The 72,089-nt window shown below is 40.4% G+C and overlaps 1 protein-coding gene across 9 annotated transcripts; it reads left to right on the top strand.

The window, feature by feature from the left end:
* Positions 1-18,580: 18,580 nt before the first annotated feature.
* Positions 18,581-70,672, top strand: PKIB (cAMP-dependent protein kinase inhibitor beta). 9 transcript variants are annotated; one of them, XM_061378100.1, is made up of 5 exons: positions 22,031-22,144; positions 36,044-36,188; positions 41,772-41,866; positions 65,463-65,637; positions 69,812-70,672. In XM_061378100.1, exons 4-5 carry the CDS (start codon positions 65,490-65,492, stop codon positions 69,895-69,897), a joined length of 234 nt encoding a protein of 77 aa, XP_061234084.1. In that variant the 5' UTR covers positions 22,031-22,144; positions 36,044-36,188; positions 41,772-41,866; positions 65,463-65,489; the 3' UTR covers positions 69,898-70,672. The 9 variants fall into 9 exon arrangements, with proteins under 9 accessions (XP_061234083.1, XP_061234087.1, XP_061234086.1 ...); XM_061378099.1 differs by lacking the exons at positions 22,031-22,144; positions 41,772-41,866 and adding an exon at positions 18,581-18,654; XM_061378097.1 differs by lacking the exons at positions 22,031-22,144; positions 41,772-41,866 and adding an exon at positions 19,161-19,181.
* Positions 70,673-72,089: the final 1,417 nt, after the last annotated feature.

Raw genomic sequence — 72,089 nt, 5'->3', positions numbered from 1 at the left:
AGCTTTCAGCACAGGTTCAGAGAGGCTTGTGCTCAGGGTTCCCTGGGTACACACTGTCAGTCTGTGACTGCCACCCTGTTCCCCTGCCCATGAAAAAACACTGATCAACAGCCTCACATGAAGAGAGAGAAAATGCTGTGAAAGCTGCCCCTGCACGTTTTTCATGCATGTTCAGGGTTAAATCGTAACCTTCCTCTCTTCACTAAATTATTTTGGTGGGGTTTTTTTTGCAGACAGGCCTGGTTTCCTTGGCTTTTACTCTGTGCATTTTTAAGAAAAACTAGTTCAGAATGGAAAGCTATGCTCTCACCATCTCATTATGTATGTATAAGTTAACCTTACAGATACACACAGAGTATCTCATTTTTCATGTAGGTCTGTGTATATAGATAAATATGTGTGTGTAATTATGTATCTGCATGTTGCACACTGATGTACATATATGTGTACACAAACATGTATACATGTGTACATGTGCGAATTAATGTTACTTGAAATGAACTGTCATGGATCTTTATGCTGTACCAGCACTTCAGTGAATCTGTTGGCACTTCCCCCTTCATTTCAACATTGTAGATACACAACCATTTGGTTTTTACTTGTTTATTTTTATTAATAATGGCTAATTTGGAGCCAAATCCTTTCCTGAATTTTTAGAAATGCCTCTTAACTTCTGTGAAATCTACCTCTGGGCCAGAACCTTGAAGTAGCACAGCATCACCTCTCTCCACTGAATTTGCTGGAGGTATATGCGCCCCAACATTAACTAAAAAGACAATGATTGTTTTACTTATGGAGTAGGCAGCACATATGAACTGTAATGTTTTTGCTAATTGCACCTCTTTTGACAAATACATATACCTACTGTCTAATCTAAAAAAAATAGACTGAGAAATGTAGATATTTTTATCTGGGGATTAATAAGCAAGTTTTAGATGAGACACTAATTCTAAATGGCCTCAGAGTTTTGTGCCTCATAGTTAGGGCACTGATTAGAAGAAGATAGTGGTTTAGACAGTATCTCATCAATCTCTTCTGGATAGCACCATCTGGAGCTAGTTGATTATTGAAATAAGGTATTTTAAATAACCATTAAAATACATACACGCAGACAAAAATGAAAACCTACAGAAAGCTGATAAATTTTGAGGTGTTTTGTGTTGGGTTTGTTGTTGGGGTTTTTTTTGTATCTGTAGGGATGTTATTTGTCTGTATTATTAATAGACCTTCCCTTCCTTTTCAAAGGCAAAGAGAGCATACTTCCCTCAATTATGAGTTTCCGCTAAGCATAAAGTTTGCCAGTCAGGAGTGGCAATACAGGGGCTCTAATATTAAAATGTAATCATGAGGAAGTAAGGCTGTAGGATTTTAGTATTTGCACCATTAAAATCTTTTGAAGCAACAAGAAAGCAACAGCTAGGGACTGTTTTGCTGTTAGGACTGGTATTTTGGGCACTGTGGCTAATTTCAAAGAAATTAATAACATTGGTGGAATCAGATGCCATTCACTGGCTATTTTAAACAAATTAAAATATTAAATTGCTGAACCACTAGCTGTTATTTAACTGGCTCTGGCAGCTGTCCCGGAAGACAGGGGGCAACAGATGCGATTCCATTTTTCCCAATGGCTCCAGAGGCACCTGCACAGCCTAGCTTCCTGGGAACACATGCTTCACAAATCTAATACCTTTCTTTTAAAAAGTTAGTGAGCATATGAATAAGGGTGATTTAGCTTCTGCAGTGTACCTGGATTTCTAAGAACCCCTACATAAGGCCCTCAGTAAGAGCTTTCAAAGCAACTAATCAGTCATGAAATGACAGAAGAGGCTTCCTTTCTGATTAATAGCTATTAGGAAGAGCCATCAAGGGCTATTAAACATAATTGTCCAGTTGCAACCTCTATTCAGGAAATCCTTAAAATGGTAATTGCTAGAACCAGGATGGCAAAGCTACCACCACCTGCTTGTCCTTCACTGACACCCTTTCCTGAGGCATTTGCTGTTGGCATCTGCCAGGGAAGTAATGCTGGGAAATAAGGCTTTTACCCTGACCTAGTTTTTACCTGACCCTTTCTAATATTCTTAGCTAAGTGTCATATTATGCACTGAATAATAACAGATATCTATGTTTTCCTCTTTTTAATGCTAAAAGGACTCTTTCTTACATAACTTATTTTGTTTAAAAATAAGAGTAGTAATTTCCACATCAATAGCTTCTTCTGTGGAGGACAGCAAACTTTCAAAATTTGAGCCATTGTCCATTTTTTTAATTGCTGTATTACAGTGTAGCAGGCAATACAGAAATCTGTCATTCCTCTTGGTTTTAGAAGACTTTGGAGAAAGGAACAAGGTTCCTGCAGTTTGATTAGCTGTAATGAGAGATAGCCTTTGCAAAGACTTTGGAGACCAGCAGGAACATGACCTGGACACAAGCAGGCCATAATCCTTCAACCTGAGAGTTGCACTCGTGCTGGGAAATCAAAGATGAAATTTGCATGTGTGTGCTTTAGTAACTCGTACAGCCACAAGCAGTGAAGTAGTGAACATGAGGAAAGTTTGGACTACAACATGAACACTGCATCTGTATAAACTCATGTGAGACAGAGCAACACTATTCAAGCTAACTTTTGTAAATGTAAGCATTCTCCCTCACTACAACTTCTTTCCCAGCATGAACATATATCTATTAGTGGCAGTTTCAGGTGCAGAAGCAGGCAGCACTGTCCCTCAAACAAAGCTGTTAGCAGAAAAGATTTATGTCTGTGTACTAAATGGGCAAATTGCTCTCTCATTCTGTTAAGCTGTTGATATGATCTCTTGGCAAGCTAGAATGGCTCATTGCTATTTTCTCAAGCGGAACAAATTGCTTGTGTGCAAGTATAACCCAATAGTAAAGGACACCAAAGATATACTGATCAGTGCATTCAAAGAAATAAATCAGTGTTTATTCTCAGAATCCATTGACTTCATATGGGCCCAGTTTTTAAACAGAGAGAAAAAGAATCAAGGTTTTCAGACATTAATGCCTAAATTAATATGTAAATAATCCCTTTTCAGTTCCATTAACTTTAGCTGAACTTGCTGATTCACTGGACCTCCAGCTAGCAGAACATTCAGGCCACCCAGAAATCATGCCTAATTTTAGGTCCTTATTTACAAAAGAAAAGAATCCCCCAAAAAAGCAATCTTAAGAGGATGCTTAGAGCCAGAATTAATTTTTAACAATTGTTTATTTGTGATGACGGCCAATTTATTTTGTGGAAACCAAAGTTAAACTGATTTAACACCATGAAAGAAAAAACTGCTGAACAACAGAAACATACTTCTGCTGCTTTTCTTCTCTGGCTTAATAGATTGGTTTGAAGAACAGTGTTTTTTCACTGCTAAATTTGAGTTTCATCTTTCATGGTACTCTGCACTGGAGTAATGGTATCAGAGCAGCTACTTTGCAACAGTGATGGAAGAGCCATGGGCTAGAGGAAGCATTCAGGAGTACTGGTATTTCTGTGCCTGCTTTGAAATACGTTCACCACTGATTTCCTCTTTATGCACATGAAATGATCCAAGTACAGCAAGTCTTCACTGCGTATATCTGGTTCAGTATGCTGCATGTGGAAGTTTGTTATCATGAAAAATACATGAATGTTGTGGTTTAAAACCAGTCAGGCAGCTCGTTCACTCACTCCCCCCCCTTTCTCCCTCTTTCTTCCCCCCCACCCTCCGCCTGAGGGATGGGGAGGAGAATTGAAAGAATGTAACTCTCATGGGTTGAGATAAGAACAGTCCAGCAACCAATGTATAACACAAACCACTGCTGCTACCACCAATAATAATAATGATAAGAGAAAATAACAAGAGAAAAGAATACGATATCACCCGCCAAAACGAGTCCAACCCCCAAAAGAGACCCCATGCCCTCCCCGGTAACTCCCAGTTACCTCCTGGGCATGACGTGCTGTGGTATGGCATACCTCTTTGGTTAGTTTGGGTCAGGTGTCCTGTCTCTGCTTCCTCCCTGGCAGAGCATGAGACTCATAAAGTCCTTGGTCAGAGTAAACATGACTTAGCAACAACTAAAAACATCGGTGTTATCAGCTCTGTTCTCAGGCTGAAAGTCAAAACACAACGCTGCACCACCTACTAAGGAGGAGAAAAAATTGACTGCTACTGCTAAACCCAGGACAATGAATCTCCATAATTTTCTCTATTTGTTTAGCAAAGACTTTCTAGCAAAAGTTGTAACTTATTTTAAAGTGTTTAAGTGCTGCTGAGGGACCAAAGCAGAACCCTTTTTGGTTTGCAGACAGTGAATGCCCAGCTGATGGTGGGTGGGACTGACAGATAACGTAACTGTTCTGTGGGGCCTGGATCTTGACAGCAAGACATTATCAAGAAAGATGAAGTACTACCGGGTATTAAAAGTAGAGGTATTTGAGGTATTTACTGTGATACAGATGAACTGTATTTCTTGGCTGAGGTCAACTGGACAGTATTCTGGCCAATCTATAGGGCTTCACAGATACAACTTAGCAACAATGAGGCTTTTGTTTGGAGCCATTAACACTTCCCCATTTTTTAACTTTAGGCTGTCAGTTTACCCGTATTTGTTTCTCTTAACTATGACCAAATGATTCTTTTTCTTCTTGAAGGCCTTTATGATGGAGAGGGACACTGGTTAAATATTATGCAATTATAATGGTATCAGGAAATTTTTATGTAGGAATGTCAGGGAACATTTATGTAGCCTGTTGTGAATTCAATGTGTCCCCTATAAGATCTGTTTCCTGTATATAAAAATTCTGATGTCTGAAAACAAGAGATTTCTTTGTTTAACTATGCAAGAGTTTAAAATGTGTCTATCTAGTGTGCTACCACGAATGTGGCAATGCATCTTCCTCATTACTAGGAGCTTCTTGTTTCTTCCTGATCCCATTTGGAGACTGGGTTACTGTAACCTAAGGTAGGAAAAGGAATGACTGTAACTTTTGTTTCTCTACCAACGCAAGATTTTTTTCTTTTTTTCATACTAGTGCAGCTGGATTTTTGCTGTTCCATCTGTCTCACATAAGTGAATTACAAACATTGATTTTGTAAGTCATCAATGATCTATTGTATGAATACTTGGTCCAGATGTGCTTTCTTAGGTTTTCCAGACTTTCACAGCATATTATTATGGCAAATTTGCTTGATATGTTCTCTATATTTTATATAAATATTTTATATGGATATTCTTTCAGATCCAGAATTAAAAGTATTTTTCTTATCTTGTCTTTTGACTTTCATGGCAGCTTTACTTTTATGCTAGAAAGCATCTGTCTTCAATGACAACATGTGCCAGTGGCAATGTGTGGAACTGTAGAGAAAAAATGCTCATCAAAAGGAGGTACTACCTGACCTGTCTCCTCTGGGCTGTTAGGGTGACTCCCAGCCTGCAGAGACTCCCACCTCTTCTGGCTCTCTGGAACCTGCAGCAGTCAGCAGCATGATCAGGGCAGCTTCTGCCAGTTCCATATTGCACTCTCATCTTATGTCTTACCACAGCTTCTCCCAAGCAGCCATACTGTTTCAGACCTACCCTGACATGAACCTTTCAATGCTGAACTAGATCAACTCCTATTCTGACTGCAGGGCTAAAGCTAAGACAGTCATGCCTGGGTTTGCTGTCTCTTGGTGAGGATTGGGACTACCTTTTTCAGCAGCTTCTCATCATTTCTGTAATCCTCAAACCAGCTTTTTTTCTGGCCAATGCAAATTGGCAAAAGCTGACTTGAGTCGCAAATAGCATTTGCCTATCTCTATGTAGCAAACCTACTTCACATGGGCATGCAAGGTCTCATAAAAACAGGCAATGAGATTTTTCTGACAGCTCTGAGCACTGAATCATGGCTTGGGGACAAAAATGTTCTTGTCTACCCACCTGATAGCCAGGTCAGAAGAGCCAGCTCCAGGCTACTCAACAACAGGCACAGATTTAAATGGTAATGCTCCAAGAAAATGAATAAAATGTAATTTGTCTTCTTTCTAGGGTGGTAAAACCTGTATCACCAGTGTGTCAAGTGGGGCAGATGATATAACAGGTCTGAAGGAGGTCAGTGGCTGTTTCGGGCCGATATGGGTGGTGAAAGAGAAAGGCCCAAGTGGTGCTGCTCCAGGTGGTGCCGAGGGTGTATTAAAGGTCACTATCCAGTGTCTGTCATCCAGAATAAATTAGAGGCCCAGAAATGCCCTCATGCATTGAGGCCATCATGCAAGTGACTCTTGCAACATGTCAAATTGAAGGCCACTCTAAAGCTTTCTTAATGCTTTCTTAAATGATGTGCCTTAGATAACCATCTGGTTCCCTGAGCTCCCCTATAAAATCAGGGAATGACAGCTAATTCGCTGCTATTTTTCTCATTGATTTAAGCATGGAGTCTGTCAAAGGACTTTGAACTCTGGCATGTTGGTGACAGGACTCCAAACCTCAGGATTGGAGACATGTTTCAGGAAGCAAATTATCTCCTTTCCATGTGTATATCCTAACCCAGACAATGGAGAATGAAAGTGGAGAGCAGCCTGCAGGAGTGCAGTCAGTTGGGGTGAACCCAGACTTGCACAACCAAGCAGGTACATTCCGGTGTCCTAGCATGTGTAATGTGGTTTGGGCCTATAAATATGCAGGATATCTTTGTATATTATATATAGGCATTAGTGCAAAAGAAATACATTAAGCCCACGACAAGTATTTTTCTACAATGCTTATAAATTGAATTTACAGTGTTAAGTTTTTATCTGCTTAGCTAGTAACAGATGCCATTCTGGACCCCAGGTAACATCCCTAGCATTCCATTGAGTAGCAGGTGTTTTCATATCCAAACAGTATAAATGTTGATTCTTGCTGAAGCTTGTGTTTATGCAAGTGTTTATACAGTGTTTCTAAAGAAAGAGCCACAGATAGTCAAGCTTAGGAGGCTAGAAAGCATTTTATAGGTTATTCTGGCATTCTTGTGTCAAGACTTCAGAAGCCATTAGCAGAAAAAATGTTTTTAAAGATGACTGCAGGAAAGCAAAAAGGTCAGTCCCCGAAACTTTCATGCCCTGTTGGATGAAAAAAGAGAGCAACCTATAGAACCTTTGTACGCCCACAATGGCACATCAGTGACCATCTCACTGAGATTTTGTGGAAGGGAGTCTAAGGGCAGCAATGCCACCTTAATTTGCACCGTGCGATCTAGGAAGGAAAGAAAACCCAGCTGAAATAACAATATCATGGATATGGAGGAGACCCACCTACAACAAAAGTGCGTATTGGAACAATCCAGCCTAAGCTGGTTTCACGTAGTTTTTACTGTTTATGTTTGGTACCACACATTTTACTTTCAGCTCCTGACATTTGTAGCATTACCTGATTAACCAGTTAATGCATAAAAGCAAAATAATCAAAAGGTTCATACAGATTTAAACCTCCATAGAGGTTCTTTAAAATGGAGGAGAATGGAGGAAAACCCTGTAGAAGTTATATCTTGCCATCAGCAAGATGTTCTCATATTTTTGCTTTGGATGTGGGGCTGTACTCTAATAGGTGCTAATTAAAACTGAGAAGTTTGGAAAATGTCTTTTCCTGATGTTTCAGTGTTTCGATGAGAAGTATTTTTTCTTTCTACCAGACTTTCTTTGCTCAGCTTCTATTAAATAAAAGCCCACAACAACCAACCAAACACACACACCCCAATAACCCCAAACTTATTTTTTGCATAATTTACGTTTTTTGAAAAATTAGAAAATTTTCAGAGAAAGTAAAGGTATAGCCTAAGGATGTCATATCACTTCTTATGAAAGCTGAAAACACAACAGCATAATGGGATGATTCAAATCTCTGGTTTTATGTGCTTTGCTTATGTATTTAATATTGCCAGCATTAACATTACACTCCATTGGTCTCACTACACCAGCATTCATGGAAATTTAAAAAGGATTCATCACATAACTGGTTGTAGTTGATGAATTCCCTTTTCAGTGAGAGGTTGGACCAGATGGTCTTTTGAGATACCTTCCCAGCTGGGATGTTCTGTGATTCTATGAATGATGTGCTAGCATTAATTTACAACCAAAACCATATTTCAACATTACAGTACCAGTCTCTTACAGTATTTGTGGGTTCTGTTCTTTTCACTTTCTGGTTCTAAATATTATTCTGTCATGATCAAGCTGAATTCACCTAAACTTAACTAAACTGAAAACATAGTAGAGGAAATTCACATTCTGTTGTGTTGCATGAAACCAAACCAGAAAGGTTTGTTGATATTTAACACTTCCCATACAGCAAGGACCCTTTTGTCTATCTTCTAGGTGAAAACTTACTGATAGGAGCAGCTGTATTAAATTTAGAAGCACATTTCAGTGAATAAACATTGCATAAACTCTAAACAACATAGCAAATGAACTTTCCAGTGACCACCCCCCTCAAATGATCTAGTTTATTAATTTAGAAGACAAGCAATTTCTGCATATTGTGAACTATCCCATGGTATGTCTGGAACTCTGAAGAGGAAATAATGTTTCCCAGTGCACAATTGGAGGAAACATCTTTTCAGGGATTATGACAGCTGAAAAGAAAAGTGAGCTGTGTGTCTTCCACATGGTGATGATTTAAAAGTTTTGCACGGCCAAGCTCTTCACCGTTGCCAAATTATTGCGGCAGGAACCTCATAGCGAGTTAGAATTATGGAAAGACCACATGCACCATTTCTGTAGTCACTGAAATTTTCTGTGATGAGCTGTTCTCAGAGTCATGGGAAGTGCAAACAGAGGCACTGTTCTGGCATCCTAATAACACGAATAAATTGGAGATACAACCATTCCTTCGTCTGGATGAAGATACAATTTCTAATTGGCACCATCTGACTACATCTAGCCTTTATCTGAATATGATTTTTTGTTGCAACTGTTTTGGTCATTTTGGTAGGATATTCCACATTTTAATTAACATTGGGGAAGAAATGTGTCGGTTCTGCTTCCTAAAATCTCATCTCTCTCTCCAGCCTTTCAGTGGCATCTAGATTCTTGCTCAAACTGCCTGCCTCAGAATTGATTAAATCTCAGATATGTCCATTCTTAATTTCTTTCTCTATGTTCTCATTACCTGGTATAATGTTTTGGACCTCCAAATCCACAGTGATTATTCTCTTAATGCTTTTCTGATTTATTAATATGCCCATCTTACAAAAGCTTGAAGAGTCTTGTACAAGGTTAAGAGGTTCAGCCTGTATCTTCAAATCCATTGTCTATGCCCTAGTTATGCTCTCCCCTGGGCTTTCTACGGAACAAAACTTCTGCTTTCCTAGTTTTTTCAGATAATTACAATTCTGTCTGAGACTAATAAACATGAAGTTAAGAACGTTGATCTTCAAGGCTGCTGACATTTGAGATTAATTTTGTGACCAGGTGAAGGTTTTATTTCTTTGAGGGGAAAAAGGCTTTTTAAAGCAGAGACCATTTAATGAGGGAGCAAGAATAAGACTGAATAAGTGTGATCAGTCACACTGCTTGACAGCTGAATTATAAAGATTAATTCCCCAGTGATGTTGGTGAGGCACTTCTGAGAAACTTCCTGAAATAAATTAATTCACTGATTCACTGAAGGTTTTCTGAATGGTGAGTACATAGAAACAGTCTGTTTTGTAATGCTTACTTGACGCACTCCAAGAGCTGATTCATTCTGAGAGGTTCTTTCATGAAACATCTTCTCTCTGCCTTCTTTTTTTTTTAAGACAAAATGTCCTTTCACCCCTCTTCAGAATGGTTTTCGATATCCATGTGCTCTCTCCCTGGAGACTGCTCTGAGCCAGCTATGAAATGAGTAAGACACAGTGCAAGCTCAAGTTTATTACTGCTTACATCATCCCTGACAATGATCTCTACATCTGAAATGGGAACGCAAATTCAAGTCCATTCTATTCTCTGGTCTTTTTTTGTTCCAAATCACATGCACTGTGGCTTCTTTATTTGGAATGTTTTTAGTCCAGATTACTCAGAAACCAAATTCAAATGACAACTAATGCCAAATAACAACTGTGTGCTTGGATGTTTGTCACTTTCTGATCACTTTCTGATGACATGCAGATAATTCTACACAATGCTGTTTTTCTTCTGTCTCCCTACCAATATGTGCTTATTCCTCATTATATGTGTCTCGGGGCTTGTTTTCTCTTCTTTTGCATGACAAGTAGGACCTGAGAGAGATGTGGTTGTAGCCTGCATACACATAATATAAATGAATGGCAACACACTGTGTACAGTCATTTGATGAGGAAATAAACAAATGTGTTATTATGGGATTATGAGAGAGACATGGCACTGTAACTCTTCTAGACTTATTTTTTGCAACTAACTCGCCATATGATGCTGTACAAGTGCTCTGTACTGCTGGTAGAGTTAATATGTCAGGAGCACTGTCTGACTGTGGCTGCTGTTAGACTTCATGTGCTCTATCTTGTGCTGTATCACAAGTGCTGCTTGTGCAAGCAGAAGGGATGTCCTGCTGCTACTTGTTTTGATGTGGTTTGAACAACTTGTCCTTGTAACAGGCATGTGCTTCATGTGGCCAGGTTTGAGGGACAGGTCAAACACCCTTGGAAAGGAAATGTGGATGGATGCTGTGAACCTGCCCCTTTTGGAGTGAGAAAACTAGAGATAATTCTTTGTATTCAAATTTTTTTTTCTTTTTCTTTTTCTTTTTCTTTTTCTTTTTCTTTTTCTTTTTCTTTTTCTTTTTCTTTTTCTTTTTCTTTTTCTTTTTCTTTTTCTTCTTCTTTTTTTCTCTTTTTCTTTTTTTTTTTTTTTTAAATCTCAATTCTTGCCTTTTTAGCACTTTTCCTCAGCAATTACAGCTTATTCTGGACATCTGATAAGATTGCTTCTGGTAGGACAATTTCCCAACATTTCCAGCTGGGACTGGTGGGCCTCATCCCATATGGTCCTTTTGCCTATTGGTTATGGTGTGCAGAGGATAGATAGTTCAGAAAAAGTGAAAATGTTCAGCCCAGGAATTCATACAGTATGTGACACTACTGCAGCAGCCAGCATTAGCAGCTCTGGGAAGCTGAACTGACTTCAGTCATGAAGAAACACATTGCAGACAACCATACAAGTAAATTTTTCCTGACTTCCTTGTACCTTTCCAATAGAATGAAGAAAAATTCCCAGCCAGAAAAGCTCATGTAGACAGTTGCAGCATGGCAGAGCTTGAGTGGAGACCATGCTTCCATGATACCACTCTGGCACTACTCGTCATTGCCTTTGGCCCACCCTTATGTCCCGTTTGCTGCTCCAGTTTACAGCATGACCCTGCAGCCAGTTGTACAGCTGAGGAGATGATGCATCATTTCATGGAGCTAAAACTGTCCATCTGTGAAGCAGGTGTCAAGGGCGAATTCCTCCTGAACTCAATGGTGTTGCCAGTCCTCTCATATAATGAAAATACAGCCTCAGCTGTCTGTACTTCAGTTGTAACATCACAGTAAAATGTGTTAAGCCTGGAAGATGCTCCACAAAGCTGTGGAAAGTCTCATTAACACCACCCACCACTTTGGGTCTTCTGAGCTTGTACGCAATTCTGCTTCCCTCCAGAAGCCCAGCAGGTCACATTTGAGACCTACCTTGTCTTTGTTGTCTTTTGAGTAATGTACTTAGAACTCTGTTGCTTGTGGTTTATTGCTTCTGAACAAAATATTTGTTATTTATTGATCTGAAAAGGAGATGTTTGCTCCCCAGTTGGATGAAGCATGGAAACATAAGCTGGGGAATGCATGCAGACACATTGCAATTCTCTGTATTTTTTGGACATCGTCTTTTCTCCCTTATTTCATATTTCACCCCAGTTAGCTTAAGGTATGTGAGTTAGGCTGTTTATTTTCTTTACTTAGGGTGATGCTTTGAGAAATTGTCGGCTAAGCATTAATTGCCATGTAGCCTGTCGCTCTGGCTGTGTCTGACATACTAAACCATACCTCAGGATACACACATCTGGCGATGACAGTCATTTGTTAATCGAATGTGACTTTTGATGAACTTTTCACCCAGCAGGCTATTCCATGGATTTCTAAACAACTGCATTTGTTCCAAGTGTTCTTGTAATTTCTGGTGGCAAGGATCAAACAACAATGTAGTGACCTTTTGGTAGCTGCTGGAGCACACAGGGTTGCATGCATTTTGCCTGCTAATACTCTTTGGTACCAGATTCATCAAAGGTATGCCTGACTTGATAAATGCAAACTCCTACTGACAGGTGGATTATAGCCACTCTCAAATGTATCACCTGCATATGGCCATTCATCACAGCAGCCATCACAGCCAGTGATGTGTCCTGTGGCAGTACCACTCCTCCTCAGTGACAGTACCAGCAGGCTCTTGTATACATGGTGTATGTGCTGTTGATGAGGTTTTGTGTGTGCCTGTGTTTTCATGGAGGTGACCTGGGAAGAGATGGCTTTCCCCTTAGAAAGCAGGAACAGGGTTCGAATGGTAGCACATGCTTTCCATATAAAGGAAGTCAGGATGACCAAAATGGTAGGACATAAGTCCACTGTGTCTGTATCTGAGATGCAACGAAGCAGCTTTACAGTGGGAATGGACCCTTTCCTGATACTTTTATTTCTGTTCCTAACAAGCATTTGCTTGTAACAATTAGCTTAAGAGATGCCTCTTTCTTCATCTCGATTTCCAATTGCCATTGTTTACATTCCTTTGGAAGAACTGCACATCAAACACATAACAGGATGAGGGAAGCTTTGGAAATCAGCTACGTATACAGAGACTTGGCAAACTATTAATACATGCAAAGGAAAATTGCAAAAAGAAAGAAAATAATCTAAATGAAAGCAATTCAAATATGACTATCAAAAGAGAACTAGTTTGGAAATGGAAATACAGCACACAGAGAATTAATGTAGACACATTCTAGGCCTGGCATGATTCATACAGTGCCAACAGGCTGTACAATTTGCATCAGTATCTATGTCTCAATACAGTTTTGTAAGCAGGCTATTTAAATGCTCTAATCCCTTTATGAACGTGTGTGGGAGCCTGGAGATGAGGAAGGGTAGGAAGCAAGAGGCAGATATCTGCAGGGCACATCTCACATGCAACATGTCAGGGCCAACTCTGGCTTGAAAAAGCAGCATCTTTGTTCAAACCCTGGCTCTATCATTCTGATACAAACACACATTTCAGCTGCAGTAAAACATATCTGAATATGAATATCTGAGCAGACATATCTGAATCTAGGCAATGTAGCCTCTTACATTCTCCTTAGAGAGCTTTATTTCAAGGCACATATGTACCTGCCAGTTCTGCTCTAGGTCTCAGACAGATGTGAAGCCTCATGCTCTATCACAGGTGACAGGTTGCTTGCATGGGGAAGTATGCATGTATCTGGATGCATATATGTAATCTCATAAATCAGAAGCTTGATTTTTGCTTCATGCTTGCTTTCAACTTCTGTAGAGCTAACTCTTGCTTCATACTAATTTAGAGGCCAGTTGCTGGAGGCCAATACGTTGGAGGCCCTCTCCTGGTTTTAATCAGCATAAGAATATGACAGCAAGAAGAAAAAGATGTTGCCACTTAGAGTAATTGTGCTATGCAAACTAGGAAGGGCTCCATGCAGTGCTCCTGCTGTCAGTATGTTAATGGAAATGCTGGTAAATAAGTAAATAAAAAATCTAGTATCCATACTGAAACACCTTTTCCAACCAACATTCTTTCCAAGATTTCTGAATGTCTCCAGAGTTCGAGCTTTCCCCAAGTAAGCATGAAGACTGCAAATGTTAAAGCTGCAGGGAACTGAGACACAGATGATGAACTTGCTTTTCTGTCTCTGTTAGGCTATTACAAACCTTGTCACTTTCAGTCATTTATTAGAGGCCTTGCACATATAAAGAACTGGAAACTTGAATTTGTGTGTTTAGTTGTACCTGATGGATATTTCTTGTATAATTTGCACTTTTTTGCCCATTTATGATTTTTGTTTCTACATGATTCTCTGATTATGTGGTCAAAGTGTCCTTTAATAAGGAGCCATATGGAACAAGTAGTTCCTTTTGTTTGTCTCAAACCCACTGTCTGAGGATTTCATTCAACGCTCCTTTTCTTGTGTTCTGAGACAGAAGATGCAACTGGACCATTTTCTTTAATACCCCATGATGGGCCTTTGGATAGTTATTAATCCTTCTCATCTCAAGAGAGTTGAGTTTCTTTATAACGGTCTTCACAGGTTTTTCTTAAAAGACCTTAACAGAAGCATTAATGGTATTTTAAGAGTTTTGTGTAGAGTGGATCATGTACATATAAAGGATCTTGATGAAGCCTTCAGCAGATAGCAGGAATCGTGGTTTCCTTCCCCAAAAAGTAGGTTGATGCTTCCCCATTAGTTCAGAGTTGTTCATGTGCTGGCTGATAATACTCTTTAGGATATTTTTAAGTGGATTGCCTCAAATACAAACACCTCCTGGAGCCTTTTTCAAAATTTGGTACCTTCTATTTGGCTGACTTCAAAAACTGTTTGAATGGTAAAATTACACTTCAGTTGGTGGAACAACTATTCTCTTTCTACGAATACTAGTACTCAGGAACTACTGGGTGAACAGGACTTAGGCCAGCTGATTTTATTATCCATTTTACTTATCTAAGCTATTTTTTTTCTTCCAACCATTCAATGTGAGATAACTTCAGACCTGATTTTTGCAAAGCAAGAGTATGGATATGAATGTCTCCAAGGCCTTCTGTAGTGAATACTGCAACAAAGAGTAGCAATTGCACATCTTCCATGGCCTTTTTTGTGATCCTCTTACTTCTTGATCATCTATCAAGATGCAGACTCTGCAGAGTTTCCTAGTTCTTGTGGTCTACGATTTTATTAGTAACTTTTATATTTGTCTGTAGCAAGTTGTACTTTGAAATCTTTGTTTATAATTTTGAGCCTAATTTGTCTGGATTCATGATCTGTGTTAAGATCCCTTGTTTGCACACAACTTCCATGTTTTGAAAAGTGCCCTTGACCTTCAGATACAGCCTCTTCCTCTGTTTAGCTCTGTCATTTGATTTATAGCCCTCTAAGAATCTTTTTTTATTTTCTTACAAGGAATATTAATTTATTCTGCATCTCTTAAATAGATGCTTTTAAGGAGGGTGAAATTTCAGCTTTCTAAAGTCAGCTTCTCTAGAAGAAAGTAGCGAGTTCAGAAGCCTTTACTGAGGCAAGGCTGCCTCCATCTTAAAAGGCAGCCTGAGCCTCTGATACATTGCTACATCCTGTGCTGTAGCTGCTCACATCCCATGAAAACCCAGATCAGCATAGCTCTGACCTCAGCTCTGTGAAGGGGAATGAGCAGTAGGTTTGCTACATGACAAATCCTGTGAGGTGGCCAACAGGGAAGGATGGTGCAGCTTCCTGACACTCCTCAGGTATTGTCGCTTCCTCTCTGGGCTGGCATCACCAGTGCTTGCTGCAATAGGGGAGAGCAAAGTAATCATCAGAGTCTACATTTTTATTTTGTTTCATTTTTACTTTATTTGTGCACTCTTATTCTTAAAAACTTCAGGTGCCAAGTGGAACATGGAACATGGTCACAGGACTAGAAAGGATCTGGTCTACTGAATTAATTCCCTGCCTTCTAGGCACAAAGTAAAACAGACTCTTCTTCATAGATTTAGCAACTGTAATAAAAAAATAGTCCTCCACAGTATTTTCTGCACTGGGCTGTTTCCTGTGAAAGCAATTGATTTCATTAGAAGTTTCTTTGGGTTTTAATCTTTTACCATTTTCTATCTGAAACACTCAACAGTATGTACAATGTAATATGAAGAAAGAAACACTTGGCATGAATATTTTTGAAGTAGCCTAGGATTTTTTCCTTATCCTATAGAAGTCTAAAAATACAGAAACTGCACAGAGCTACAGCATGAAACATTTCTCAGCAAGCCTTACAGATATAAAATCAGGTTTTCAAGTGACATTGATTTTGCTGTAGGGAGGGAAAAGTTAAAATAAAGAAGCAGCAGTTTATGATGAAGACAAGGAAGAGAAACCCTGTGGTGGCTCTAAGTGGGATGCTCCACGTTTCTGCCAGGGCATACCCACAGTAGAAAATAAGTTAATCCCAGCTGCTTGAAAACAGTTTTCTGCTGGTGAACATCACTAAGGGAACTGATCTGCTCCTCTGCAGAAATAATTTTTCTCTCAGTGTCACAGTAGGAACACGCACATCTCTGAGGAGTTTGTTGCCATATAGTAACCATAGTTCTTCCTGGCACTTGTGTTGGGTCTAATTCAAAGCAGATGTCTGAAGTACTCCCCATGAAACACCACACATGAAATCCTGACTGCACGCGGCAGACACCCTGCATGAGGAAAGGTGAGCAGTGTCTCGTGCTACCTCACAAGTACTACATCAGCCCAAAGGAGTACACAGGTTGGATTTTCCCTCAGTGGAGATAAAAGTGGGCTAGAAAGATGTCAAGGCCTTCACACAGTATTACAAAGCTAAGACCAGGACTGTATCTTGGCACTAATATTCATAATAGCGATATATATAGAGAGAGGTTGCATATATTCTTCTTTGCTTTATGAAGATAGGCTGAGAAAGTTGGGGCTGTTCAGGCTGGAGAAGAGAAGGATGCGTGGAGACCCCATAGCAGCCTTCTAGTGTCTGAAGAGGGCCTATAGGGATGCTGGGGATGGACTATTCATTAGGGACTGTAGTGACAGGAAAAGAGGTAACAGGTTCAAACTTAAACAGAGGAAGTTTAGATTGGATATAAGGAGGAAATTCTTTCCTGTTAGGGTGGTGAGGCACTGGAATGGGTTGCCCAGGGAAGTTGTGAATGCTCCATCCCTGGCGTTATTCAAGGCCAGGCTGGACAGAGCCTTGGTGAGATGGTTAGTACGAGGTGTCCCTGCCCATGGCAGGGGGGTTGGAACTTGATGATCTTAAGGTCCTTTCCAATCCTAACTATTCTATGATTCTACGATTCTATGATGTGTCCTCACACAAACTAAGCACCACAGGCGATCAGCACACTGATGATTTCCAGTTTCTGCTAGAAAAATGAACAGCTGAATGTAAATCCATAGTATAAATACTAGCTTTATGGGAGAATAACTGCAGGTTCATTCTTCTGAATGAACCTCTTACAACCCAGATAATGAAGGACATCTGCCAATTATTTTGTCATTATGTTAAAAATAGTAGTCATAACGGTTTTTTGAGAAATCAAACCATCTGCCCAAATTATAAAATAAATGCCAAAGAGACTAACCAGTAAAGAGAATGCAGTAAATTATGTTCTAAGAAAACTATTTCAGAGGGACTGTTGGCATGACTCCAGACTACAGCTTTTACACTTTCAGAGGACATTTGGAAAGACCTAATAAAAACACAATATAATAAACCAATTCTAAGCCATCAGGTGGGTTATTAGGTGTTTAAAATTCCCATTGTAAATTGGATTACTGTCATATCATGGCTTATATAGTCTTAAAAATAGATCCTAAGTATTCTAGGTCACACCAGAAAAATGTAAAAAGTAAAAGCAAGGGATTTTAGGTTCAGGAACACCAACTTCAGTTTCAAAGTGAAACAGAATTCTAACCCTATGACTGCCTTTATTCGTCATCATAAATAAGTATGATAAAAAGCTTGACATGGTTTGTAGTGTAAGCACTGAGCAACCCACGTGTGATACCCATCTTTAGCTGAATCTCTCCAGCTTTCAGCATATCAGGTATAAATGGAAAACCTCTGTGCAAGTTATCATGAGGCTGTGTCTGGATCTAGGGAAATGGCTGGATGAATTCTCAGACGTGTATGGATCGGCTGTAGAGAGATTTTCAAAACACCTTAAAGGCATTACAAAATAGATAGAGTCCTTTTGGTACAATCTCCAAAAAAAACAAACCCACCCCATGTTAAAAATCGATGCTTAAAATGTATGGATCTTTTTAAAAGCTTCCAAAGCCAATTTGGTATATCATGGTCCTATGCATCCAGCTGAAGGGAATGTACTGGTGCCTCCATACACTGGCTATAATGGCAGATGTTAACTTTTGTGTTTCCAAGGAAATGCAAGGATTAATACAGGGAACTTGCAATATTCTTCACAGGGCATCATTTTAAAGAAAACAAAAACCTGCAAAGACTGCTGAATTTCAGGCCCAGGTTGGGTTTTTCCAAGCTCCATGTCCCAGGGGCCAGAAGTCTTAGGACAGACGAGTGCAGCTGTGTCCTGGCCTCTCCGTGTGTGGTACAACAAAGCTTGAAGCCAAAAAAGGTCACACATGGCTACATCCAGGTGCCAACTTTATGCATTGTTTTCACACCAGAACTCGTCAGACACTGGCTGCTTGCGTCGGGCAGGAGCGGGAGGATGTCCTGTGTCATTTTGCTGATGCAGTTTGAGGGACTGCAGCCAAAAAAAGAAAACAAACCCAAGTGTAACACGAAGAACTTGACACTAAAAGGAGAAAGGCTCCAGAAGAGCTATATTCTTCCCCGCTATTTTGGGGTGACCGCACACCAAACCTCGCCACTGCTCGGTTGCAGAGGGACAGCTCTGTGCATCTGCGGCGTTGGGGGTGACAAGGACCCTCGGGAGGCGCATCCCTTCTCGCTTGTTGGAGGTGAGGGGGGTCCTGGGCAGGTCCCCTCTCCCGGTTGCAGACTCAAACTGGGGGGGGGGGGAGGGGTAGGGGGGGCAAGAGCACATCCTGTGCCTCTCCCGACTCGCTATCTCGAGGAGCGCCGCCTCATGCCAGCGCTTGGGGTCCCCTCCTGCCGCCCGCCCGCCCGCTCCCTGTCCCCCCGCCCCGCTCCCTGCCGGGACGGGCGCGCCGGTGGGGGGGCGGTGCAGCGCGGTGCGGTGCGGCCGCAGGGCGGGCACGGCAGCCGCCCCCTCCCGGCACGGCCACGGCTCCCGAGGCGGCGCGGGCCGACGGCAGAGACGCGCCGGCCGCCGGAGCGGCACCCCCGGCGCTAGGTGAGAGCGGCGGCGGCGGCGGCAGGCGGGGGTTGGGCGGAGGTAAGCGGCGCAGGGCAGAGTGCGCTCCCGCCCGGGCCGTGACTACCGGGGCTGGCTCGGTCTCCCGGGCCGGGTGCCGGCAGCGGTGCCGGAAAGTGCGTGCGCGGCGAGGTGGAGCATCCCGATAAGGTGTGCGTGTTCCCCCCGAGCAGCGACCCCGACCCCTGCAGCAGCCCTTTGCCTGTGGAAGGGAACGAGGAGAGCTAAGGCAGGAACGTGTAGCCTGCGGTGCGCTGGGAAAGAAGGGATGAGCCGCTGCTAAGGCTGTTCCTGGGACGCGAGGTCTGGTGTCCGACCGCTTCTCGAGTGTCCTGCGTGACCGTGGGTAAGTGACGGGATAAGCTGTTCGTGCCACCTGCCCTACCTAGGTGCTTCCGCGGCGTTGGACCGGGCAGGCTTAATGTTCATTAACGTTAGATATTAACCTTTAGGGAGTGCTCAGGGAAACTGATAACCGGTGTCATAAATAGGCTGCCCCTCTTCAGGAAGAGAACTAAGCAGACTTTTTTCTCTGGCAGAGAAGCAATCAGAAGTGCTTCAGGTGCAATTTTTATCTACATCTCCTTTCTGCAGTTACACCTCTGTGGTCAAATTAATCAGTGGCAAGAACGCGAAGGCTAGGGAAGAAAAATAATCAGCTTCATTTACATAATGACACTGCTAGTTGCATGAAAATACACTTCTGAAGAATAACCATTGTGCATGAACTCTAATTAAAGTTGCACGGTCAACATAATGAAGAACTAACGTGCAGTTTGCTGATGCAAAAGATGGTCCTAGAAAATCACTTTCTAACATCATTGACTTTCATCTTCCCGTGATTGCAAGGAGTGCCCTTGTACTTTGATCACTCGCAAGGCAGGGATTTTCTTTCTGATTGCAGCAAAATGTTGGCAGTAAGAGAATTGTTTCTTAATTCCATTATGAATTATGCCCCTCTGCATTTGTTCAAAGTTATTTCTGGACTCTGGGGAGCAGGCAAGTGCTTTTAGCAAAGGAAGAAGAGTGTTCAGAATATTCCTGGAGCAATAGATAAAATGATGTACAGCGCGCTGTTTGTCTGGCTGGTACAGATATACCCAGTTCCTGAAGGTCTGAATTTTGAAAAGCAATGAGATTTTGGTGATTCCAAGAAAATCCTAGCCACCTTTGGGGGCACTGTGGTTAGGATTGATGAATGCAGAAGTGCATAGGATATGTTGCCTTGCATTGTATACCTTCATCACCTTTTGTAGTTAGAAAAAGCAGTTTGGCTGAAGTATTTGGTCAGAACAGAGACCTCCAAAGCAGCTGAAGGGAAAGCCATGACACTTTGTTTACCTTTCCTCATTGAAGAAGTCATGGGGATGAGAATGTTGTGGGGTGGGATCTTTTCTTCAATTGTTAATATTCCCTTTGGAAATATGAACTTGAATGTTTGTGCCAGGATGTTTATGAGATGTGACATTGTGCTTGGTAAAAAATACTTATATGGAGGTAAGATAAGGTGGAACTTCATTAGAAATACCCAAATAATTTCTAATAGCAGTGACTTTACCGTTAGAGTGAAGGTTTAGTTCTGTAGATTGGTTATGAAATACACTCTGCTGAAACACAGACCAGTCTACTTTGTTTTGTCTTACACCCATCATGTTCCCCAACCTCCTGCTTGGCTTTCTGCCGGGCTTCATTGATTTCTCTTTCTGATAAGTATGCTCCAGGACCTTGTTCATTTCTCAGGGCACAGCTCCCTCTTAATTGGCTTTGAGGGAAGAATGAGGGAAATTTCTGCACTGTGTCCATATCTTGATGGCCAAAAAGCTTCCATTCACTGCAACAGCTCCCTGCTGATGTGCTCCTCGTTCTTTCAAGCAGTTTTGTGAGCAGTGAGATGACACAAGATTTCTGATTGATGGCTTGATTTGTTCCACTCTGTGGCATCCAGACAGACCACTCAGACCCATGGGATCGCCACCAGCAGTGAAAGGGGAGAATTACAGAAGTAAATCCAAGTGATTGTGTCTGGTAGAAGTATTTGGACAGTCAAACATCTGTGTTGGAATGGATTAAGATTCTGGTAGTTACATTTTTACAAGGAGATCATCCAGATTTTCCTTGCAGCCTAAGATTATGGCTTAAGAGAAATCCTAGAAAGTCAGGGATGGTGATCTGTTCATGAACAGGTTCCACATCTGCCTTTTCTCCCATGAAATAATGTCTTCTGTACTTGGCTTAATTCTGATTTTAAAAGTTTTTTCCATGTGACATTTCTGTTTGTTATTTCTTGTCTTCTCTCCTGACTATATTATTTTCAACCTGGTTTCTTAAGGAGATGAAGCTGAAATAGTAATGCTAACAATGATGCTGTCTGACTGATAGTTCCCCTCATTGCCCTGAAGTATTTTTACCTATGGGATCAATTTAAACTGATATAAATAGGAGAGTAGAGATTTCAAATTGACGGAAGTTCCTACAAGCCTAAAAACTGTGGTGACCAGGTTGATGGGAGAGATGAGGTTGATGTCCCCACTGAAGGAAGAGCTGTAGCAAGCATTCAGCTTATTAGACATCAGAAAATTCCTGTGGGTGCCCTGTAGGATGCTGAGTTTCATAGCTTCTGCTGCTCAAGGGTTGCTGATTTTCAATTTCTTTGCTCCTTGGGAGTGCAGAGTCTTGGAAGTTTTGATTGTGCCTTTTCCCTAGGAACTCCAAAATAAGCTCTGCTTGTCTGAGATGTTTCCAGTAATGAGATATATATAAACTGTGATGTTCCTCAACTTCAAAATCTGACTTGTTGCTTTCCTAGCTCATAATTTAATATTGCTGTATGCAGGATTGATAGCTAATAGTACAGTAATTGGTTTTCTTTACCTTGACTTGGTGCAAACACTCAGTTACTGTGGTCACAATAAAACCTACTTTCTTCCACAATCAATTTCTCTGAATTGCTTACAAGTTTTTGATGAGATTTTAATTTGCTTCCTACCACCACTGCTGTTTCTTCTGTTTATGGCTGCATCCAAATGCCCTTGTCTGCTTTCTCTGCCGAGCAGGATGCTGTAACACTCTCCCTGTGTCGTGACAGAATGATAATGGAGGAGAAATATGAAAAGGTATTGTGAGTTTATCTAGCAGGATCTTTACAAATACATGTTGCTTTTATTGACTTTTAAGTGGTGGTTATTGTTCTGATTACTTGTTCTGTTATATAGTTAAAGCTAAGAGCTATATTTGTGAGTAATTGCCCATTTTCGCCTTCCTCATCTTTCCAGCATTAATACCATCACAATACTTGTCTGTCTTTCATTACCTCCTTACAAAATTGTTGTGGGTTTGTGGGTTGGTTTGTTTTCTTTTTCCATTTTGTTGTGTTTTAGAAAGCTTTAATAGTTCAATAAGCTGACTTGCTAGGCTTTTCCTATTGTAGAAATTGTATCAGCTGGACTTGCTCTCTGGGCATGAGTGTACGTATATATAAATGAAACCAATTCAGTAAAGCGCTTAGCAGATGACGTTGATTTCTTTTAAAGTATTTGTCTGCATTCAAGTTGCACTAAGCTCTGCTCTACATCTTTTAGAAATCATTTATGTATTATTAAACCCTGCATTCCCCACTAAAGACAGAGCACCGCGCTTGTATAGTGATTACATTTGACTTTAGTATCCTGGTTTATATTAGCAAGAGGAGGAGCAAAGTGCACAAGAACATCTTTTTCTCTAGGAGCAGGCAAATGAGCTCCTGTGACATCTTGCCCTGCCTCGTCCCATGCACTGTGATGGAAGCCAACATCCTTCCTTCCCCACTGTAAGTACATGGCCCTTCCAGCAGCCCCACGTGGCTCTCCCCGCCCCCTGGAGAGCTGCCACCAGGCATGCCAGGCTGGGTGCCTTCCAGCTGGTTTTAAGAAGCAGCTCCCCCAGAGGTTTCTCACTCTCCACCCCTCACCAGCAGTTGCATCACTCCCAGAAACGTGGGATGTAGCAGCACGCGTAGGTGCTACCCAGTTTGTTTTGGTTAAGATGCATCCAAGGGACCTTAAAATTCTGCCAGTAGAAGTGTTCAACTTGTACCACTGTGACAGGTCAGGTAGGGTGTGCAAACCCATGCACTTACCTTGGCGGGTTGGGGAAGGGCAGTGACATCCTGTGGAGAGCAGAGCATTGCTCGGAGGCCAAGGGGGTGGTCTGTGATGAGAAAGCCAGCAGTGGGGCTGAGATCAGGAGCCCTTAACATGGTTCAACTGCAGCCAAGGCAGCATGCATGACTACAGCCTAAAAACACAGTGTCAGTGAAGAGAGTGATGATTCTACTAGCTGTGTCAGGTTTGCACTGCACATGGGAAGCTGTGTACCTTGAGCAGCCTTTGTGTGTAGAGCTGTGTCAGGTGCACCCAGGCTGAGGCGTTTGGACAGGAGCTGTTACTGTGCCTTGCCAGAGCACAGTGAGCACTGAATATACATGTCAGAAGCTTTTCTGCATGTGCTTGCTTTGATATGTAGCACACATCTTTCTGTGCTGACCCCAGAGGAGGGGGCAGTCTGTGCTAGGTTGTGCTGAAAGGAGGCAGTTCTTAATTAAACACCTTCTGTTTTCTGTGGTGTCCTAAGGAAGATCCCAGAGAAACAGTTGCAGATCAGGGAGCACTTCTTGCTTTTTTCTTTAATCCAGATTAAGCAGCATTGGCTGCATACATAATGATAGCAGTGCATTATTTTCCTCTTTGTTGAGTTTCCCCATCCTGTCCACGTATTCCGTCTGACAGAGGAAGGTGAAGTGGGTTTGCAGTACACAGTACTGGTCATGTTTGCAGATATAAACACCTGCTGATGCAGAACAGTGGAATAATTTATGATGCTTTCAAGCCTTGATGGACAAATGGGAAGCCTTTTATTTCAGTCATTTTCAATTACCTTTGAAACCAGTTTACCAAATTTTGTGCGAAACCCACAGGCTTGTCCATAGGCTTCTGAGTAGCCTGTAACCGTGTTAAGTAAAGCAGTGGCAGAGTTGTGGGAATGCCCCTGGAAGATGTGCTGCATTCAGCAACTCTTGGGTTGTTACAGCTTCCTCTTCTAGAATAAAAATCCCTCCTTTGGAATCAGCCTCGGATCAGATTGACATCCTGCAACTCAGTTTCTGTAAGGAAAAGCCAGCAGGTCAATAAAAACAAGTATTAAGGAGTACATAAGCCATTTTTACAAGACAAATCCAAATGCCTTCAGATCTCTGGGTTTGGTCTTTGGGATTATTATTCCTGATGGAGCAGGCTGACTTGTGTAAGGGTAATGTCACTAGGGTACTCTTCACAGCATTTTGAGTTGGTTGCGTATACAAAATGGTTAGCAATACCTGCGTGATAGGCCTTGAAAGAAAAGGAACCAGCAAGAATGAGAATGAGGAGAACCAGAGAGAAAGAAAGTTTCAGTATGTTTGTGAGCTTTTAGTTTGTCATACTTTCATACAATATTGCATTGAAGTGTGTACATTTTCTCCATGACATAACATACTCTGATTAGGAAACATCTCAGAGTTAACTATACCCTAGGAAGAGCTTATGTGGTAGTTCTATGGCTGCATGTATTTCCATGTACACCACAGAAAACAACTGGAAGTGTGGTATTTCACGATCTCGGTATGATCCGAAGTCAAGATACCAGACAGGTGCTAATAAAACTTATGCAACTCTGTGTTCTGTCTGGGTAAAGTATTTCGTTTTGTGCGGGTGTGACACATCCTTTATTTTGCCTAGTTTTGAACCTTGTGTCATTTGTATTCTGTAGCTGAGCACCTCACCCATCAATACCTACAGTTTCTTCATTGCAAGGTATCTTGCTTTTGCTCAGACAGAAGCTTAAGCGTTGGCAGCTGTTACATATTTCACACAAAGTAATGAAAGTGCTTTGTGACATATCTGCTGTGTGGTGCCAAAGTGATTAAGGTGAGCCTACACCCTCCCTCTGCCACATCACACACAGCTTTAATTCTTGGGCAATATGCGGTATGCCTTGTTCATAAACAAGCTGTATCTACAAAGGTGGATTTTACCGTACTTAATTGAGTTTCCATTAAATAGAGTTGGTAAGATTTGTAAATAATTATACAGATGCCTTGGAAGGTCTCTTCTGTCTGTTGTGGGTAGGATTTGGTTAGATAGGAGGATTAGAGGAAGCAGGAGATAGGAAGGTGATGTCTAGAAATTCTGTCTCTGACTGGGCAATAGGTTCTGAAAGTAGTATTTGAAATGTTACCAGAATTCCTCTGTGGTACCAAGTAGAAGGATGTGGTTTACCTAATACCTGAAGTACTCACTTTTCTCAGGGTTCAGCCAGTTGTGAATAGCATTGTTAGACTTGGCAAATGATACAGTGAGGCTTTAAGCAGTCCTGCGGCACTTCATCGTAATTTAAATCCAGGATATAGTGGGAGTGCTAGAGCTTTTCTGCTGCTGTATGAACAAAAATTTGGAGAATTGGCTTTGTAAACAGTTCCACAAAAAGGTGAAGCCACCCTGGAACTTAGGAGCAGAGCAGAGTTCTGTGTTTCTGTTGCCACTTCTTCCAGAACATGAATAGGATACTCTTAACAGAGGCAACTTGTAGCTGGAAGATGAGACCCTGGTTTAGCTGTAACCCTGCCTGTAGCAGAGCTGGGCTTGGACACAGGAACCTAGCTGCAGCCCTGATGCAAGGAGTCAGATGATGCTGTTGAGCTGACAGGGGCTGCCAGTGCGGTTCATCTTACCTGTTTTCCCCTAAAATAGGCTCTGGGGAAGTAGCCATTTTCAAGAGTATCAGCAGTATGATGGTGATGTCTGGAGCAGCTGCTCCTCAAGGAGGGGCTTATGGATGGGGCTGGCCCAGCCTAACAGCTCTGGTACCTCCAGGGAGGTAGTCAAGAAGAGGGAGTCACAGCGACAAGGAGCCTCAACTGGACCAAGCAAAAGAGGTCCATCTGGCACACAAGCAAAAGGCTTTTCCCCAGGGCCAGCCTACCCAGGGAGGTTGTGCTGACTCCATCTGGGGGTTTCCAGTCTGGAGGGAACACAGCCCTGAGGAGCCCTGTTTGACCTCAGCGCTGAGCCTGCTGCAGCACAGCCAGAACAGGGACCTCCTGATCTCCCATCCACCCTGAGTTGTCTGTAACCCTATCTTTCCAAGCTCAAAGCTGAGCTCTGAAAAGTTGCTGCAAAGTCCTTGTTACCATCTGTGCATGAAAAATGTAACAGGGAAGAGAGACCCTTATTTCCCAAACTGAAAGAAAGCCAGTGACTACCTTTAATAAGAAATAACAAATAGATGCTTACAACAGCAGAGTGGTTTGCAGTCCCTGTCTTCAATACTTGCCAATATAATCTGTCTAAAATACGGTTACATTCAGTGTTGTAAAATAATTTGTAAGGAAGTGTGCTACATGTGCTCTGTTTCAGGCTTCAAGTCTAATTTGGTTTGCTGCTGCTTTTGTTCACCTAAGGAAAGCTCTCTCCAAAGAACAATTTAGTTCCATAAATACGCAGGGATTTGTGTAAATGTGTTTTGCTAAAGCATTAACATGGCATCTATGTTCTGTGTTCAGAAATGAAATGCTGGTGCTGTTACTTTCTTGGACATAGATATCATGTGCAGTAGTGTGATTTTGATGTTTTAAAGTAAGGTCGCTCAGTGGGAATGGAGTTATTCTAATATGTCTTGCTTGTTTTTGTTGTTGGGAAGCTCAGATATTAGGAATTCTGTAGTACCCTTATGTTTTCTCTGAATGCCTTCTCAGAAGAGCTGGAGTGCAGTGAAACCTCATGGTAATGAAGTCTCCAGAGAAGACAGCCACTCACCAGTCTGTTATTAAGACTGTGGGTTGCTTCTGTTTAACAAAAAAATGGAAAAGAAAAAAAGTGAAATGAAAGCACTCGCTTGTACAGCCTCACTTAAACAAACATCAGGCAAAAAGCTGCCCTCCCTGTTGTCAAAGCTGTTTCATAAGCAGTGATTGAATGTGTGTTCCCTGAGTAGTATAAAAGAGTTTGCATTAAGAAGCCAGTGGTGCTTTCAACCACCTCCTCGCTCTTCCCATCATTACTCAGAACCTGTCATTGAAAGTGCATGCTGTTTACCTCTGAGAACTTAGAAAAGCGTAAGAAGATGAGTGTGCGAGGGTTGGAGGTATATTTGTTTTCTTTCCTCTTGAACTTGAATTTGTTTGCTGGAAAAGCTAGAATTGTGGAAGCAAATGAACTGAATAAAAATGAATCTCAAGCAGTTCCTAATGGAAACATCTTATTGATGTGGTTGGAAGCTCTCCACTTGAACATGGGAGGCATATAGCATAGAGCCAGAGCGTGATGCCTTTAGGAAGAAGACTTATTGAAAAGGCAATGCTAGCTTTTTCCATTCTGAATTTGTAGCTTTATTACAGTTTGAAAAGAGTGTACATGCTGTCCACGCAGTTCCTTTTCTTAATGGGCTAACTGACTTTTATGTTCCTTCTGTACTTCCAGATCCTCATTATTTACAGGTAGCTGGAAGTAGCACTTCAAAGTAAACCAGAATAAATGGCATGATGTATTTCTCAAATTTCCCAACAGAGTGTGTTGTTTCTGTTCTAGTAAGTAAAGGTAGTAAATAGAGAGTAAAAGAAATAAATGTTAATTCATGGTACTAATTAATTTACCTTTACTGATATTAAAATAATTACAAATGGAAATTTACTTGCTGTAATCACATTTGAGGACAGCCAATTTCTTGGTTTGAGCAAACTATATCAGTTCACACATTTCACCATGGAAATGGAATGTTGTTACAGAAACATACCTATCTTGAATGGATATAATAGTGCAGCCAACTGTATATTCACTGTGTTAATTAAGTGACTGGTTAACAAGCCAGGCTTTGTAGAGTGTTGGATTATGTCATGTAAAGAGAGAACAAACACATTTGGAGGCCTCTTTAGAAAAAAAGTAGTAACTGGTGAAGTGTCTAAAGCGCGCAGAAGAAAGCTGGATAAATTTACCCAGCTGACCTATTTTGCAAGTCCACATGGAGTGATATCTCACTCATGATTTCGACTAACAAAAAAGCCGATTAAAACTTAACAACATAATGATCTTAAAAGTTGCTTGTTCTTTAGGTTTCTATAAAACCTAGAACCTGAAGTTCTATTGCTCAAAATGAAATATTTATCCTATGGAGGAGCTGAAGGAGGAGATTCAGAGATGTACTGTTTTTAAAAGGGAACTTTTAAAAGTATATTTAATCACTTGATCAGCTCTTACTATAAATATTTTAACTGTGTAAATTTTCTAAGCATACATATTGAAAGGAAATGGTAATTTCCTTATTTAAATCTGTATCTTGGTCTCATTTCTGTGCCTTTTCAGAACTTAGGAGAAAATATGTAAGATTAGAGGTTAAAACCTGATTAAAAATGGTCAATTTAAATTTTTTGATGGTGTAGGCCCTCCCCACCACCACTTCCCCACTCCTGCTAATGCTGTTCCATTTCATTAAAGCCACCACAAAGCTGGGATTTGCAGTCCAGACCTTTCTGTAGAGCTACCGTTCAGGGTAGGATCAAGTGCATTTGTTCCTCTATTCCTGGTTGAGACTGGAGAACAGAGATAACAGTTGGCATTGACGTCTCTGGAGCGAAAGATGTTTCCCTTAATCTCAGTTTCCTTGTTAAGACTTTCCAATGTCAGTATTTCATAGAGGAAGAAAAGCAAGGCTGACAGCCCGAGCTGCCATCTGATGGGACTTGCATTTGATGCATAGATGGCAGTGGATGGGTTAGTTGTGTCTGACAGATGAGGCTGTCCAGCAGCTGATGCTTCAAAAAGCAGGAGCCCATTGAAGGTGAGACGTAATTACCATTTGAAATCAAACTTTTCCCAAAATGTGGATATTTGTTCAGATGTGTAACCAGATGCTGGCAGGGGAATCTGGCTTCACTCCTCCATGCCAGTCTGAGCTGCTCCAGCAGACAGCAAGCCAGTCTAGACAGCTGAATAAAATATGTGCAGGATAAGACCTAATTCTGATTTTCTAGCGTCTGTGTTGATACCTTTGATGTTTTGGGGCAAAGGCTTTGGTAGCGGCATGCATAGAGACATGCTTTTTTGATGGAGACCTTTTTAAGGCTCCATCTTGTAAGAGAGTGTATGGCTCAAAAGCCTGAGAATGAATGGCTCATCACTAAATGGGATGTGATGAGGGGGAAGATGCTCAGCCTCAGGCAGCATGGGAGCTAAAAACAGCTCAGTGGTGTTGGAGCTGCAGTTGCACAGTGCCAGCACAGCCAGTACCTAACTCAGGAGCGCTGGAACTGTTCTGGGTTTGTTCAGAGGAGCAAATCCTTAGAGGGGAAAAACCTGAGCTGAAGGGGGAATATAATGGAATGGTCATGTCTGGTGTCAGTATGGGAGTTTCAAAAATTGTTAAGAAAATAAGCATATAAACTGTATAGAAGGCACATAGTTTTATTTTGTGTGGTGTACATAGCAGACACTGTTCTCCATTTTATACCTCCTTAGGAAATGTGTTCACATGTTTTCCTGTAGATTAGTGTCTCTGAGTTTAGAGAGGCAGAGTGAGAAGGAAGGGAAGCTGAGGAGGGAGCGATGCTGGGATCTGACAGAGATTAGCACCAATTTGCAAATGGAAGCTGCAGAGGAGCTGCAGTGATGTGTTACGTTGTTAATTATGTTTCAGTGGAAAAACTGCCCCTCGGGAGAAAAAGGCTTTTCCAGTAAGAGCTCTGGGGTTGTAGATCCTAAGAGAAATGCCACCCTGCATGAATGTGTTGCTCAGCATTCATTGGTGAACTGTGATTTCTGAAATGATACTTCCATAGATAAAAATAGAGCTTTACTGTGCTAAACATTAACCAAACAGTTACTGATACTCCAATTTGAATGTTTAAACTGTGAACAGAGTACCAGGGAAAACCCACAACTAATCCTGTGGCATCTGCTTTCTGGAGGAAATTGCACCCTCATTTTCTAACTTAGAGGAACAAAGATAACAGTTAATTGTTGTCGTGTTCCCCGTCCCCGTCCCCGTCCCCCCATCCCCACTGGGATCATGTTGCATTTGGTAATAAATTGCCAGAGAAGAGCTCGTGAACTGTCTGTACTTCTCATCTGGGATGCTGAGGTTGTGCGGTGTTCACTTGAATGCGTTGGGAAAGGCAGCTGCCCGTGGGAGGGGCAGAGCTGAGGTGATGGGCCAGCAGGCACCTCAAGAAACAAGGTCTGCAGCACTTGGAAAGGGCTTCAGGAGCTCTTGCTGCATGCCATTTGGCTTTGACAATGGGTGTCAGTGGTACTGGACAGAGGAGGAAGATAAAAGGTTGGGATGGTTTGGTTTTATATCCAAAATGGGTAGGATGAGTCTAATGAGACCTTGCCGATACTTCCCAGGTCTATTGAGGAGAATGGTGGCTGACTAAATGAATGTGCCGTGGCAACAGCAGTTGTACCTCGTTGCCATCTCATGTTTCGGGAGCTGTGACAGGTGTTGGGATGCAGGTTGCCTTCCTTTTTCAAGGTAGAGGACACTTTGAGTAGCATTTGAAATCTTGGATCTCTTCTTCCTCATTAAAAACCAAATGGATTCTGTAAATGTACCAGGGCTAGAATATTTCCTCTGGCCTTAAATTTCCCATGGAAAGACTGCTCTGTATTCAATGATTTAGTGCTGGAACTTGCACTGATGCTTGGGTTTAATAAGGTTTATTAAAGTAACTTCACTATTTAGAAGAATAACGTACAGGTGGTTTTGCACAATTTGCACTGTATATGCAGTACTGAATTGCACTGTATGAGGCTTCTCCTGTTTTGGTGGTGAAGACTGCCTCATTCTTGTCTTCACAGTTTGGGAAGAGCTCTGATGTTACAGTGTACCATGAAAAAGATATACTTAATCAAACACAGAAATCTGTAGGAAAGGTAATTTTGGATATCAGATGCATCTGCTGTTTTCCTATCCACTAACTTGCTGTTTTAATGGATCTGGTGTTGCACAGATTTGTTAGCAATCCTTGCTTTGAATCAGCAGTGATTCAAATCACTACACAGATAATGTAGGAATTGCATAGAGCTTTAAACTGAAGGATGGTTGAGATTAAGAAAAACCTAAACCACTAACCAAACAAAAACCCAAACAGACCAAAAGACCTTTTTTTATTACACCACAAATTCATTACTTCTAATTCAGAAATTCATGTGAACCTTCTTTGTCTTTCACAACTTGATTTTGAAAAGGCATTTTTACCACAAAACCCCCATTTTTTATTTGTGTCTGTTTCTCTAGGAGTAGTGAGGGCTGCTATCCAGTTAATTCAGAAGGAGCTTCAACAGAGCCCAGATGTTGATGTGTAGTACATCCCAGCAGCATAGCAAGTACCTCCTTCTCCAGATCTAAAAGTGTGGGACATGGGGAAGGGGAGAGAGATTTGCAGTTATTTGCTTATTGTTGTATCATGTCTATTGAGCATTCACATCACTGGCTTCAGTCTCATGCCCCTACCTCAGCATAGTGGTTTTGTGGCTATCTGTGGCCCCAGTCACTGCACTGTTGTTCAGCCTTTTCTCCAGCCTGCCAATGAGCCACATCTGGTTGTCAGGACTGTGCCAGGGTCTAGGTTGCCGCACCCCACAGAGCCCTCCATGCCAGAGTTAGATGGTGAGGCTCCTCCCAGTTGGTTATGGGGCGTCCTGCACTGGAAGTGTTCCCCTGTGGCTGGAGGCCATTCTTCAGCTGGGGAACTGTGAGGTAAGGGCAGGTTTTCTCATGGATCTCCAGCTTGTCCTCACTAAATTGGGAAAATGCAACTTTCTGAGTTGTGGGATGAAGCCTTCAAAAGGCAGAATAAATGTGCCATCAGGGAAGTGTCTTGAAAGACCGAGGAGTTTATGCTCTTCTAATGAAGCAAATGAATGACACACTCTGGATTCAGTTGTGCCAAGTGGGCAATAATAGAAATTGTTTGTGAAACAGGGTATGATATGATCCCAGATACATTTATTGGCACGTATGTAAAACGTGCTGCACAATGTAAGTGTTCTGCCATCGCACTGATGGGACACTGTTTTTTTCACTCAGTTTTAATCTACAGCCTCTGAACTACTCCATGTCCATTGGACTATTTTGGGTCACATAGTAAGCAACCTGAAACCACACACTACTAAAGACTACTTTTCCTGGATCTATAGATTCAGCATATTTTCTTGCTGCATGAAATTTCAGAAAGGCTATTGGTATATCCTGACTTTGATTTTGTTTTTAATAGTCCTTTACAGTTTCAGATAAAATTGCCACTTGCATTTGTATAGGACTTAGTGTGAACTTGAAGCTCATTCTCTACCTAAGTTATTTTGTCAGTGTCAGCTTTTGGTATCAGGTACCTATTTTTCAGGCTCCAATTCTGTATTTGGAAGGTCACAATTCCAGGAGAGTAGTTTATTTGTAGATGTTGTTTTCTTTTTCTTCATACAAATACAGTTTTCATGTATATGCATAGAGTATTTTGACAGTCAGCTCCCACATCTGTTCAAACCACACATCTCTGAAGAATCAAATGTTAACTTGAAACTCAGCAACCACAAAAACTGAGAGCATGGTATTTTTGTCCTGTTCTGATACATCCCAAGAAGACTGATGCTGACTGATGAATCCTAAGACGAAGAGCCTGAGCTTTAGGCACAAACTCCTGACCAATGGTACTTGTGACAGGGTAGCTTTTGTGACTTTAAAAAGACATGATACTACTGCTAAATAGCCACTGCCTCCTCTACTTCATGATGCACTAAGGATTCTTTGGAGAAGCAAAAGGTTGCTAAGGACAAATAGCGAGAGAAAACTCAGACCATTGTACGAGAGGCTTGCTGTAGAGCTTGGACATCCTTCAGTGAGAATGCGCATGAATATTTTATAGATGTTGACTAAATTCCTGAAAGGAAATTGGCTGAATGCACAACATCTTGAGGCCTATGCCATGTGTCTCTTCATTTGTCTGAGATGTATCCTACCCTATTTCCATTGGAGATTTATGCATTTCTTTGGAAATAGTGCATCCTCAGGAGAACTTTTTAGCAGCTTTTTCAGGAACAGTTTCCTGTCCCAAGGGTCGTGTTAGCCACTTTAGACGGACAGCTCATCAAGGTCTAAGGAATGGTCCTCCTAGGACTTGAAGGGTAGAATCTTGTACTGGTGCCTGTCTGCCTTGTGCTGGAGCATAAATGAAGGTCAATTTGTCTTCTGGTATAATTCAGAACATCTCTTATAAATTGCCCCTGGCTGCATTAGCCTCTCTGATGGATCTGTGCAGCACAGTGGTACACTGGCTCTTCTTTTTCTTTGGTGATGTCCTCCATACAAGGGCAAATAAAACATATGTAGACCTCCCTGCTTGTTGCTGTAAGTCTGCATGGTTGGTTGATGTGTGGCCTAAACATCCTTGTGTAGTGCATTGACATGTGAACTGTGCTCAGAATAAGCCAGTGTATTGGTTCTTTTCCTCTATATTGGTAAAGGGAAGATTTCATTCCAAGAATGAACAGAGGGAATGCTGCTGCTGTGCATACCTGGGAGAAAGATGAACTAGGAATAATACCTGGTGAGTTAACATCAGAATTATGTTTGCTTGCAGGCTGCTAAAAGCTGCATAAGTAGTCTGCCATCATTTAAGTGGTATACATAGCAGAGAGGAGAGCAAGAACACCATCAGATTGCCATAGGTTTGTTTTCACAGCACACTGAATCCAGGAGATGACCTTCAGTTATCATCAGTGTGATATCCCTGGATACACAGTGTGCCAAGGCTTACTTCCGTTGTTTCATTTCAGGTTTGTTCTCAGTGATACCTGATGTAGAATAACATGTGGTCAGTCACAGCCTGTTAGATTAAAAGAAATGTTAGCAAATGCAATTACAGAGCCTGCATGACAGAGACCCTTGTGCTAACAAACACAGCAGTTCTTGTGCAGGACAGTTTGGATGTGGGGAAGGGAGGATAAAGTGCAATGATAAAGTGATATGAAATATAGGAGGGGAAAATGGTGGATTCAGCTATGAATCCAGACATAGGACAGTAGTTTTCAAACACTTCTCTTCAGGATTATCTTCAAGGCTTCCGGCTTATCATCTTTCTGCCATTGACATCAAGTTATGCATCTTTTTCTTTTTGTTGTTGTTTTTCTTTTGTTTTTCTTTTTTAATATAAATACTGTGGTTTCATGTGTGTAAAATTGCATTTCCCTACTGATAGAGCACCAAGGAGTCTTGCAGGGGATGGCAAAGGACTTATAAAAATCCCATTTGATGGATGAAGCTATAAGAGTATGCAGAGGTTAGGGCTGGAGCTTAATGATTCCTGCTTTCCCTTTTGTGCTCTTGCAGAGATTCTGTGGTTCCAGGAAGAGCAAAGAGGACCAGTCCTAGCCCTGAGGGAATGCCTGGGGCTTCAGCTCTATCTGGCCTGAACAGTGCGAGAAAAAAGATTGAGGAAAACCCACTTCCTCTTCTGCTGTCCCTCTCCACCTCTTTAGGGAATCAGATATGATTTATTGTCTTCCCTGGGATTACCTTCACCTCACCTCCAGATGCCATTCAACCTTTGGCAAGCCCTGGTGTGCCAGGAGGTTGCTTCAGCTGAACGCTGGCAAGTGACTACAATCTGCAGCTGGGGTGTATCTGAGCTTCTGACACCCTCTTCCTTCCAATCATAGGTTTTAAAGAGGGGTTTGGTTTTGGAGCTGCTGATTTCAGCTCACATCTATGCTGATGGCTTTATTCACGGGAGATACCTCACGTAAGATGTGTACTGACTGCCCAATGTCAGGGATGTCACTGTAAACAGGAGAGCAGGTGGTGATTCTTCAGGGCATTTGACTTTTAAATTTCCTCAGCATCACCTTGCTTTAGAAGATCACCGCTTCAGAGATTGATTGCTCCTATTGCTGCCCTTTCAGAAGGGCAACCTGCAGCACTACAGGGCTGCCTCTGCAGCCACCAGCAGGAAGTTGCAGGGCTTCACGGACGATCAGTATGGAAAAACCTGTGTGTTCATCTCTGTACATACTGTGAAACTTCCCATTTTACCATTCAAGCAGAGTTCAGCACAAGTGGAGGAGTTACACAGTTTCAACAGGAAGACAAAATTGATAATGTTCTTTTCTGACTGAGCTCTTTCAATCTTCAGTCCTTTTTCATTGTCTAATGGTTCTTTGAAATCAGAAAGCTAAACTGAATTAACGGTTAATAGGATCCTTTCCCATTTTCACCGTAAAGCTGTAATGTCTTATTCATCCAAAATACCCTTGTAATTTTCTGCTTTTAGATTCTTCTTTCTACCCCTCCAAATTCAGCAGGTACTTTTGACTTCTTCTTGCCATAGGACTACTTATTCCCCTCTGCAGGAGATTGCTGTGGGGCTTGTTAGAGGTGGTCTCGCACACCAGTTTCTGGGGGTGGAAATCAAAACTGAAAACGTTTTTTTGTGCTTCATTAAAAACTTGATGTTCTGCCTTGCCACAGCATTGCACAGCAAACATTGGATTAGAAACCTTAGTGTGCTGTACTGTTCCAGTGCTTGTGTGTCTAGAAAGGAATGGGTTTTCTTAAGTCAATGTTGACTAAGTGACTGAACTGCTCTTTGGTATGGGAGGGAAGTTTTCCATTTGCTTTGAACTGACATAATGGAGATTTCATTTGTGGGGAGTTTATTTTTAGTTTTATATTTTCCTCCAGAGCATAAGAACAGCTGAACTGGTTCAGATCAAATGGCTGCCTAGTGCGTAGTGCCTTGCTGCTGAGAAAGGTCAAAAATAAGAGGGACACTAGGAACACAGGCAAGTGCTTCCCCCTGTATATTTTCCATGTGTCCAGCAGCTCACAGGTTACCTGAGCCAGATGCAGTATCTTTGTGTTTAGTAGCTGTTGATAGATATTTTTTTCTTCATTTTTTCTGAGTGACCTTCTCAACTTCATTAATTACCTCCTGGATCTCTCAATCATCTCTATAGGTTGAAGCCAGTTTTCAGATCCAGGATAGATTTTCCACAGACATCCAGAAGTTGCTCCCTGAAGTCACCTGCATGACATCAAGCAAGTTCTGTCTTGGAAACAATTGAGATTTGTTGCCTGTTGGTTCTTTAGACATTTGAAATGGTAAGACTGTGTGTAATGGAAAGCAAACCATGCATCTGTGGAGGTGTGGGAATTTGCAGTGTTGGTTTCTGACAGAGATCCTGGCCAAGGGGCAGGACATCCAGAATGATAGCCATAGTCTTCTCAAAGCCAAGCTTCACTGCTGCCATATCTTATTGTTCTTTTGAATGGCACTGCTACCTCCTCATCACCCTCTGCAAGCTGGTGTAATTTTCTGCTTGTCTGTACTCCAGATGTAACTATTGCTTTCTTGTCCACTTCAGGTACATAGGGATGTTGCCAGTGCTTTGCAGGGTAAGCAGTTTTGAAGGCAGAAGTCTTGCTCATGTGCCACACAAAGAAATACTGAGTTGAGAAAGGGTGTGATGTGTAGTGAATGTCCTTCAGATAACCTACCTACTATTTTGCTTTCAGAAGTTATACACTGAGGTGTCCAAAAATAAGAGAATGAAATGGGAACTAGTCACAGCTCTGGAAGAAACAGAAACAGTCCTGGTGATCTTTAACACTGTAGTGAGGACAGCAGAGCTCCTTAATGTTGTATTTTGAGGTCTGAAGAAAATGCATGTTAACAAAACATCTGAACTTTTGCATTTAAAGCAAAATCCTAATTACAGTAGATGATTTTCACATGTGTCATTTAACTTAAGTTCTTAGAGATCTCACATGAGAAGTATAGATATTCACCAGTTCTGCAAATCAGTAAGTAATTCAGTGAGTACTTACAGCCATCTCTGTTAAGGCAAAGGTGCTTATTTAGACCTCATTAATACTGATGACTTGGTTTCAAGAAAATATTTTTCTGTTGATGAAAACAAGCTTCTTTGGGGTAACCATTCCTGAATGTTTAAAACAGATTTTGAGTTTGAAATGCTTATCAATAAGTATTAGTAACTCTGGGTATGGAAAAGTTTCTTCTCTCGGCATCTGTGAAATTTCTTTGGAAAGTAATAGAATGCCCTTGCTTACACAAGTTTCTGGTGGAGGAAAGAGCTACAACTATAAGTAAATATGGCTTAAGCATAAGATTAACCTACTGATCAGCTACATTTATTAAAACTTGATAAAAGAACTCATGAAATGTCTTTTCTTACATATTTCACTGCAGATAATGCTCATGACACAAGCTGTGAAGCTTAATAGTATACAACGTGGGATCAGAAATTAAACTGACTTCCTTTATCTGCTCAGATGTAGAACCCACATATCTCTGTGTCTGGGAATGGAAAAAATGTGCATATGGATAAGCTCCATCAATTTTTGAAAGATAAACTCCTCAAATATGAGTTTACAATGTGGAAATCTTGCCCGCCAATATTCTTCATTTTCAGCATAGTCTGTATGAAGAGGATTAAGTCAGTGTGCATCCTCTCAGGGTTCAAAGATGCTTCACAGAAGGCAGAATTCCTTGCTGCTAGTCACAAGCAGCATAAAATCCACCTCTTTGAGCCCTGTCCTGTGTCTAAGATGCTGGAAATGCTTTCCCTGGCTTAGGCATGAGTCAGATAAAGTATTCGATCCATATTAACTTCACATCTTTATTTCTTTAATGTAGACACCTGGTTTTGCTTAAAGCCTCCAAGGGCTGTATAGTGAAATGGGGAACAGTCACCCAGGCCAATATAATTATACTGGACCCAGGAGGAATTGTGATAAAGGATTTTTTCATTGGCAAGACCATGCCTAAACCTCTCACAAAAAATGTGGGGGAATCTCTAAAGCTGCTCTGTGTGCACATTAAAGATGTCCTATAAAAGCACTGCATAGTCCAAACTGATGCCATGTTTATGTATTTCAGAAGAAAGAGCAAGTTGGTCTCTTCTGGCCAAAGAGATGCTGTAATTGGAATCATGGGAATAGATAGGAAGCCTAAGGAGAATGATTTTTCTGCAGGCTGAGGTTCTGGTCCCTCTCCTGCAGATACAGCTGTACCCAGCTACTGAGCCTGTGCATTTCAGTTCTTGGCGTAAAATGCCTTTCAGTAGAGGTGAACACTTTTGAAGCTGCTCCAAACAACGATGCAAACTCACCTGAAGGCAGAATCAGGCAATGGTAAGTACATCAAGAGCCTAATTGTGAGGGCCTCCATATATGTACATAAAGCCCTTCTTTAGCAGTGTCTATAGGACACCTCCTGGGTGTGATGGGACAGAACTGCCTCCTCTGGGTTACCTTTCTTCAGCTGTGGTATAGACAAGGAGCAGATGCACTTGGGTGATAAGTGTTCGGAGGTGCCTTCACCCCTCCCTCCAAAATAAGTAGAAGTTAGGAGTGGTTATGCATTCACTGGAAAAAGAATGTGAACAGGAGTGAAAAGAGTAGCTATAAGGTGCCATTTTTTTCTTGACATGCCAGTTGTCTTTTACATTTTTATCTTGCAAATGGTCAGGAAAGGCATGGCTACCTTGGGAAAGCAGTGGCAGGTGAGCATCAGGTGAGTGCAGTGGTATTTACCATATCTTTCTATGATGGATAAATCAGATGTCAGGGTCCTTAAGGCCATGCTCAAAAGTATTTGTCATTTAATAGCTCATGATAAAAATCACATTTGCATTCCCCAGAAGTTTCATTTTACTCTGAATAGGTATTTCAGCTCAGAAGTCAGGATAGGGTCAGGAGGTGGACTCCTAAATTGTGTGCACCAATTAAGAAAGACTCAGGCCCTCTAAGAAGGGGTGCCCCCACTCCAGGGTGGGCCAGACATCTCCCTTGTTTCGCTGGCTAGCTAGCAAGAGGCTTCTGCACAATGCTCCTATTTATGTGCTTCATGGGTGGGGAACAACCACGGGTGAGGGTAAAGCCTCTTAGCTGGAGTCTCAAAGGGAGCTTTGTATGCAGGTTGGCAGGGAGACTCCTCTCCTATTCACTGGGGGAGGTGGCTCTTGCTAGGGACATGTGTCTGAAATCCTTCCCTGGTACAACTGGAGGAGAGGAGCGCTGAGCTGCAGCAGGTAGCAATTCCTTTTACATTTCACAGCTAGAAAGTAGTGGTTGTGCAGTCTAAATTCCAGGTAAATGAATCATGTAATACCGTAAATCCTCTCTTAGGAGACAGGCCTCTGCTTTCAGAAGTTTTTGAGCCTATTCAAGCAACTTCAGGCTATGCTACCTACAGCAATGGGCTGAATTGGTGCCCTCCTTCCTCACTGCTTCAGAGGGATGTTGGTTTTGACGTTTTTAAGTTTAAATTCAATACAGCATCAGCCTCATCAGTCACGGTGTGAAGACAAGCCCTGTTCTGGGCTTTATCTTTGCTTTTTGCTCTTCTGAAAGTCATAGAAAGAGGAGGGGAAAAAAAGCTGTTAAATGCTTCTAGGTAATAGAACTGAGACTCAGAAATTGAAACTGGACTAGGTGCCAGGGATGGAAGTCTGAATGTGAAAAGGCAGACTTTCTGACTTGTTTGACTTGCTAATTCTGCTGTTCTGTTTACTTTTGATGGATCACATTTCTATAATGCTGATTTTATTTCATTACTATTTTATACAAATACAAAAGGAAAAGATATTAGGAAATCTAGTGTGTTTGTATTTGCATTTATATAAATAACTCTTTAGCAAGCTATTTGTTAGTTATTTCTACTGTACAGCATCAAGGGATAAAAAAGAGTTACAAGGGATAAAAAAAGAGTGTAGATATGCCTACACAAAAATTGTATTCCTAAGACAGCACTAAAAAAACCCCTCAGCCTAAAAGGCACGTGCCATTTCCACAGTCCAGTATTTGATATTTGAAGTCCATACACATAAGGATAGTAGTACAAGAAGGCAAACTTAGCAGAAAGCATCAGTTTAGCATACAGTTTGAAACATGCAATCCTGACAGCTTCTACAGCACTGGCGAGTCAGCTGCGTAAGGGCGAAAGATCTGTGACCTTACTGTCAGCAATGGCACATGAAGACCTGCTAGAGAAGGTCCTGAAAATATTCATGAAGTTTCTGACCCTCACTGTTTTTTTGTTGGGTGTTTTTTTTTTTTTTTTAATGATGACCTTTAGTGTGTGAAAGGATGTGGAAAACAAGTGAGTCACCATTTTCCAGTGGCAAGTGTAATGTTATAATTCTGTCTCTTAATGTATTTTTTTCCTGGGTGCCTTGTTGTTTTTCATGTGCCTTAGCATGCCTTCCAGGAGAATCTGCTCCAAGATTTTGCCAGGCACAGAGGTGAGACTGACTGGTCTGTAATTCCCTGGATCATCCATTCTCCCCTTCTTGAAAATGGGGGTTATATTTCCCTCTTTCCAGTAGTCAGGAACTTCACCTTACTGCCATGATTTTTCAAATATGATGGCCAGTGGCTTAGCAACTTCATTTGCCAGCTCCTTCAGGACCCATGGATGGATTTCATCAGGACACATGGACTTGTGCACGTTCAGGTTCTTAAGATGGTCTCGAACCAGATCCTCTCCTACAGTCGGCCTAGGGTCTTCATTCTCACAGTTCTTGTATCTGCCTTCCAAGACTTAGTGGGTGCGGTCAGAGCATTTGCCAGTGAAGACCGAGGCAAAGAAGTCATTCAGAACCTCAGCCTTCTCCAAATCCAAGATATCCAGTTCTCCTGACAGCTTCTGGAGGGGGCCTACATTGTCCCTAGTCTGTCATTTGCAGTGTACCTGTAGAATCCCTTCCTGTTATCTTTAACATCCCTAGCAAGTTTAATTCTAACTGGTCCTTAGCTTTCCTAACCTAGTCCCTAGCTTCCTGGACAACATCCCTGTATTCTTCCCAGGCCAGTTGGTGGCATTTACAAATTCAGCGGCTCCCATGTTTCAAAATCACATTGAATAAAGGACAGGCACTGTCAGAATAAATAATTATAGCTGTGAATTATTTGAAAAAGACAATGTAGATAGAGTGGAAGTTGACAAAGATGGAATCCATCTGAACAGAAACAGTCTTTTTCAAAGGACAGTTGAGAAGTGGTAGGATTTGAAATAATGAAAGTAGCAATAATTTCAGATAGAACCAAATAGGAACTATTTTGGAAATACTGCTGAGGCTGGTTGAACTTTGTGTGAGTGGTTTGCTGGGACGGATGATTTTCAACAGCCCATAGCAGTGTCCTTGCTGGGATAATGAGAAGCAGCAGACTGTTGAAGCAGGTTGAGGAGCAGGCACACCACAGATAGTCCAAAGGCTGCTGGTGTGGAGCTGAGCTGTAAAAATAAAGCAGCCCACCCAAAACCCCAGTGATGTCAGCAGCTTAACTTCATAAGCTCTTTGGCTTCTGAAGAATGCACTTCAGAAAGCCACTGTGCCAAGCTAAGTGCAAACATTATTTCATTTAAGATGCTCCGCTTCTTTTACGCACACAGAGAGAAGAACACAACTCTAATCAACTACATTGAACTGCAGGCTGGGAAAGCAAAAAGGGAGAAAGAAATTGGTGAAATTTCTGGGTTTTAGCATTTGAAGGGAAATCTGGTGCCCTGGGCAGGTGAAGAGGCACTATGGTGGGCATGTTTATGTTTTGTTCAGCAATCAGTGCATGGCTGTATTCTCAGAAGTCACAGTTAATGATCTGGGGAAAAATGCAATCTATCATTTACATGCCAGCTGTACTTCATTGGTTGTCACTTTTCAGCAGAGAGCCATTGCCCTGTTTTATTTTCTATCACTTCTATAAGATGATAGAGACTGGGGTTGTATGGAGGGAGAATTGGATGAAAAGATTATAAGGTAAAATTTCCATGTTTGTTATAAGAGGGCATCTTCCCAATCTCACCAGAAACCTCCATCTACAGCTTCTCTAGGAGTGTTTTTCTTTAAAAAGATGTTTTCAAGATTGATTGGTATCAGGTGTGCAGTGCCATGTGATTTGAGCGTTACTATGGTGACCACTCTTTTAGATAGGATGTCAGAGACTATAATTGTGCCTAAAAAATCCCATGTGCAGTGTGATAACCTGCACGGAAATAAGATGTAGCCTCACTCAGACCTAGGTCTGTCTGTGTGAATTTTGCTGATTTATGGCTGCACGCCATTGAAAATTGGATACTGATGTTTGGGGGAGATTTCTCTCCTCTCGCCTTTTCTGTCTGACAAATAGATAGGATTAGCTCTACAGTAGAGGAGGAAAGACTTAAGCCCTTTCAACCACCTTCTCTCCCCACCATTCTCCTTTTGAATCTATGGCTCTTTCTGTGTTGCACGCTAGCAGATACACCTGACTGGTGCTCTGCTGATGCCCATGTGACTCTACTTGTGTCTACCTTCATGCTAGGGCATGTTAAATAAGGTGTTTTACTGCTCTACTGGCATCTGCTGGACAGTGGTGAGCCCAAAATGCTTTCTCTGCTTTCAGCAAATCTCTGACCAGTGGTTAGAATTTAAATTACCCTTCAAAATGCTGCTTCCTCACTCTTTGTATTTCATGGGTCTTAATGCTGCAAGCACACATTTGCCTTTTTACAGTCTAGCTGCCAATAATGTTAAAGTCTGCATGGCTAGGTGCACAGGTTAATTGGCCCCTCTGTCCTTACACTGCTTATGTCTGTACTAAGGTAGTTTGACCTTTTGGCTACCACAGCCTGATCTCCTGTGTTTCTGCTTCAAGCCAAGTAAGTTGTAGTTGACATAAAATGTGGTAACATCCTAAATCTTATTAGCTTGGATTCTGCATCAGTAAGGAAAAGAGAAAAGTTGTAAGAAGTGGGGAAAGTATAACATGGGTTCAACGTCAAGAGGCAAGGGCTGAAGGAGCAGTGAGTTAGAGGGTATCATGCTTTCCTGGCCCAATTCCTCTACCCCAGCTACTGCTGCTCAGGAACAGCAAGGAACTCCATGCTCAGCCTTCCATGGTTGCCCTTAGGCAGGATGGTATGATCAGCAATGGGAATCCTGGTTTTGATGACTTGCTATGTCTTTTCACTATTGATCTCCTCAGAGGGCCTGGGCTCAAGGCCACGGCAGAACAACAGACCTACAAGAACGTGTGTCAGTGTATCAGACTGTGTCAGGCAGGAGACTGGATCTCAGGGAAAGGTCTACTGTTAGAAAAGAAAATTTCCCTTATGACAGAAACCCATCTGATGAAGTCTTCCTGACATTTTAATAGGGCTGGATCCTTCAAGTTGCTAAATAACTTCAGCTCTCCCCACTATCTGTAGAAGTCAACAGTACTCAGCACTCTTAAGTTCAGATTAGAAACTTGAATTGGGACCTGTTGTGTCCTAGTGGTCTTTCTTAAGGCTGCAACTGCTATTTTGAAAGGTGAAATTAGAAAATAAGATTAAATAAGTAATTATGGCCCAGTTGTACAGAGTGCTTGAGTTTTTAAGCATCCAGCTATGAAAATTAGACACCTGATTGAGTATTCCTATATGCTGGAGCTATGCAGTACAATTGTTTATAGTGCTAGAACTTGGAGTTAGAGTGGCATTTGATGGTATTGCACTTCAGTTTATTGATTTGGTATATGGTATATTGCACTTCAGTTTATTGATTTGACATTATTCCCTGTTGTATTTTACTTGTCTTTTGCTAGAGGGCTCTAATACAATAAATAAATGGAACATAGGCAGATAGTTAAAGATGAGTCCAGTTAGCAGTCCTTTAAGTCAACTTTGTCATGTCCCCACTGTATTAAATATGTGCCCTTTGACTGTGCTGAGAGTTTTTCAGAAGCCAGAGTTACTCCAGCAGTCAAATTCTTAAACTGGATTTTCCAATTGACTTTTAATGATATTCATGAATGAATGTGATATCAAGGAGCTATAAGGAACATTTCCAAATACAGAAACAACTAGAACAGACCCTAATAGAGGCATTGAGCAGTTTGAAAAATTACATATCAAAAGCAGATAAAGAATAAAAGAAGTCAGACTGATATGGAGACTGACTTGATAGGGTGATGAGCCAGGAGCATCTGTCCTTTCAAAAACCATGTTTGTTAATAAGTAATAACCACATTAATTTGCTGCTTTTTTTCTAACTGTATAAATAAGACTGGAAAATGCCAGCCAAAACTACTACATGCAGGAGAGTCAAACACAGAGTTGTTTGGCATAAAAGTGAGGTTCCACAGCTGGTTCCTTACTTGAGAAAACTGTGACAGAGGAAGTGACTTAAATTATGAATTAGTGCCTTATTCTTTCCATGTTTACTTCTGTTTCCCTGATTTCTTGCTTCTCTTTGGGGAAGGGCTTTCCCTTTTGATTTTGCTTCATTCTTCTAAGTGACAGAAACACACAACAGAAAACCATCTGGAAACCAGACTCAGTGCCAGGCCAGCCCTTTTCAGAATAAAATAGCTGATTTTTGATGCCTGATTTGGAGTACCACATGCTCTGCTCTACACGTCTCACAGCCGAACTGGAAATCTGTCACCATGCCAAAAGATGGAGGCTCTTAGAATACAGAGTCCCGCTGGATCAGTTGATAGTTCTCATCTTTTCCACACCTGTCAGGGTGAGCTGTTCAGACGGAAGTCTCTTGTGACCATCTTTATCCTGTTTTGTGTATTGCCAGCAACAAGCTGAGCATTACTTACCAAGCATACTAGGCTGTACTCCTTAAACCATGTATGGTTTAAGTACACATAGTTTCGCTCCTGCCTCACTAAAAGTTCATCAGGGAAGGAATATTTCCCTGTGAGGAGAGGCTGAGGGACTGGGGCATGTTAAGGTTGGAGAAGACTTTGGGAGGACCTAAGAGCAGCCTTCCCATATAAGGTGTACCTGAGAAGATTCAGTCAGGCTCCTTACAGAGTTGCACAGCAGCAGAACAAGAGACTATGGTAATCGACTAGAGCAGAGCAGATGTGGACTTGAGGTAAGGAGAAGCCTTTTCTTTGTGAGGGCAGTCAAGCCCTGGCATAGATTGCCCAAAGGGGTTGTGGTGTCTCTGTCCTTGGAGATATTCAGAAGCTGACTGGACAAATCCCTGAGTAGTGTGGTCTGAACCAGTTATTGATTTGAGCAGGAGGTTGGAGCAGATGACCTCCTGAGATCACTTACAGCCTGAATTATTCTAGGATTTCATATCACTGAGTTTTCTGCCTTGCTTTATCCTCTACTTCTGGCTCTGTACCAGACACCTCCTCCTGGCTATGTAGCTTGTCCCACTCTCAGAAGCCTACAAATAATGCAGGATATCACTGCAGTTCTCCACCCAGTGAGCCCTGACATGATGAAAAGTGTGCTGGTATCGGGATATTGACAAACTCCTGTTTTGTCAAAACCCTACCTTGTTTGGGAGTTGCTTAGCTAGGACTTGTAGGCAGCTGTTCCATCAGGAAAATGTTTGTTTTTTAATGCCACCATCCATTTTATTTAGAATGATGTTCTGTTGTCTTTAACATTGCTGCTCCTCTGGAAGCTGGTATTTAATTTCTCAAAATGATGGCTGGCAGGAAGCCACAGCAGTAATTAGCAGGAAGGCGGAACTGCATTCCAACAAACACATTGCTGAGGTAGTTTAGTATAACAAAAATTAAGTTTTCTTTCCGCTTCAGCAAATGAAGAAATAATACTGTCTAGTGTTCAAGCCTCAAATAAGTTCAAAGAACTTGTATTCAGGGTCCAAAATAAAGTGGAGCAATTTCTGGGAGCAGGAGCAAGAAATGAGCCAAAGACAGCGGATGCATGTTCATTTAGGCAGAAAGACAGATGGAATTAAAAAAAAAAAAGAAAGAAGTAAGCCCCATACAGCAAAACAGTGCTGACTGATTGGCAAGAGACTGACTTGACTTCCTGCATCAGGAAAGTATAAGCCATTTTTCACACCCAGTCATAACCTTGGCTGATTCTGTACCTGAGTTCAAACCTGTGCCAGCCTATCCCTGTGGCCATGTAACTCTGCTTGGTGAGGAAGATCATTCTGATCAGTGCAGGAAGTGTTAAGTTACTGATTTCCGCCTGACTGCCTCATCCATTTACTCCCATCTGAACAGGATAACTTTGTTAACTTTTCACTGTTGAAGGAGTGATGCTCCTTTTTTTAGAAGGCAGACATTTTACAACATCCTTAAATTTGTGCTTGACATTCTGAAGCAAGCATCAGCTGGTTGTGGCCTCTGAGAAACCACCAGAGTCTGCTTCCCCCAAGACCTTGCCTCATGTCTCATGTACCCCATCTGTTCATAAAGTATTCAGCAAAGTCGAGTAGGATTCCTTTGATTTAATTAGATTTTTTAGTTGTCCCAGAAGCAGTGACACTAATTCATTTTCATATGCAGAACTCTTTTTTTAGAAGTCTAAACAGAATAAAGTTGAACTAGTTTGTACTCTTCCTAATTATGTTACTTGTTCCCTTCCCCTCCTCAGATGACTTTGAGAAAAACAGCAGCAGAGTCAGAATCTATACAGAATGACCAGACACAAAGACATCATCTCAAATGTCCCCATGAATAGTCTGAAATAATGACTTACTAGTAAATGTGAAATAAAATTAGGCAGACTGCAGACCTGACTTTTATTTAAAGGGACTAAAATAACAGATTTCTAACCCAGATCAGTGGCAATTGTCTAAAATCATGATAAAGTATACAACAAGGACACTTCTTTCTGGGCCACTGTTAAATGTTTGATTTTGCATTTTTTCCCCAAAAATGTTACTTTTGGAGTTGAAATTTATGAGGTTGGCTGACAGGAAGGAGAGCAAAGAGACTCTCCCGAGAAACAGGGCCTTGGGATGACAGCAAGGAAGGATCATCAGTTTGTCTATCAAAAGCAACATTCATTGTTGCCTTGACAACTGGGCAACACTGGTAGCAGCTGCTGAGTGCACCAACTTCAAATTCAGTTAATTACTTCGGATGTGCCTGAGCAAGGATGGCTTTCTATTTGGTGAGAGCAACAAAACAGGAGGCCTTTTCTGACATATGATGTAATACGTGTTTGCATCAGTTCAGACTTGACTATGTGATGATCAGCTCTTGACCTCAGTGCAGCTTGTGAGTGTTCAGGGACTGCGGTGGTAGTAGGAAACACACAGGTGGTAGAAACGATAAGGAGAAACTGTGTTCTCTGAGTTTCCAAATAATTACATAATTATCTTCTCTTTATTTTGGACACGTTAGCAGACTGTTTTTCTCAAGTACTGTATGCCTAACAGCTTATACTGACCTCCTTTATTTTGTTTGTGATTCTAACTCCAGTATTCCTGACAACCTAATGTATGCCGTGCATTTATACGTCACCAAAGGCTGGCAAGAAGCATAATTTTTTTCCTGAGTAGTTGTATTAAAACTGTCTAAAAACTTGAGTAAATTATCACTGTTTTGAGTTTGGTGTCTGCAACTAATATATATAATTGAAAGCTGACCCTTAGGTGTGGTAACTCCTCACTGGCAGGGACAAGTTCTAATAATCATTCCCCTAGGGAGATAGAAAAAGTCAAACTTTTAGTGGCAGTGAAGTCAACATAGCATGTAGCAACAGAGGTAATTACAAGTGTCCTGTCATCAGATTAGCAGGTCTGGGTGGTGACTGATCTCATTTACTTTCAGTTGCAAGAAACATGTAAATGTCCTAAGCTGTTTTGCAACTGTTGTCTCCAAGACCCCTTAATGGGGTCCTCTTTAGTGCTTTCTTTATCACTGTTTTGCTAATGTAATATTAGCAATGCAAGGAATATATTATTTCAGAGAAATATTTTGCAGTTCTTTGCAGCATGGTTGATGTTTTTAGTGTCAAGTCTTAAATATACAGTGTTTTGGTTTAATTTTGTGTTAGTTTTACTCGTTTGGTTTAACTCCTCTCTAACAGCTAAGTGCTGTGGACACTTTTTATCTGGGCAGTTAGGAGGTAATTAGAGAAGAGGACAGGTAAGAATTAATAGTTTGTGGGAACAAAATGAGCAGTCATTATGATACTCTGCAGGAAATGTGGAAGTTGTGAATGTTTGATTTCAAGGCCTCTTCTTGTATAAGAAATAGTGACTTACATAAAAAATAGAATCAGTCTTTAGGTTTCAAGCATAATATTTTTCCTCTGTGTTTCAAGTGGGTGGCCTGACTAATGCCAGTCCTGACCCCCAGCTTCTGTGACATACCCTTTTTCCCTCTCAAAGAAAGCACTGTATTAGAGCTTAAAGTGTAAAGGCTAATGCAAAACTTGCATTAACACAAAAAGAGCGGCATTTTAGTTACAGTACTTCTTCACAGTGGAAAGTGCTGTTGCTCAACTTAATCTCTTCTCCAGGGATTAAAATATTCACATCAGAGACAGCAGCTAAAGGCAGTTTTTTCTCAGATCACTAGATGTATGCCTCTGGTCATGTTTTCAAAAGGAGGAATGAACCCTGCATGGTGATTTGAAGGAGTTGCTTCAGAGGTAATGATTTCATCAGCTGAAATGAGCGATGAGTAGATGCAGGTGCTCCGTGGGAACCAAGAGCAAGTCTGTGAAGGACAGGATCCCTAGGCATGCCCTCCTTGCAGGTTAGTTTATTAGTTCCAGCTGGTTCTCCTTTCTTGTACAAAATTGGTAGGTGGAAGCAGTTTTCTGAAGCATCCAACCTGGTAGAGGAAACTTTGACATCTAGCTTTGCAGTTTGGCTTCTTTCTGAATTGCAGGCCTGCAAATTGCCCTAAGCAAAGGTGTCATGGCACATGTCTTCTTGGCTGAAGAATGGACATAAATCCATGCCCAGATGCTATGAAGAATTGTGGTGTGTGGTACAAGAGGAGGCAAGGTAAGGTCCAGGAACAGTAGTGGGCCGTCATCATGACAATCCACAAGAAGCTTGATTTTGCAAAGGGCTGCTTGCAGTAGGCTTGAATCCATCTTTATTCAGTTTAGAGAAAAGTGGGTTTTATCAGCTGTAGTATGGTCCTGAACAGTTCTGTATCCAGTGAAGTTTAGAGAAGTTTCTTCTCCTCCCTAGTCATTTCACCTTAATGGCTATAACAAGAGCATTTAGACAAAGAAGAATCTGGATGACTTATGTCCTCAGGCATCAATGTACATGGTGGGGGTATCCCATATAATTACGTGCAAATTACAATGTGAATTATGTCCACAATACCAATAACCTGAAATGCCTTTATATTCATCTTGTAAATTTAGGAGCGTTCTAGACAACTGAGCTTCTAAATGCATTAAACTGAAGGTGAGAAGACTTTTTTCAGCTGTTAAAAAAATGAATAAACAAAACTCTTTACTGTAGACAAAGTGATCAAGTAGAAGTCTTAGCAATATTATTTGGAAAATTTCTTGAAATGAGAAATGCAAAAATGATTTCTTGATAAACGATGACATGCTAGAACAGACTTTCCACAATCCAAACATTATGTTGTTTAAGAGGTTCGGAATACTCTCAGTGCTGCAAGACTAATAAAGTTTATCTTGAGTTTACAGCAAATAATCTGTCCTTACATATGTAATGGACAAATTTTCCTTAAAGCATCCTGCTGCCTACTTGGAAGCTCCTAGATCATTAGTTTATCTGCACCCAAGCCACTTGCCAAACTTATAAATATGAAAGTCTGTTTGCTGAGTCACAGTTTTGGAAGCTGCAGTACCAGTTCAGAAAAATCTATCCTTTAGCTGGTAGAAATCCTGGAGAGCTGCAAAGATGTATAATATATATGCTTTTGAACTTTAAAATACAAAAGGGAGAACTTGTGACAGACCTTTTGTATCTCCATGTTGTTTTCTTCCTGTCTCAGTAGTTAGGTAACTGTAAAGCAGTGAAAGTCAATACATAAAATGTCAGGTTTGAAAGGGGGTGTGTGCAAAGAAAGCATTTTAGGCTAAGAATGTGGTTCAGAGCACTGACTGTACAGTTTGTCCAGTAATATCAGCGGAAGCAAAAGCATGGGGTTTGGTCTTTGGTAAGCAACAGATTTGGAACAAGACAGCGTTTTAACTTTACATAGCATTCACAATTTTATGCTTCCCTGCTGATACTAGGTATGATTTATTGAATAAAGGGGGAATAGAAAGACGGGAAATGTGCTGGAAAGGGGCTAATGGGGCTCTAGCCATTGAATTACCCCAGCTGGGTTGTGTATGTGCATCAGCATTGTGGCAACCACATACTTCCTTTCTGCTACTGCAGCACAGGTAGGTGGACCCTGGCAACCTTTTTTTGTCCCCCTTTATTCTCTTCAGAACCTGCTCCTTAATTAGAAACCTATTCTTGCTTTGCCTTGCCAGCTATACTTGTAAAATAAATTAGGCATATCTTGTAACCAATGGCCAAGGACAGTTATGTAGTTGAAGTTTCTTCTGGATAGTGTTAATTAAGCAAAACCAATAAAATAGGCATAATTGACAAGCACAAGAAGAAAACTAATTTTACAGAGTGATAAAAGCTCCAGGGAAGATTGCAGTTTTTCCTGTGAATTTATGCTCTCTATTCTATCAGCTACTGTTGCAGAAATGTTGAGGTGGAGGCTGAGAAGTGGTAGAATTTATTTTGCAGTATTCTGAAATTCAGTAATCTCTCCATGACAAACCAGTATCTACTTCAAAATGCTGATCTTTATATTATTATACCTGTATGGAGCAACATTTTTATAACTAGTACCTATGGAACAGATAGGGGTTCTATGAACCCTTCACAACATTTGCACTGGGTTTCATAAGTATTACTACTTAATATGAAAGTGCAGAGGCAACAATGTTCATCCAAGAGCGAATACAGGGAAGAAAATGTTGTACTTGGCAACTGCTGAATTATTTAATAGATCAGAGTAGGCTTTAATGTAGTTTCATACTATACCCAAATAAATACATTAAGCGATTTGAAGGGTAACTTAACCATTTAAAAAAATGGTTTCCTTCTTTTTTCCTTTCTTTTTATGTCTAGGTTAAACATTTGAGTATGACACCATACAAAAAAAAAGAAAGGAATATTTATCTAGGGAAATTAATTTCTATTTCTGCTACCTGACTTTATGATCCCACTGACATCCACTGAAATGTCCTATGTGAAAGGTTTGTGGTAGGACACCTATCTCAGTTGCCCCAGTGTACATCTGGGGGAACCTAACTCCTGTGGGATTGCTCTAGATTTACAGGAGTTGAGTTTTACACAGCTTAGGGTCCTCTGCACTGGAAGAAACCTATGCAGTGGTAAATAAAACCCCACCTTCCCCCTAATCTCCACCCTTGAAAAATGTCAGGTGGAGACTATCTTGACAACGTTGAGTCATTTCCTCAACTGAGAAGTTAATCTTTCTTCAGTGTTCCTTTCCCTTTTTACCCCTGCTGACGTACTTGGCACATAAGAAGCTTTTTTTGTTTGTATGGGTTCAAATTGCTTGAGCCTTTCTGATTTTTGAAATCAGGGAGGCTTTTCCACTGGCTGTTTGCTTCTCTAGTAATTGTGTGATGGCAGGTTATTTTTGAGGCGACAGTGGAAGCCAGAGCTGCTGGCACCTTCCTGGATGTTCCTCCCTGTGATTGTCTACAGATTGAGTGGGGGTTTTCTTGCGTAGCTCACACCCAGCCCCTCTTCAAGAAAAGCCATGTTGCGGGACTGAAGTCATACTTGAGCCATGAATCTTAAGGTACTTAAGCATCTGGGGGGACAGAATTAGGCAGATGGACCAAAAACTATACTAGATTACCTAATTCCCTGCAGGTTGGTCAGTACTCCATGCAAATCAGCTGACGGCTAGCACAGAATGAAGTATGGTTATTTCCAGGCAGCTTTCTTGTCTGTTGTGAAGCTTTGTGTGCATAGATGCTGAAATATTAACTCTGTTGTAGACATTTGCTGAAAATGTGGTGTGGAAGTATTATTTATCTTATGACAGTGTGGAGGTTCTTACGCTGTTGTTACGTGTTATCACTTTGGATCACAGACTGTCATTGAAGGGACACAGCTTGCTCTCTTACTGGGTGTCCAGGCAACAGTTGCACCTTTGGGGCAAATGTAGCACCATTGCCTGTGCAGAGAGATTTGCCCTGGTTTACAGGAGGATGGAGAGTTCATTTATAACATAGTTGTTAAGAACTTATTTTTGTACCAGGAATGCCCTGAACAGAAGGGCTGAAGTCCAGAAGTCTGCATGTAAGGCATATGCTCCTGAATGTGAATTTATAGTCTGTTTATTTAAGCGTATTCAAGTTTTGTTTCCCTTTTGGCAACAGTTCAGATTTCCTTTGGCTTTAGCCAAAGTTCTGCTTTAGCCATCTGAAAGCCAGCCACTGAGATCACATTCTAATTGTTCCTGGGTGTCTCTGGTGTTCAATCAGCCCCTTTCTGCTGTCTTGTAAGTAGTTTTTCTCTTATTCTCTCCTTTGGTGTATTCTACAAGTTGTGTTCTCTACCACTTTTAGGCTGCTTTAAAAGTGTTTTAACAGGTTCCATCGGCATCCATGATTACTGATGAACTTTAGTTAGAGCTGTGCTTGTCTATATACTGCTTTTGACAAGCTAAGCAAACAGAGAAGTTCCCCTTTATTTGTTTGAGCCTTGTCTGTTCTGCTCATTGGGCTTTTACACACTCAAAGTCATCTTTGTCTGTCTAGGCTCTGCTTTGAAACACTAGAGTAAGCATCTTGTTTGGTATAATAAATGTGGTTAGATTAAAAAACAAAAAGGCTCTAGATTATATGTTCTAAGTTTGTTCTCTGGCTGTGACTGTCGGTGGTTAGGGAGTTCCCTGCTGAGAAGTACAGAAATGGGTTCCGTTTCTCTGTGGTTGCATCTCTTCCTTCTTCAAAAAGGAAGAGGGATTAATCATCAGGTGAAGCCATTCATGTGGCCTCTCAAATGGAGATTGTCAAGTCAGTCCTCTAGAGATATCCATATCACAGCCAGGTTTCTGGAGCTCCCTGTGACCAGGAGGAGTTTAAGATGAAGCACTGGACACAAATGGCTGTGAACTGAGCCCAACAAGTTGCATGTGCTTGGACCTGGCCTTCACACAGTCTGCACAAATTTGAGGCACTCTTCACAGTTAGGGAGGAGTGCTAAAATTTCCAAGGCAGAAACAAATCTTGATTATTTTTTTTTTTCTTGGTTTTCTACCAGGCAGAATAAATGAGCAGGGCTTTTGTGGAGGGTTATTTGCAGAGATTTATTTTCTGTCAGCTCTCTCCTAAACCTCTGTTTCACTAAACAAATCTGTAGTGGTTTTATTGATGTTCTCAGGAAAAGATTGTGACTCATAGTTTCAAAATGAATATAGCATACAGGTCTGTTTGGTGAAAGGTTATGTCTTTTCATCTGCAATCAAGAAAATTCAGAATTATGTCACCTTTTTTTTCTTTTTTTGAGAAACCCACAAGATATAAATAAAACCAACCTTTCAGCTGCTCATTTTAAAGTGAACCATAAAAATGTAACAGAGAATACCAGAGAAAAATGTTTCCCATGGTGCCTTTAGTCTTTTGAATCTCTTCAAGAACAAGAACTCATCTACAGAAAGAGTCCCCTGAAATCACACCATCTGCAGTTCTCCAAACAGTTTCATGCAAGACTCTAGGGGGGAGGTGTAGGCTGTACGCATCTCCAGTGCTGAGTGGAATATAGAAAAAGGGAATCTAGCATCTCTAAGGGTATGTGCTCATAAGGAAAGCATGGCAAGCATTCTTCTTATTTTTTACTTGTTGAAGATACAGCTCTTAGTGCAGAAGTAAATGCCAGTACATAAAACAAAGAGTAAATGCTTTGAGGATTACAACAACATCTGCATAACCTCCCAAAGATCTGCACTTGTCAGTCAGTATAATTTCCAGGTTTTTGTTTTTGAAAAGCTCAAGTCCATACCTCCACCAATGAAATTCCATGGAGTTTTCATTAAGCAGTGCAATTAGGTCTGTGTGTTTCTGGGAAAGATGCATCTTTGTAGAATGTATTCTCCAAAATGGTCTCTGTGTTGCTTTCAATCTGTCTAGAAATGGAAGGTGTCAGGTTTCAAGAAAATTCACTTGGTGATAATGCCTGTCTATTTTTCTCCTTTTCTCCTTTTCTGTGCTTAATAAGACAAAATGGAGGGTGAGAATCCACTTTGGAGAAATCTGCACAGGAAGAAAAAAAGATTAATTTACACTGCTGGTGTCAGGCTGTAAGATGATTATGCTGGCAAAGCTAAAAAAGGAATGCTCATAGCTCATGGACATTTTGGGAGAGGTCATTAGCTTAGCAGATAGGACAAAATGGGTTTTGAGCATTCAGCAGTTCCTGAATTCACACAGTATGTTACACAGGTATGCGTACCCACTGGCCAGATGCTGTGGAAGCTGCAAAATTCTAAGAGGAACTTGTGAGAGTGGTGTTTCCTATTAAACATAAAATCGGCAGGCTACAAATTGTCAGCACTGAACAATAATATGTAACCAGCTGAAAACAGGTTTTTTTGGGAGCCTTGTTCCTCTGCATCAGAGTGCCTTCAGCAAGAGAGTGAAATGGCAGATGTGATAAACTCTCCCTCTCTGAGTTGCCTTGCTCATTCTTCTGTCTTTCTGTGGGAAGGTTCATGTGTGGTGCTGCCTGGGGAAAGAGCCTCTGTGAGGACAATGTAGGCTGTTGCTGTGGTACTCCTGTGGGGCAGGGTGGAAGAGGCTGGTTAGGGGGGAGGGCACTGGCACTTCCTGTGTGGAGTGAGAGTGTCCTGGCTGTGTGTGTGAATTTTGTGTGTAGAAGGGCAGAGAAAGAGGAGGGAAGGTGTTTGCTGCCATAAGAGGGGAGGCAGTACTGGTGCCGCATCTTTCAAGGGAAGAGAGGGAGGAGTTGAGGTGAAGGATGCCCCATCTGCAAGGCAGCAGTTGGCGGGCTCTCTCTTGCCTGGGCCTTTTAAAAAATTCCTGTTAAAACTGATGTGATTGAGGAACACCATAGTTCCAACAGACCCCTGCACAGAGGAAGTACAGATTCCTTTACAATGGAAAACAGTTTTCAGTAGGAACGTCTATCCAATTCTGCTCCAAAGGAAAGCAGAATAAAAACAGTGCTCAGACAGATCTTACTTTTTGCTTTTGCTGCTCCTTGTGGAAGAATGGCTCTGATCTGGCATGTCAAAGTTAAATCCACCTCTCACTCAAAATATAGCAGACTAAATGATATATTTAAAATAATAAAGACAAGGAAAAAGAAAGCTGGTTGTTAAAACTTTTAAAACAAAAAGATTCAGTATGTGGACCTCCCAAACAATGTTGTTTGTATAACAAATAAGAACAAGACTTGATAGCTTTCTTATATTTTTGGTTTCCATCCCTCCACTTTTCCTTAAATGTCAATGGTCCATGTAGATTAAGAAAGTTACATGAAAGTCCTATGCCTAGTGCCATTCCAGCTAAAATAGCTTGAGGGTCCAGCTGTACTTCATTCAGGTAATTTATAAAAAGCACACTTTGCCTTTCTACTCTTTCATCTTTTAAATGGTCCTGTATGTACTGGGTTTTTTCACAGCCTAATTATCATTTGGGATATAAGTACAGTCTTACTTGGTCCTTATTTGAAGCACTTGATCCAGGTGTTTTGATAGCAGGGCATGTTTTCTGAAAGATAATTTACCAAAATAGAAGACTCTTTTAAAGCCATGTTCCTTAATTAGAGATCATTTTAATTGAATTAATTTAAAATACATTAATTCAGCCGAGTGGAAATTATCTGACTAGCAGCCCAGTACATGCCTTAGAAATGACTGGTGTTTGTTCTTGAATAACAGATAGGCTATAATATTTGGAGGTGAGGTTTTGCATTTAGGGATTACTTTTTTGAGAGACAGTAATTTCCCTCAATTGCCAGATAAGCTCAGGGACACAATAAAATAATTTCCTTTGTACATTTCACTAGAATTTTGATGGAAATATATCTGTTTTACTGAACTAGTCTGTAACCATGAAGCTTTACAATAGAAAGGTCATTTTAATGTCCTAGGCTAAGGACATTGGCGGGTAATAGAAATGATTCATACTTCCGTAAAATAGTATATTGAAAGGCTAAAGAAATTAAACAGAATCAATCCCAGGTGTAATTCTACTGACTTGTTTAGGCTTATAACTAGTATGAATTTCACCTGTGAGGCCTATTCTCATAGCAAAAAGAGACACTCTGAAATAGCAGGAAAGTCAGGGGGGTTTATAAATCACTGTGATCAATGGAATCCTTTCAGCAGAGATGCAGAGGAAACAAATGAAGTCATCTAAAAATGGGAAGGTGTGAGCAAGTGTAGTACTGCAGATAAACCCTTCACCTGAATTAATCAAAGTAAGTTGCAAGGAAAAAGTTATGAATGTGTACTGTGGCTAATCATGTAGCCTATTTGTTTGCATCATTAGACCTCAAGAGATTGTGGGTTTGGAGTTATTTTTTTCTTTTTCATTTATTTGAAATTATATTTCATTGGTGCTGTTCAGTAGAGCAGGGTGTAGCTAGCTTATTGCTGGAAAATTTAAGGACAAGATGCTCTCAAATATTTATGCTCCCAGATCCCCTATTCTTTGGAAAAAAATTGGTGCATTCCCCCCCCCCCCCTCAAAATGTTGTGGAGGAGAAGTGAATCTGTGATTTGTCTTGTTCCAGTTGTGCCTGTGCATGCATTGAATACCATGTGGTCAGACCATTGAGTTGCAAAGACTTTCTGGTGCAAAAATAGACAAACAACCAGGGAATGTATCAGAGACAGCTGGTGACAACTCTTATCTCCAAATATGAGTGGGACAAATCTGACCCAGTGAACTGCTCCTGTACACTAAAGAGGACTTTACTAGTGCTGTCTCCTGTTGGTGTTATCAAATTTCAATGGAAACAACAGAAGCCTTGCAATTAGATAAAGTTAAGTACATGCATAACTGCAGGATCAAAATGTAAAACTATACAGGATATGTTTCAGTGAATTTTAATTGAATTTATTTTTCTTTTTTAATTATAAGTTGAAATATATTGCAGATATAATTGTGAAGTCTTGTGAATCAAGTTTATTATTTAATTTATATTATAAGCCTAAAGGAAGATATATTTGTGAAATCTCAGTCTGTTTTCTTGCTGAGTCACTATGAGATGGAGCAGATTTTTCTACCTGTAATTTCATTAAAATAAATAAACACAACTACTACGAGGATTGAACAGGTATGCTCTAGAGGATATGACTTGAGTGGAATTGTATTAGACTAAACATGATGAATGTTGAAGAATGAAATTAAAATTAAAAATTATTTAATCGCAAAGAAATACTATATCTGAAAAAAATAATTATAAAGCATAAATAAAATATAAATGGAATAGACAGAGGAGGGCACTGAGGGTCCAAATTTACAATGCAATTTTAAAGTGCAGAAAAGTCATATAACGTAACTTCTCAAAATGAAGCTGTATATCCTATTGATTTTTCATCTTTGTGAATGTATAAATCACCAACAAGTCAAGCACGGCAGCAGAAATCTTCAGTAACTCATTAAAGGGTGCTTCAGTGCACCAGGGTGACTTGCACTTGGGGGCTAACTCCATTTTGTTTGTGTTAGCCTTCACTTGCCAAATGGCTGTTTTCTGCCTGGGCTTACTAAAAGTCATCAGATTACTGTAAAAAGCACAGTGATCCCTGGAGGTTTGTCTTCCCTTGAGGGCATACTGAACAATGATTTTGTTGAACTTTCCAGCACCTGCAGTAGACTAAGGACATGGTCAATACAAAATTTTTAGGGAGAGAAAATATCTTTTATTAGTTAGAAAAATGTCACTGGAAAGAAACACTTTTGGGTAGACCAACTCTCCTTCAACCTAAGATGGCTTTATACAATTATCCCATAATAGTTCACTTATATTTGCAAGATCAAAGACTTTTTATTACCTTTGAACTGAGTTAATAAAATAATATTTATTAACAGTTTATAAAAATATATTTTATTAACTAATTAAACATTTATTGAGCTGAGCAAACACAATTTTCTTTCCAACATCCTATCCAGTGAAGAATGCCAAATGAAGTATTTTGGAATGGATTTCCAGAAGCATTTGTAGATGAGCCAGAAGAATAGTTCAAGAAACTCAGATGATTTGTGAAGTAGAAGCATCATCTGAAGTAAGAGACAGAATAAATAATTATGGGGGGAAATAGTTATGCAGAGCTTCCTGATGAAAGCAAAGAAGGCTGAGACCCCCAAGAACCATGTCTGAGTGAAGTGCTGGGGTTATGTCTACAAGATATCTTAGCAGCTCTCAGACTGGCATTTGCTTTTTGTGAATGCTCACATTGACACTATAAGCTAGTGAAATAGCTGAAGCTGTCAACCGCTTTACCTTTCTGGCTGGTGCCTAAGAAAGCTAGTCAAAGAATAAGCATTTGGCATGTTAGATTTACAAGCTTATTCATGACAAAGACAAGCAGGCTTTCTGTCTTTGTTGCAGCTTGCTGTCCTAAAGAAAATAACATTAGCTTTTAGTAGTACATCAGGACTTTGCTCAATAAAGAATTGGGGGTTAATCAGACTTTGCTCTAAGTGCCAGACATCTATGAGAAAGTAGCAATTCATTACTAAGTTGCACATCAGTGTTTGTTGCTTTGGTTTAGTTTGTGTTGGTCTTTTTGGTTTTGGTTTGGTTTGTTGTTTTTGTTTTATTTGCCAGAGTTGGCAGACAGAGAACCAAACCTTTGCTGCTTCTAATAAAGAATACTATACTGACATACACATATGTGAGTTTATATAGCTGTTGACTTGTCCATGTTGCAGGAAGCATTCATGGAATGCTGGGGCAGCAGGTGTCAAAGTAGAGAGGAAATGTCCTTTGATTCTTCCCTAAGAATTCCCAGTTTAAAGGCTGAGAAACAAGGAGACCAGAGGCTGGAGGATACACATTTCCCTGTGTGCCTTTGGCAATGTGAAAAATCATAAATCCAAGTTAACTTCAGTGTTGTAGTTGCAGGGCCTCTGCAAAAGCAGCCTTAAAAAATGTTTCTGAGTAATTCCTAAATTACTCCTCAGGTATGCTCTGTTGGGTGGACAAACTTCTTGGATGTCAGGCCAGATGCAAAGCATAAGAAAGGATTTGGAAGAGTGGAGCTTTGTGGCTGAACTCAGAAAGTTGTATGTGGGTAGGGACAGGCAATATTTATACATTTTGCAATAGAAAATTAAAAGTTTGTGAAGATAAATGGTCAAAATATAAAAGGAAGAATTAGGTTGGTTGCTTTGCTACCACTGAGCTTCATTTTTTATTCCATAGTAGGGGATGCATTTATTTCTTTCTAGCATAGGTGATGCATTAGAGTTTCTTCCCTGTTAAATTGTGTTTCCTTCGAAGTTGACTGAAGCTTATGTCTGTCGCTGGTTTTGGTCACTCAGAGACATTTGAAAAGTGACTTGCTTGTCTGTTATTGACTGCCTTCACCTAATGTCACTGCGTTATTACATGCTGCAGGTAACTAACGATTCAGTTGTCAGTATCATGACACTTCTCCTCTCATTTCTTTCACAAGGGAAAATTGTACCATTACTTAGAACTGCTACTAGTTTTGTAATGTGTTCTGTGCGTAAGAGCACTGTGCACACTCGGTGTCAAACACAGCTCACAATAAAGCTGTTCTACTCTCTACAGGCTTATAGAGGGTGAACTGTACCATGGTATCTGTGCATTCTCCAGAAGCATAAAAGCAGCATGACTAATACGTTATGTGGCTTTTTTTCTCTGTCTTTTTCCATGACTTTAATACTGGCTTTATGGAGGTGATCAGAAAATTCAACTGAAAATTTCAAAGTACCAGTCTGAAGAAGAAAAAGGTCATTTATATACAGTGTTTTTATGCTGTACATACCTTGTAATGCTGGTGTGACCTGCTGCCTTACAGCAGTCTTTGCAGCTGCAGTATCTGTGCAAGTGCACATATACACTTTTTAGGTAGTGTATACAGGAGACAGCAAAAGTTAAGATGTATGTTGCATTTGTAGCTGAAAACTAGTGAAGTTTGTGATAGTCCTTAATACTTAATAAAATTAATTCTCCATCTTCGGCCGTTCCTCATGAAAGGAAAGACAACATTTATCTAGAAACTGGACTCACTAAGGAGCAAAATTCATCACCTCCTGTCTTCATCCTACAGTTTTGGCCAACATTTTTAGATTCTATACCCAAAGTGATGAGCGTCTGAACAACATGAACAAGATCTTGGATGTTCATCCAATCCTTCTGGGAGCACCAAGGGAGAAAATAGAGGAATAGTGTAATCTTGGTATCTCAAGCTGACTTGTTTGCGACTAGGAAAGCCATTCTTGCACATTGTTAGTAAGGATGTTTCCCCTGGTGCAAGAATGTGGTGTAGGTCACATATCCAGAGCAGAAGAAACACACAAAACATTTGTGTTAAATGTCTGTCCAGTTGTATACTGCAAAGAGATAAAAGTAAAAACCTGTTATACAATATACCGAACTTTCAAATGTCATCCTCCAAATATCATGTGTTGTATGTGCTGTAACATCCAGACTGGGACAGAAGATGCAGAAGGACTCAGACATGCTTCTGCACTGTAGATTTACTGAGATGAAATATAATTTACTTTCCCTGTATGGGAAAGCAACTCGTGAATTTGTCAGACAACAGGCACTAGAGAGGCCATCTCTGTTGGTACAGGAAACCCAAATCATCTAACATTAAATGATAAAATGATAAAAACTTAGAACTTTCATGTAGTTAGATATTTTGCTTCTGTGTATTAAGAAATGTGTGATCTCTTGTCCTAGGCTCCAAACAGAATTGAAACCCCTGTGTTTGATACAGATACAGCAAAGACTGCTTGGTTATTTTTCTGTGTGCTTCCCAGTATTAAGCTTATGAATGGCTTACAAATGTTATGAATGTCAAAAAAAACCCCAACCATGTAACAAATTTTTCTCACAAAAGTTGTCGTGCAAGTGCCCAGGTTACTGTTAGTCATCATCATCATAATCCATGGGTTGTCTCCCTTAAAAGGTGTTCCTAGCTTTTTTCCTTTTCTGTGGTTCAGTAATGCTTCAGATTAAAGCATAAGGACTACATAAACATATGTTCCTGTTCTGAGATCTTTGGGAAGAGGAGGCAAAGCCACCAGGATGCAGCTGCAGTAGAAGAGGATATGAAGGTGCGTTAACTGCATAGCAAGGAGATGTGGTTTTCATCTCAGTTGCACAGCGGGAGGCACTTCATTCAATAAGTTTTCTGTTCTCTTAGAAACTACAAGCTTTTGGGGTAAAGGTGCTTGGAGAACACATTACTTACAAGTAAATAAAAAACTAAACACAACTGAAAGGACTAAGGTTCCTTCTGAATATAGTAATATACTGAAATGCATCTTACAGTAAGAGACCATCAAGACACAAAATCAATCAGTCAGGATCTAAAAGTCCTGCTGGGCTATTGTATTTTTCAGGTGTTTCTGAGATGATTTAATGTTTTCCATTTTGTTCCTACTAAGGGGCATTCAACAGAAACAGTTCTAGAGAAGTTTATCTTTCTCTGATAGTGCAAGAGACTTCATAAGGCTTAAGAGCAGAGGTTTCGAGAGGAGTGCCTGAGCGGCAAGATGTGTTGGGTTTTCAAGTTGCTTGTATGGAATTGTAACAATACCAGTGTCGGGAATCTTTTGACATTTCCTAGGGAATAGTTTGTCCTTCCAAGTAGAAAAGCAGTATTTTGTCTCCTTGTAAGACAGTAAAAAGATCAGAAGAAAAAAGAGCTTTCACAAATACATATGGTGGTGATTTATCTACTTTCTAACAGATAGGGTGAGGAAGAGACAGCACTGACATTTAATGTGGTCTCTGTCACCTGCTATAACTGAGTACCGCAAAGCATTTTTTCCCTTGAGCCTCAACACAAATCGTTTCAGGATACTTATTTGTTCTTTTCCTTTGTCATTTATTTAAATAAATTCTCACCAGCTTCTGTGACTCATTTCCCCCCAGGGGACTGGCTATGCTGCCAATAAATGAAGATTCAAAGATTAACAAACTGCTTAGAGAAAATCCCACTGGTAGTTTACCTTCCATTGCTTTGTCCGAGGACACTTACTTCAGTATCTGAACTGTTCTTCAATCTGAACTGTACTTCAATATCTCAACTGTTTTCCACCCAGTCCCCTTCTGCTTTTAGGTGGCCTGTTTTTTGCTATGGAAAAAAGTGAGCCAGGAAAGTACAGAACTTTCTGCACTGGAAATCTGTCTCTCTTCTTTCGGAGCTCTGTACCATTAGTCTGGTGAGCAGTGACGTGAGAAAAATGACTAACTTGGAATCTGAGAAGCAACTGCATGCAGGCATTGGCACGATGGAAGTGTTTTTAGCTTGGATAAGGTTACAGTAAAACAAGTTCAGTGAAGCTGAAGATGTTGCCAGCGGGAGGAGTAGATTTGGGAAAGAAGATGATGTGCATACTGTGATTGTTATTTACTCTGTGAGGAAGCATGGTAAATACTACACACAATAGATGCAAGAAGATGTCAAAAAGATAGTTATTTCCTGACGGATATATTTAAAAAAAAAGTAGTTACAAACAGATGAAGAGTGGAGAAACTCTACATCCTGGCCTGGATGTCCTTAGAAAATGCTATTATAAGAGAGCATCATAATTAAATTGAAGAAATGCCTTTAGAACATTAAAGAACAAAATGCCATTAATCTAAGGTACAGCATGGACTTAAATTTTGATTTATATGGACCTAAATGGACGTAAGTTTTGTTTTATAATGTCAATTCTAAGCCTGCTGGGGTACTCCCTCAACTTTGAAATACACTTAGAGAACATCATGTGCTTGCACAATGCGTAGCCATTAACTTTTGAATCAGTCTTCTCTTTAGTCTTTAGCACCTTAAGTGTAGTATAGAAAAAACAAAGGTGAAAACATAATGGTAACAGCTGCAGATATAAAAGATGGTATACTTTTATTATTTCTAGATAGCTACATTTGAGTTATAGCCACCAGACTCATGGATAATGATCAGCTGATTTTCTGTGTGACAGATGTTCTAGGTTTGTCTCTGCACACTTTTTAAATCAAGTGTGTAAATCAAAATTTATGAACATGAAAGCATGTCAGACTGTGTCCTTCATCACCTTCCTGGGTTGTCTAGTATTATGCAATGCAGGGACATTACCTCAGGGGAGAAAGATGAGCCGGAGAAGAAAGGGAGGGATTTGAAAGTGCACAAGGTGGGTAAAATGAAACTATATTACAGAAGAGTTGAGTTTCATACTGCACCAGTTCTAGAGCAGATTTTCTCTGTTTAAAAGGTAACCGTTCAAGGACCAAAACATTCATGCAGAAGACAAAAAAAGAGAAAAAAAAAATAACAAAACCAATCCCACAAGACAGGTTTGAGACAGTCTTTGATGTGTTTTAATATTAATGTCATTCCCTAAATCTTTTGTGATTAATAGAACAACAGCTCTGTCTCACCAACTAAATGGCTGGAACTGCAGCAACACTGGTGTTTTGGCACTAGGAACAAATTTTAACAGCTTTACTAAGCAAAAGGAGATCCTGAGTATTTTCTGTTCTGAAGTGCAATCTATGGCCTCCTTATTTGTTCTCGTGAGCATGTGGAGAAATATATTTAGGACACCTACAGTTAAGTAAATATGAACACCCACAAAAAGCCATGAGACTGTCTGTAAATATGGATTCATTCTCTTGATTTTGACATTTCTTGTTAAATGCTGACCTCACCCATTTTAATGATTACATAGTATAATGCTAAATCTAACAGAGAATGTTGATACACGTATTTTATCCATTTTCTCAAAGTTGCATTCTTGAATGCCCATGTATAGTTTTCATATTTTTGCTGCTTACAGAAGAGATAATTTGTACTTGACTGTTTTCATGCAATACAGGAACTTTTCCTGAATCTCCAGCTCAGAACTTACAGTTATTGACTTTAGCTAAATAAAGTGCTTATTTGGATGCTCATCTTTCAGGCTTGCTGTTTTTACTCATGCCTTTGTTTCTTGCCAAGAAGAGTCGGATTTCTTTTATTACAAAGCATTTAGAGATACAAAGATGATTAGGGATATTTATTCTTCTTGATAGAGTCACATAGCCGAAAGGCACTTAAAAGGAGAAAAGGAAAATGTACTTTATGGTGGGAATGCCAGGTCAGCATCGGTAATCGCATTTCCGCCCCTGCCTTCCTGCGTATCAGAGCAAGTCATGTTTGATCTCTGTCTTGGGTTTTCTGTCCATTAAATGAAAGCACTGGTACTTCCCAACTGTAGTAGAATTTTCAAAAAGGGACTATGATGCTTTGCTTCTATATGGACAACACTAAAATGAGTCAGACTTTTCTTATCCAGTTCTTATTAGCCAGTTGTCAACCAAAACTGACAGCCTTCCATTGGATTGGTTTCTGGCCCCATCTGCATCCCTTTCCACACAAAGCAGTGACCATATTTACACACAGACAATATTCCTATTCCCACACTGCACACAAAACTGTATTCATATAGAGCAAGTAAATACTGTTTTTAATTCAGTGAATCATGTCTAATTATGAGAAATTATGCCCTTAACTAGCAGATATTGTGTACAATTCTGGTACGACAGTCTCATGATTCTTAATACAGTTGCTAATGGCAGTTTTCACACACTGTCCTTGTGTGCCACTTGCAGCTAAGCATCATCAGCTTTGGCTTCAGGTGTTCTCACTTAAACTGATGCTCTGGGGTGTGATCCTGCAAACACCTCTGTGCCTCATCCAAAGTCCATTTTGGTCTGCAGGAGTTTTCCCATTTAGTTCAGTGGGCTTTGAGACAGAGACTGAGGAAGCAGAGCACTGTTGGTTCTATTATTTCAGGATTCAGTTATTTATTATATATAAAAGTCACATGCACAAGCTGAAGTTAAACTAAGCTAACAAGGAGCAGAGGAAAACAAATGGTTTGATATCTGCAGAATGAAGAAATTTTATGAAGTTTTGGGTTTTGACAGTTTTGGGGTTTTTTTATATAATTTGGTCTTTTGTGAAAGGAGTTTGTTATAGCAATATTCTAAACAAGAATCTAAACACGTTTCATAATAAAGAAAACATTCTTTGCTTCACAAAGACAGTATGACAAAATAGAATTGCAGCTCCCTTCCAAGTAGCTATATGACAAAACCACTTAAAAAGAGGGATTAGGACATAAAAAGACATACAAGTGGCTGGCAGAAAGGGCTGTTGCTGACCCTATCCACAAGGTTTCTTGTAGGTGTAGAGCTGTTATTGCGCTTGTCTGATGTGCAAGTGGCACCGTGCAGAGATTCTTTTATCTTCTTCTGGGGCACAAAAAAAAAGCTTAAGCACTCAGTATTGAAATGTACGGCTTTTACTAACAAAAGACTCACTGGGCAAAGACTATTGCATTATTGAGCAGGTGATTAGAATCCATCCAGACTACAGCTGTTCTCTTCTTGTTTGTTGCATATGCAGATGTTGCTATGAGGAAAGGAGTCAGCAATGACTGATGTGGAACCTGTGGTCACAGATTTTGCAGCATCAGGACGGGCAGGCCGCCGGAATGCCTTACCAGATATTCTGGGCTCTCCTGCTGGTGCTGGGACTTCAGACCTGCCACACAAACTGGCTGAGCTCTCTGTTTCAGAAGGTAATGGCTGCACATTCAAGAAACTGACATTTTTATGCAGTCATCCTTTGCTTTCTTCTCAAGACTTCCGCCACTTTGCAGTTTTGATGTCAATACTAATGTTTCTTTTTTCATTTAGGATTTAATTCAACCTTCAACAAAGAGTTGCCACTTGTACCTCCTGATGAGACAAGTTAATTTTAACCCAGACTAAGTCTGCCATATCCACCTACAGATTCAGTATTCAGCAGCCTGGGGAAAGGTGCTGGGAACTGAATTCAGTTCCCCTGAGGAAGAGCAAACACAGTTGCATTGCTGGGTGGCTTAAAAACACGCTACTCCAGCTATAGAGTCTACTCCTGCGCTGAGATAATTTAGCACAAGACAGCAAGCTATGCTGTTAATCCAATTACAGCTATCCTAACTCAAGCATATACATTAAGAGTAGTTTTTACAGTAATTTACTCCTGCTGGTAGGCTTTAAATTTTGCTGTCTGAGACCAGTGTCTTATTTTGCCATATCCTTTAATTTGATAAGGTGTTTTGGATTTAGCACAAGTCTAATCAACACCAGATTCACTTTTTACTTTCGGGTAGGATTTCAGGGGGATTTTCAGATTCAGGAAAATCTGCTTTCTAATGCCTATGAAGTGAGAATTATAAGGTTTGCCCTGAGCATGTGTTGCTCCTACTTTTTTAGGTTCTGATTTGGAAGTAACTTTTTTCTCTCATGCCCATCACTCTTGCTTCTGTGACAAATGCCACCACAATTGGTGGGCCCACATCCAGGTGCAGTATAGTGGATGGCCCATGAATCTGAAGTAAATTATAAGAAGGATTGCCAGGCTCCAAGGATGTGTGTCCTACTTGTATGTTGCCTGAAGCAGCTACAGGATGTTGATTTTACAGACTCATGAAGCACCATAAAGGCTGAGGGGCAGCAAATTCCTTTGATTTAAAGTTGTTCTTGCTTTGGTGATTTAATTTATGTTTATTGGGGTTCTGTAATTTAAACCCAGCATGAGCCTACTAAATGGCTGCTTGGCAGGTAGAAAGAACATTACTAGGAGGAGTGAGAACTGACCGAATGACTACCTCCAGGCTTGAACCTGGGAAGAGAGGAAAATAAGAATCTCAGTGGATGCTGGAAGGAGACACTACTTTTGCAAAACAAATTGCAAAGATTTATGAAGGAGAGAGGGTGGACATAAAGCAAAAAAAAAAAAAAAAGGGAAAGATGACACACTCAGATACCCTCAGGCTGCAGGACATTACTGAGAGGAACTGGGATAATCTGAAAGAGCAGGCAGGAAGGATGGCAGGCATGATGTCAGAGTACATTTAAAGTAAAGCTAGGAGCCCTGTGAGTCCAGTTAAAACTCCTTTGTTTCGAGCAGAGCTTTTTCCCTAGGAATATGAGAAGTATGTCCATACAGATTTTCTCCTGGTGTGTGCAACTGGAGCACTGGAAATCCATCCTAAAGTGCAGAGTCACTTAATATTTACTGCTTTGGTTTTCAAATATTATGGTGTTCTTTTTATTCCAAATAGCTATTCTGCCTGGCACAGTCAAACTCCAAGAGGAGACAACTGTTTCCCTTATCAGAAGGGAGGTAGATGAGAACTTATACTGTTATTAGTGTCAGGAGCTGTGGAAGTTCACCAGTGACTGGTCCAACCCACTGAAATATTCAGTGCTGCATTATGTGTATTGTTAATAGCAGTGAACCTTGAGGGAGATACACAGTGTTACCCATGTTAAGCAAAGAGCTGTAGATAAGATCTTCATGTTTGTTTCAATTTGGCATCTAGAATGTTTAGTAGTTGAAAAAAATATACTTTTTAAAGCGTGCAAGATTTCTTTTTCTTTTTTTTTTTTTTTCTCCCTGGATAAAAATAAACATGAAAGAGTGAAAGTCTTGTTACAGAAATTTTAAACAGCAAAGCATAAAATAAGTACTTAGCCCTCCAGACAGAATAATCCTCATTTTCTAATGCCCATACAATGCACTAAGAAGAAATGAAACTCAGCTACAATAGTTACAGCAAAATGTACTAATGCTTTCTTACAAATACAAGGACCAGCATGGCCAGGATTTGAAGGACAGTTAAGAGAATGGAATTATGCTTTGCTTTTGTCACTGACATGTAGCTGTGCCAGAGTGTGCCCTGAAAGAGCGGTTTCTGTTATGAGCAGTTTGCGGTAGTGATAATAGGAAGTGAATACAGGAAACACTAAGGTCCACTCTGACTACTATAGAATGCTTTTTGGAATTAGGAATTCCAGATGTATTAGATGGGAATTACAGCCTTGCTGCGTTGTAAGTTAAACTACTGACGAGACAGCAAGGAGTGAGAATTCATTAAAATGGAAAGAAAGTTTGGAAGTTCAAATGCTGGGACAGGGAAACTGTGAAACATTTGGGGCTCTAACAGGCATATCTTTTTGGTTGATTTTGGCTTTAAGAATAAGTTGTAAAAAAAATGAAAGCCATTTCTAGCTCAGAACAAAGAGGCTGGATAAATGAGAAAAGTGGAGAAGATGGAACATGCGGCTATATATAGTATGCCCTATTTTTTATTTTTTTTTTTTTTTTTTACTCCAAAAGATTCAGTGAAGATTATGGAAAATGGTGAGGAGAACTCTCTCCATCTTGCTTCAAATTTAGCTAATGCTCACTGGATCATATATTTCCCCTCTTTCTAAAATGCTGTCAGCTGCGGTCATAGGGAAAGGTCAGGAACAGGATGTGCCAATACCTTTTGTCTGGCTTAGAAAAGAAACTTTGCTTTATTCTTTATGCATATACAAAGCTCATAGCTATGTGATATAAATTTCCATGTACTCTGCAAGCTGCACCAACTTAATGTTCTCATGAGATGAACAGGAGAGATTTCGGCACTAGCTGTTTATCACAGAGCCTAACTCTGAAATGAAGACAATCTGTATGCAGCCTGATCATCCTCTGATGGTGCGTAAGGTTTGGAGATGTTCCACAGGTGGTCTGGTGGGAGGCCACAAGTGGAACCATGTTAAACAGTCGATTGGTGTCACTGATGATCAAAAGGTTGAAGAGGAGCCTGCAAGAAGTTTGAGAACAAAGAAGCTCTACTGGTCTATACTGCACTAATATTAAGCATACAACCTCACATAGAAGCGGCCAATAGAGGAGATTGTTCTGTCTCCCTTTCCTCAACAGTACTGTGCTATGTAATATGGAAGAGTGTCAAAGTAACTCAATTTTTAATTTACCAGTATAAAACTCTGAAGCCTCCAAACCTCTGAGCAGACTTGCTCCAAGTGGTTTCTGCTAAGAGCTTTAGCTGATGAATTGCGTATGGTATTATATATTTGCTGTGATATGTACATACCAAGTTATATAACTTTTTTGTCTGTTTGTGATACTTTATGCAAAGTCTCCAGGGCAAATAGCTGAAAATACACCCTCTTAGATTATATCTATTAATATTGAAGACAATTCAGACAGATATGCTGAGCAGACTTCTCCTTGCCCCAAAAGCTGTAGGCTGTCTGGAAAATTGTTATGCTTTGCAAGGAAATCAATGCAAGAGGTGTTCCTGTTTCTTAGTGAGAGAATTTGAGCATCAGAAGTGATGATGTTTAACTCCATGAAGTGACCATGTATGCTGGAGAGCTTTTACTTCTATTAGTCATGTAAGCATGAAACTCTAACGTATGGAAGAGTGAACTTCCAAATGGGACTTAAAAAAAATTCCCTCATCTTGTGAAGACAGGGTGAATTCTCCTGGGTATTTCTTGGCAGAGAAGGTCAGCCAGATAGCTGGCATGTTCATAAACTGTGATGTTATCTACTTGAAACCAAGCAATGCTCAGAGGAATGCAGTATTCTAACTTGACTTTGGAAATGACCCAGAAAAAAAGAATAACAATAATAAAAAGTTATCTCCAATCTTACAACCAAATGCACATTGATCAGTGTGTGCAAAGAGCAGGCAAATCAACATCAATAGGCAACTGCTTTTGGAAAATGCCTCCACAAGTTTTTTATCTGTTGAGCTAATCTCTGTTTCTATAGCATCATTAGTGTGGTAATAATAAGCCAGTCCAAACAGAGATGATCAGTGAATGATGCAGATATTTGGCTGCATTAAAATAGCTGTGAGAATGTGTGTGGTATAAACATTTAATTCTATCTTTTTTTTTTTTTTTTAGATGAAGGAGCAGAGGGTGGAGAAGTGTCATCATCCAAAGCCTTGCTGGAAAGTCAAGAGGCGGAAGGAAAAAGCAGCGATTCCTAACACCTAAGGACTGATGGATTAATGAAACCGATTGATAAGACTTTCCAGTTTCCTTGTGACACCCCTTCTGAAGTGTGGTAGCAACTTTAGTAGCACAGACAAGATTTTGCAGCACATTTGTACCTAGGTGACATTAATGTGGAGCTACTGTTTTTTATACAGCCATCCTTCAAAACAAATGTTCTTCACATCCAAATGGGAAAAAAACTAAAGAACGTATCTCTTGTTTTGGGTTTTCTCAAGGTTATAGTACTCATCCTAACTAGTCTTCTTTGACGGTTTCAATTAATGTACCTAGTAGATGTACCACCAACTAATGATTGCTTCAAAATAAAAATCCTGTCTCTTAATTTCCCCAAAGAGCTTCTTTCTCTCTGACACAGAGGTATATTCACTCTCCCCACCTTAAGGTGATATTAAGTATATATTAGATTTCAGATATTATCTGTAATTTATCTCCTGAGATTTTTGTTCTTATTAGGCATATGTAGATGGGTGTGAGAAATAAAAAGAGACTTCTTTTTTTCTCTCTTCCTCCTGTTTCCAAAAGGTTTGGTAAACTACTTCAACATAAGTGTTTGCTTTCTAACTCTCTTTAAATTTTATTTGATTATGTCAAGTCATCTCAGTTCTCCTGTTCTTAGCAGTCTTAATATTTCCATCATTTCTGGTTTTAAGCTGGATATTTTAGCTGTTCATGTGTATCTAAAATAAAGTAGTCATGTTTGTAAGTGATGAAAATTGTTTAATCTCACTGTGGAAATTAAATAGCTATGGTATTTTCTGTCTTTTTTTAATTCCTTTATGTTTCTTCTGTATGACAAGACTTAAAACCCCACAATACATATTTCTTTTATTTCATATGGCTTTTGCTTTAATGGTTTGCTGACAATAAAGATGTTTCAGTCACTGTGATTTTTACAAAGATTTTTAAGCAAAGTTTTTTTTTTTCTCTGCTGAAAGGAACTGTTTTATTATGGAGGTCATGCTCCTGAAAATACTTAGCATTCATTCCCTTATTATAGGAGACCTAAGTTTCTAGACCTAAGGTACAGACATGCACCTTTTACTGCAGCCTGGAGCAGCAGCCATTTATGTACTTCTTGAAACTTAACCAACACTGACAATCAAATGCTTTAATTTGCCCCCACAATCTCTCTGCTGGGCTGCAGCCAGATGGAGAAAGCATCTCTGAGTACATTCCACATTTGACCGGTATACCATCTCTAAAATATTTGTGTATTTGATAGCTGGCAGAAAGCTTTTAAAAGGTCTCTCTACACACCTACCATTCCTGCTGTGCATTTATTTACTCACGCACTTCTGTCTTCTAGGGACCATTCAGTAAAGGATTCAGTTTCATCCAACTGAATTCACACATAGTTCCCTCCACTTACTTGTATTCATCTTACAAGTGCAACATCCCAGAATTACTTGCAGGTTTGGAAAGGTAAAATAACCTACTCCACTGGAGCGAAACAGGTGGCTTAAGAAAGTCTGAGTGATTGAACTAGCTGAAATTGGCAGACCAGCGTTGAACACTGCAATGGAGAGGGACTTGGAGCTAGCTATATTTGTGGTACATTCTCTTGTTCTGATTTGCAGTCCCATTCTCATGTACCAGCTTGCTTTATAGCATCACGGTACATAAAATTGTTCAATTTTAGGAAGTTAAAATGATCCCATGGAACTCAAGTAGCTGAGTATTACTGAAACAGAATTCTTCATACGCTTTAAGTGGAGCATATGCTAAAGTGCTCTTCTGGGTCATGGCCTATATTGAATTTTCTTCCATAATTGCAGCATTGGATGTATTTAGATTTTTCTCTTACAGTCACTGAAATTTGGGTTACAGGAATAGATACTTAAACTATTTTGTTAGCCTAAGATGCTTTCAAGTTTTTTACTTTTAAAACACCTATTATGAACCAGCTGAATTTAGCAAATTATTCATGTGCTAACTTCTACACAAAAATCATTCCACAGCTGTCTACTTACATGTAGTTAACTGCTCACAGACATACAGCTTAGAACTAGTCAAGAGTGCTCAGTACTCTGGGAAATTGATGCTTACTTTGTACTTGAGCTATATGAATCTGTCATTGAGAAAATGCTGTGTAGAAGGAAGGATTTTCACAGAAAATAGAAAAACCTCATATGAAGTAAAGATTAACCAGAAGATTTAAAACGAA

This window comes from Neopsephotus bourkii, unplaced genomic scaffold, assembly GCF_033783945.1.
Source record: "Neopsephotus bourkii isolate Nb327-2 ecotype Australia unplaced genomic scaffold, CSIRO-AGI_Nbou_v1 NB_1765, whole genome shotgun sequence".
In the NCBI taxonomy this organism is placed as follows: Eukaryota; Metazoa; Chordata; class Aves; order Psittaciformes; family Psittacidae; genus Neopsephotus; species Neopsephotus bourkii.
The sequence above is the reverse complement of the archived record's forward strand: the minus strand, read 5'-3'. Positions and strand labels throughout refer to the sequence as shown.

Coding starts and splice junctions, on each gene's coding strand:
- PKIB (XM_061378099.1), top strand. CDS start 65,490: ATGACTGATGTGGAACCTGTGGTCACAGATTTTGCAGCATCAGGACGG. Junction 65,638..69,811: donor TGAGCTCTCTGTTTCAGAAG/GTAATGGCTGCA, acceptor TTTTTTTTTTAG/ATGAAGGAGCAGAGGGTGGA.